General features: G+C 40.9%; 2 protein-coding genes and 1 non-coding gene across 4 annotated transcripts in view; all 3 read left to right on the top strand.

Annotated features, from left to right (window-relative positions):
* Nucleotides 1–18,224, top strand: part of LOC137646076 (lys-63-specific deubiquitinase BRCC36-like) — a 22,800-nt gene extending 4,576 nt beyond the window's left edge. The window contains exons 2-8 of one of the 2 annotated variants that reach the window (XM_068379244.1): nucleotides 1,785–1,918; nucleotides 9,569–9,667; nucleotides 10,794–10,899; nucleotides 13,042–13,130; nucleotides 14,442–14,573; nucleotides 16,976–17,084; nucleotides 17,615–18,224. In XM_068379244.1, the coding sequence (XP_068235345.1) occupies nucleotides 1,805–1,918; nucleotides 9,569–9,667; nucleotides 10,794–10,899; nucleotides 13,042–13,130; nucleotides 14,442–14,573; nucleotides 16,976–17,084; nucleotides 17,615–17,790 (825 nt within the window). In that variant the 5' untranslated portion in view covers nucleotides 1,785–1,804 and the 3' untranslated portion in view covers nucleotides 17,791–18,224. The remainder of the gene's footprint in view (nucleotides 1–1,784; nucleotides 1,919–9,568; nucleotides 9,668–10,793; nucleotides 10,900–13,041; nucleotides 13,131–14,441; nucleotides 14,574–16,975; nucleotides 17,085–17,614) is intronic. The other variant, XM_068379243.1, reaches the window with a different exon arrangement.
* A 5,368-nt stretch (nucleotides 18,225–23,592) lies between these two features.
* Nucleotides 23,593–57,332, top strand: LOC137646075 (26S proteasome regulatory subunit 6B-like). The gene is made up of 4 exons (XM_068379242.1): nucleotides 23,593–23,746; nucleotides 26,346–26,537; nucleotides 54,140–54,823; nucleotides 56,616–57,332. Exons 1-4 carry the CDS (start codon nucleotides 23,711–23,713, stop codon nucleotides 56,952–56,954), a joined length of 1,251 nt encoding a protein of 416 aa, XP_068235343.1. The 5' UTR covers nucleotides 23,593–23,710; the 3' UTR covers nucleotides 56,955–57,332.
* Nucleotides 57,333–66,015: 8,683 nt separating this feature from the next.
* On the top strand, nucleotides 66,016–66,127 carry LOC137646168 (U6 spliceosomal RNA). Its single transcript, XR_011045425.1, has one exon. It is a non-coding gene; the product is annotated as a U6 spliceosomal RNA (small nuclear RNA).
* Nucleotides 66,128–72,089: the final 5,962 nt, after the last annotated feature.

Below are 72,089 nucleotides of genomic sequence, written 5' to 3'. Positions count from 1 at the left end.
AGTGTTCATGAGCGTTACAGATCCTGGTGGGACAACCTGTGTGGTTCCTCCCTTCGGGGAGTATCGTCATCACTGGTCGCTGAGACCTTGACTCCTCTGCTTGCAGAGCCTGTGGTGAAAGTCAGATAGAGGAAAAAGAGTCCGTGTTCTTCTTCCTCATCCTCCATTTTGTCCTCCGTCTCCGAATCTGACTCTCTCTTCTAAGATGAAGAAGAAGAGGTCTAAGTAGTTCTAGAAGGCCAGTTGTAGTTGTAAGGAAATGGTTCATGACACCACCTCTCTTATGGGGTGGGTAGAGAGCACCTGTGTAATTTCTTGCAGGCCAATAGTGTATGGCCCCATACACTTTCTGTTCCCTAGTTGATGGAAAGCTTCAGCGTCCTTCATCACCTTTCCTGCCTGGACGATGGACTCCTGCTTTTACCTCATCCTGCTATAATTCTGTAGTACAGGTTCAGAGGATGGAACCACTCAAGGTTTGCAATGGAATCCCAAGAGTTGGGGGTAGATGGGCAATAGTTGCCTACAGATTTTTCTTAATCGATTTCTTCTGAGCATGCCCGATAAATGTATCATTGGTAGAATGGGGTAATTTAAACTAATGTTATCTGTATAAACAAGATGTTCACAAAGAGCTATTAAGCAATGATTGATTAAATGGACTGAGGGTTGTCTGCCTTTGTGACTACTAGAGGTCATGGCTATGGATGTCTACAACAAGTAGTATTGCAGTACATTTTACCCAAGACCTTAAAGTTACACAAGGCTTTGTACTTATTGTCAAGATAAAGCCTTCAGTAGTTAATATTAAAAGGGAGTTGTTCACAATGTGGGGATACCAGTTGAGGTAGTTCCTGTTAGGATACTGTACCTATAACAAAGTAGTGGAGCAGATGGAAATCATGAGTAGCCTAGTGACTTAATGGTGTTAAGAATTATTGGAATTTAAAGTGATTTTGAACCTGATATGTATTTATGTGTGGTTAAGCTATTACTATGCTCTATTGTCAAGTGTTAGAGGGGCCTAAGTCCTAAGTAAACTACAGTACAGTACAAGGTTCAAGCTAAAATAAAAACTGCTTGTCTTTTTTTTTTGTGATGAAAAATCATGTAATGTATTCCGTAGTTGTATTATGCATAGGCCTACAGTATTTTCTGGTTCAAGTAGATGCCAAATTATTTTGTACTTATTATTTTTGCCTTTCTTCTTTTTGGGGGATATGGGATAATTACATTGTGCTTTGAGCTACATGTAAGCTGCAGTAATTTTTTTTGCATTATGCCTTCATCTCGGCTTTATTAATTTTTGCATTTTATCCTGAAAAAGTAATAGACACTTTCAATACCAAAGAGAATTTATTGAAGAGGTGGATGATTAATTACTGTGCATTTCCTGGTATGTAGGTACTGTCTTGTACAACATACTGTATGTGCAGTATAGTGCTTACTGCAAAGTATTTTCTTTGGTATGCAAACAATACTAAATTAATTACTGTGTATAAGTATAGGTTGACTCATGATATTTAGCAGTGATTTCATGAAACTCATCATCATCATCATCTCCTACACCTATTGACGCAAAGGACCTCGGTTAGGTTTCGCCCGTCGTCTCTATCTTGAGCCTTTGATTCAATCATCCATTCATCATCTCCTACTTTGCATTTCATAGTCCTCAGCCATGTAGGTCTGGGTCTTCTAGCTCTTCTAGTGCCTTGTGGAGCCCAGCTGAGAGATTAGTTTATCAAACAATTTCATGAAACTAATTTTATGACATTTTTTTGCAGTTGCTGCTACCCAGTACATAATGTGGGTGTCTAGTGTAAGGCTGGCTGCTGATGCATACTTGGTATGTCTTCATCATGCCTTAACAACAGAAAAAGAGGAGGTTATGGGACTTCTAGTTGGTCAATTCAGTGAGGTGAGCCTGGAAAATAGTTCTTATAAAAGTTATCTGCACTCTGTCATTAGCTTTTACCAATATTGTTTGCATTTCTCTCTCCATCTCTTTTTGATGATTGCATACATTAGTGGTATTAGCTAGTAATATTGGTATACACTATTAATATTAAGAACTATTTTTCAATATTAATCTTACCCGATAATCATGTAGCTGTCAACTCTGTTGCCGACAGAAATCTACGGTCGGGATACGCCAGCGATCGCTATACAGGTGGGGGTGAACACAACAGCGCCATCTGTGGTCAGGTACTCCAGTACTTCTTGTCAACACCACCTCAATTTTTCCTCTGTCGTGCCTCCGGCTAGACCTACATGGATACGCTGTTGATTCTGGAGTTATTGCTCACGATTTGGTGATGTATTTGCTCTAGAGTTTAGCCTTCGCTATTCAGGAAGCTTTATCATTAGCTTAGCAAGTTTTTGGAATTAATTTGATTTAATTTTTTATTTAATTTTGGTGACGAAGAGAGTATGAACTCTCTTTCACTTTTAAATGGCCGACCCTTCCCTTAGACAGAAGTGTTGGTGTCGAAGAGAGTATAGACTCTCTTTCTTAATTTTGCTTAACAAAAGTTATAGATTATTTTATATCTCTCCGCCTTTTATAGGCCTCTTCGATTAACTTCCTTTTATTATAAACTTATTAAAATTAATTTTTATGTTTGTTTATATTCGACCTTTCCTAATAGTAGGCGGTCTTTTCTTGGAACCGAAGTTAATTAACATTGAGCCCGTCATTTCGTTTTTACCTGTTAACATATTATGCTATTTTAATGTTTTTGAAAGAATTTCTTTGATAGTCTCGTACTGTTTTCAAAGTTGAACTAACGTTTTGTTTTGTCTCTGCAGTTGTTGACGTTCAGAACGTTCAACTTGCGCTCTATCGTTACGATAGAGAGAGAATATTCACGGTTTCACGTTGCAGTAAGAGTAAACCGATTCTAGCGTTTTGTTCATTCTTTCTTAGCTTAAATGGTTTTAATTCTAATAAAGGAACTTTTTATTTGGGAAATCTTTCAGTTTTTTCCTTTAACAATAATATGTTTTAACGATATATATAATTGGGCTCATCTCTCAGGTTCTAAGTCAAGAGAGAGAGAGAGAGAGAGATAGAGACGGAGGGAGAGAGAGGAGGATAAACGTTTCGTTCAAGCGGGTAACGTTGTTATCGTTTTTGCTCTTCTCCCTAGTCTCTTTAGGGGAAGAAGGTAAACGTTTCTAGAGTTTTATTCTTGTTCCCAGGCTTTATGCGGTGAGAGATTTTAAACGTAGTTTATTTGATCTAGTGTTTAGTCTCTTTTCCAGCCACTGAATTATTTATATTTCATTATGTTTTTCTGTTACATTGTAATACTGTTTTCGCAATTACTAACTTTTAATGAAGGATAGAATTGCATGTTTCAGGTACAAACCACTTAAAGTTTCGAGTTCAGTGAAATAAGTGCAAACAGAAAATCAAAAGTGATAAAGTGATAAGCGCAAAGTGTTACAGTGTTGCGTTCGAGGGTTCGTCTGTTCGTGCCAGTTGTTCGCCTAGTCTGGGACCTCTTACAAGCTCCCAAGCCCAGGGGAGAAGTAACGTCGAAGGACTTATGGGTTCATCAGGCCTTGATCGACAAACAGACTTTTCCCTCCGTGGTTTCGGGTGTAACCAACTCACGTAGCCGACGTGATCACCCCACCCACACAAAGACGAGATAGCCCATTTATTCCTCGTCTGCGGAAGAGGTTTCTCGCCGAAACCATGGACCAAATCTTGCAGCTTTTAAGTGCAAGTCGGTCCCTTCCGCGCAAGTCCAACTCCTAGGTGGAGCCATTAGCACTGGGTCAGTTCGGACTTGCTGCAGTACGACAACTGCACACCTCCCAGAGAGGCAAGGTGGTACCGCAACAGGCAGTAACTCCGTCTGTTGTCGCACCAGCTGTTTTAGACCCTCAGTCTCAACGGACAGTAGCTCCGTTTGTTGTTGTCTTTCATAGACCCTAGTGGTCTATGCTGCAGACAATGCAGTCTCAGCTTGCGGTTTTGATGCAGGAGTTTCAGGCAGAGAAGGTTAGCACACCTCCTCCTGCGAGCGCTCCTCCACCTCTGCGCAGTCCACCCTGCCAGACGTATGATGTTGAGGCTCCTCCTGCCTCCATGCGTGAGCTGCCGCATTGGGAGTTGCCAGGTACCAGCGCTATGCAGCACCCTCCACTTTCCTTGAGGCAGGAGCCTCTTGCTATGCGGCAACCTCCTCAACCCTTGAGGCAGGAGCCTCATGCTTTGCAGCAACCTCCTCTAACCATGAGGCAGGAGCCTCATGCGTTGCGGCAACCTCCTCCATCCTTGAGGCAGCAGCCTCATGCGTTGCGGCAACCTCCACCATCCTTGAGGCAGCAGCCTCATGCTATGCGGCAACCGCCTCAACTCTTGAGGCAAGAGCCTCTCTCTGCGCAGCTACCTCCTCAACCCTTGAGGCAGACGCAACTCTTGAGGCAGGAACCTCATGCTATGCGGCAACCTCCTCTAACCATGAGGCAGGAGCCTCATGCTATGAGGAGCCTCATGCTATGCGGCATCCTCCTCAAACCATGAGGCAGGAGCCTCATGCTATGCGGCATCCTCCTCAACCCATGAGGCAGGAGCCTCATGCTATGAGGAGCCTCATGCTATGCGGCATCCTCCTCAACCCATGAGGCAGGGACCTCATGCTATGAGGAGCCTCATGCTATGCGGCATCCTCCTCAACCCATGAGGCAGGAGCCTCATGCTATGCGGCAACCTCCTCTACCCATGAGGCAGGAGCCTCATGCTATGCGGCATCCTCCTCAACCCATGAGGCAGGAGCCTCATGCTATGCGGCATCCTCCTCAACCCATGAGGTAGGAGCCTCATGCTATGAGGAGCCTCATGCTATGCGGCATCCTCCTCAAACCATGAGGCAGGAGCCTCATGCTATGCGGCAACCGCCTCAACCCATGAGGCAGGAGCCGCATACTATGCGGCATCCTCCTCAACGCATGCGGCATGAGCCTCATCCCTTGCAGCATGAGCCTCATCCTATGCAGCATGAGCCTCATACCATGCAGCATGAGCCTCATCCCATGCAGCATGAGCCTCATCCCATGCAGCATAAGCCGCACGCCATGCAACATGCTCTGCTTACCTTACAGCATGCTCTGCATACAGCATGCTCTGCATACCTTACCGCATGCTCCTCAATCACACATCTTTGGTTGTTGCCAACTCACTAGAATGTCAAGCAGTTTCATAACGTTGCCTTCTAGTCTGCTGCTTTTGCACCAGTGAAACCCTCACTGAGAGAACTTAGCTTTTCTCGGATATGGTTCCTGTAGATGAGAAAGTGCTATTCTCCCTCCTTCTGATATTCCCTTGAGGACTCTGTCATTTGGAGAGGAGCCTTTAGCTGCTTAGCCTCCTATGGACTTTTATTTAAGCATCACATGCTTCCAGGGAGGGTAATGGTTCCACTTCAGTCGCTAACCCCGTCTGTTACCACACCTGCTCCCATAGACCTTGAGCTTTGTTGCAAGACATGCAGTCCAAGCTTAGTCCTTGTTAGAGGATTTTTTGTTTACGGAGTCAGTGTGTCACTGGGAAGACATTCAACAACCAGCAGAAGTGACTTGTTGTGACGCAGTGCGGCAACCTCAGCAACCCGATAAGGAGTTGTCTGTACGACCCAGACAGTCTAGACAGCTTCGGGTTGTCGCTGTACTTCCTCGCTTCCCCATGGTTGACAGTTCACAGACTGTGCAGCAGTACCATGATCTTGTGTCCGGCTCCGTCAGACGACTGGCTTTTAAGAGCTCCCACAAGTCGTCGCTGTCTGGAGATTCTCAGATGGACTATGGATCTGACCAAGGAACTGGGCCTCCTGGTCAATTTTGAGGAGTCCCAGCTCGTCCCATCCCAGACCATTGTCTACCTGGGTATGGATCTTCAGAGTCGAGCTTTTCGGGCTTTTCCGTCGGCCCCAAGGATCTACTAAGCCCTAGAATGCATCCAGAGCATGCTGAGAAGGAACCGATGCTCAGTCAGGTAGTGGATGAGTCTAACAGGGACACTTTCATCGCTGGCCCTGTTCATCGAGTTAGGGAGACGCCACCTCCGCCCCCTTCAGTATCATCTAGCGGCTCACTGGATAAAGGACATGACGCTAGAGACGGTCTCAGTTCCTGTTTCCGAAGAGAGGAGGTCTACTCTCACGTGGTGAAAGAACAGCTTTCTTCTCAAGGAAGTCTACCTTTGGCTGTTCAGAAACCCGACCGCCGTCTCTTCTCTGACGCATCAGACACGGGCTGGGGTGCGACTTTGGACGGACAGGAATGCTCGGGAACATGGAATCAGGAGCAAAGGACACTTCACATCTATTGCAAGGAGCTGTTGGCGGTTCATCTGGCCTTGATAAACTTCAAGTCCCTCCAGTTTAACAAGGTGGTGGAGGTGGACTCTGACAACACCACAGCCTTGGCTTACATCTCCAAGCAGGGAGGGACTCATTCGTGGAAGTTGTTCTAGATCGCAAGGGACCTCCTCATCTGGTCAAAAGATCGAAAGCTCACGCTGGTAACAAGGTTCATTCAGGGCGATATGAATGTCATGGCAGATCGCCTTAGCCGGAAGGGTCAGGTCATCCCCACAGAGTGGACCCTTCACAAGAATGTTTGCAGCAGACTTTGGGCCCTGTGGGGTCAGCCAACCATAGATCTGTTCGCTACCTCGATAACCTAGAGGCTCCCGTTGTATTGTTCTCCGATTCCAGACCCAGCAGCAGTTCACGTGGATGCTTTTCTGCTGGATTGGTCCCATCTCGACCTGTATGCATTCCCGCCGTTCAAGATTGTCAACAGGGTACTTCAGAAGTTCGCCTCTCGCAAAGGGACACGGCTGACGTTGGTTGGCTCCGCTCTGGCCCGCGAGAGAATGGTTCATAGAGGTACTGCAATGGCTGGTCGACATTCCCAGGACTCTTCCTCTAGGAGTGGACCTTCTACGTCTACCTCACGTAAAGAAGGTACACCCAAACCTCCACGCTCTTCGTCTGACTGCCTTCAGACTTTCGAAAGACTCTCAAGAGCTAGGGGCTTTTCGAAGGAGGCAGCCAGAGCGATTGCCAGAGCAAGGAGGACATCCACTCTCAGAGTCTATCAGTCTAAAGGGGAAGTCTTCCGAAGCTGGTACAAGGCCAATGCAGTTTCCTCAACCAGTACCACTGTAACCCAGATTGCTGACTTCCTGTTACATCTAAGGAACGTAAGATCCCTTTCAGCTCCTACGATTAAGGGTTACAGAAGTATGTTGGCAGCGGTTTTCCGCCACAGAGGCTTGGATCTTTCCACCAACAAAGATCTACAGGACCTCCTTAGGTCTTTTGAGACCTCAAAGGAACGTCGGTTGTCACTCCAGGCTGGAATCTAGACGTGGTCCTAAGGTTCCTTATGTCATCAAGATTTGAACCTCTCCAATCAGCCTCTTTTAAGGACCTCACATTAAAAACTCTTTTCCTCGTGTGCTTGTCAACAGCTAAAAGAGTAAGTGAGATCCACGCCTTCAGCAGGAACATAGTTTTCACATCTGAAACGGCCACATGTTCCTTGCAGCTCGGTTTTTTGCTAAAACGAGCTTCCTTCACGTCCTTGGCCTAAGTCGTTCGAGATCCCAAGCCTGTCCAACTTGGTGGGGGACGAACTGGAGAGAGTACTTTGCCCAGTTAGAGCTCTTAGGTACTATCTAAAAAGGTCATAATCTTTACGAGGACAATCAGAAGCCTTATGGTGTGCTATCAAGAAGCCTTCTCTTCCAAGGTCTAAGAACTCAGTTTCTTACCTATTCAGGCTCCTGATTAGGGAAGCACATTCTCATCTGAAGGAAGAAGACCGTGCTTTGCTGAAGGTAAGGACACATGAAGTGAGAGCTGTGGCTACTTCAGTGGCCTTCAAACAGAACCGTTCTCTGCAGAGTGTTATGGATGCAACCTATTGGAGAAGCAAGTCAGTGTTCGCATCATTCTATCTCAAAGATGTCCAGTCTCTTTACGAGAACTGCTACACCCTGGGACCATTCGTAGCAACGAATGCAGTAGTAGGCGGGGGCTCAGCCACTACATTCCCATAATCCCATAACCTTTTTAACCTTTCTCTTGAATACTTTTTATGGGTTGTACGGTCGGCTAAGAAGCCTTCCACATCCTTGTTGATTTGGCGGGTGGTCAATTCTTTCTTGAGAAGCGCCGAGGTTAAAGGTTGTGATGAGGTCCTTTAGTATGGGTTGCAGCCCTTTATACTTCAGCACCTAAGAGTCGTTCAGCATCCTAAGAGGACCGCTACGCTCAGTAAGGAAGACGTACTTAATAAAGGCAGAGTAATGGTTCAAGTCGTCTTCCTTACCAGGTACTTATTTATTTTATGTTATTTTTGAATAACTAATAAAATAAAATACGGGATACTTAGCTTCGTTGTTAACATGTATGCTGGTCTCCACCCACCACCCTGGGTGTGAATCAGCTACATGATTATCAGGTAAGATTAATATTGAAAAATGTTATATTCATTAGTAAAATAAATTTTTGAATATACTTACCCGATAATCATGATTTAATTGACCCACCCTTCCTCCCCATAGAGAACCAGTGGACCGAGGAAAAAATTGAGGTGGTGTTGACAAGAAGTACTGGAGTACCTGACCACAGATGGCGCTGTTGTGTTCACCCCCACCTGTATAGCGATCGCTGGCGTATCCCGACCGTAGATTTCTGTCGGCAACAGAGTTGACAGCTACATGATTATCGGGTAAGTATATTCAAAAATTTATTTTACTAATGAAAATAACATTTTTATTTGATTTCCTTTGATGTTGGAGATATATCTTTATTATGACTGATGTTTTCTTAGATTATTATTAGATGTATGAAATTTTGTGATTATAGAGTGTTACAATAACTGTGAAGGATGTCTTATATTTGCCAATGTGCTTCTGTGACTATTAATTTTATCTTTTCTGTCAAGGCTAAAATACATAAAGGTTTTATATTTTTTCAAAGTTAATTAAAGAAATACTGAAGTGGTTCAGGTACTGTTATTAATGAGAACTGCACAAGTATTCTCACCATTTGCTGGTACCAGTATCTCTTATACATAACACATGCAAATATTAAAAGGGGGACTTTTATTATCTTTGAATATGATTGTGATAATATTATTGCTTATCAAACTTATCCTCCAGTACATAAAAGGTGGAATGGTCAGGATTCATTTGAAATTTCCTTATGTTTTTTGAGTGTTTTACTTTTTGTCAGTTTATGACTTACTGAAATGAAGTAAACTACATTCATATAGACATCATGTACCTGTTGAGGTCTGCTGATTATTTTGCATAACATATGGTCATTATTTACAGTCTTTAGGGTGTATCATCATGGAGGTGGTGTCCTCCAGATATTTATTTATTGGAGACTGATAAGTTTTGCAAAAATGCTCTATATTAGAACTCAAAGTTTCCTTCTTATGAGTAATTTGTTCAACATAATCATGATAGTAACATTGCAAATTTATGATAGGTCTGATGTTTTTATCATTTCAACTAACTTGATGTTATTTCCCGTAGGGTAGTGATGTTACGTGTGATATCCATTCAGCTGTGACCTTAAGACGATCGGACAAGAGGAAAGATAGAGTGGAAATATCTCCGGAAATGTTGATTGAGGTAAGCTTCCAGAACAAGTGTTGGATGATTTCTTTTTGCATAAATTTAAAAAAGAATACAGTACTTTGATTCATAGCTGTTTGTTATACAAGAGAGTCTTAATTATCATACATTGTTTCTTGTTGGTTGGCCAGACCCCCAAAGTATCAATAGGAATTAGTTTTGCAAAGGAAATGAAAGCATCTTATACATGACTGTTCCTTCAAGTAATGAAAATCAGATCCCAGAATGACACAACTCAAAGCTTGAAAAAATGTGTTCACCATCTGGCTCAAGACAACTAATTATAACACCTGAAATTAGCCACAAATGTTAATGCAGGTACCCCAGTCACTTTAGCAAACCATGTTACAGTATTTAAAGGAAAGGGCTTTTTGGCCCAAAGTGTAAGATATCCTCATCCTCCCCTTTGTATACATACTCATGGTCTAATCTCAGCAAGGATAAGTTGAAGGCTTCAGTACTGTAATAGTTTTCCATCGATCACATTTTGATAGTCATTATTTGTATATTAACAGAGCTCTGTAAAAATGATAGCCAGCTACCTAATAGTAACCTGTTTGGTTCTAATCGGGAAAAGACTGAAATGTTTTCACAGTGTATCCTACTTGATACAGTACATGATTTAGTATCCCATAGAGGGATACCCGTAAGTTTTGCCTTGTCATCCACACTTTGGCAACGCTGGGGGTTCTTTCCTACTTCCTTTTGACCTCTGAAGAGGTGTGTGTGTGTGTGTTTTTTTCCCACTTTAATGTACTCCAATCTTGCTTTCTAACCTTTTTCATTTTAATTTGATCTAATTTTTACTTTATTTTATATATGAAAATAAACTGAATGAGCAATATGAGCCCAGATGCATAATTCAGTTGTCTCAGTAAACAAATTTGCTTATCAAGTTTATAGAGTTGTTCAAAATGTAAAGTAATTTTTGTTGCAGAAATAATATTATTTTATTGCAACTGGATTTCTACTCTGTGTTTTTTCCATATTTCAAGGGGTATTCGGCTTGGAGAAAACCCAGGAATACTGCACTTTATCGATTGAAGAAACTAAGCATTGAACTAACTGTCCCTTTTTTGTTGTCAAATAGATAGTTAGAATTATTTGGAGTATCCTTTTGCAGGCACAACAGCGAGCAGAACAAATGTCAGCTACAAGTGGTTTGCAGCTTCACATTGTTGGATGGTACCACTCACATCCTCACATCACTGTATGGCCTTCCGATATAGGTTAGTTCACGTTATCCATGCTGTTTCTGTTTTTCTTATTGTTATTGAAGTATTAGCTCCATAATCCAGTAGTATATTACCAGGGCTGTAGCAGTCTTAAACCTCTTAAAAGGCCTGGCATTCCTTCATAACTTAATTTTCTTCCTCTTCATTCTTTGATACTTTATAGTTTGGGAATCAAAAGTCCCTAGCTCCATTTCTGTCAGTGAAATCCTGATTGTCTCCTGTGATACAATCTTTTATTTTACATTCTGCAGTTTGATGGTCAAGGCAAGGTAGAAAGAGAAACCATTCAATAATATTTTATAAGGGTGAAATAACATCTATTGTGTAGAAGGAGATGAAGATTGATGATGATGATTATGTATCTAATATGATCTTCATAGCAGCTTTGTCTTCACCATCTTTAGTAATCACATATCGGGAGAAACTTAGAAAAGTCAGAAGAGATATTTTATCTTCTCAATAAGATTGGAGTCCATTGCTATGCTTTTTTGGTGCCAGTCCATAATCCATATGAAAAAGGCATTCTCCATCGTAATCATAGCCATATACTTAACATTTTGTCGTGGTTTGTGGTGGCTGATGTGGTAACGTTCCTGACTGGTGAACGCTAGACTAGGGTTCAAGTCTCGCTCAAATTCGTTAGTTTCTTTGGTCGTTGACACCTCACCATCCTTGTGAGCTAAGGAGGAGCCTATAGGTCTATCTGCTGAGTCATCAGCAGCCATTGCCTGGCCCTCCTTGGTCTTAGCTTGGGTGGAGAGGGGGATTGGGGGGCTGATTATATGAGTATTTATTCAGTCTCTAGGGCATTGTCCTGCTTGATAGGTCAATGTCACTGTCCCTTGCCCCTGCCATTCATGAGCAGCCTTTAAATCTTTAGACTTGCACTCACTGCAGCACAACTATTTGCCGTATTTTCCTTGATGCACTGTATGGTACTCTTGTTTATGTGTAACTTTTGATCCACAGCAGCATAAGACATACTGTACCTACATATATTCAGCATCTTTACCTTTTGCTCCAAGGTCATCACATTCTTCTGTGTTGAGAGAATGATAAAGCTTTCTTAGGGACGGCAAGGCAAAAGTTATAAATGTGGAGCAAAGAGAGTATGTACATACACACAAGATATTTACTGTACGGCTAATGCAGCAAGACTGAGGTAGTATGCGAATGATGTGCTGCCATCTACAAGGTAGGCAAAGTGAAACAAGAGCAAGTGGAAGCTTACCAATCATGACATATAGTAAGTGCAACACTATTAATGCTGCAAAACCTTGAAAAAAATAAACTTATTATTTACATGATATTTTAGGCATTCCTAGAGCAAATACTCTGATTCGCGAAACTTAACGCACAAATGCTAATGCTAAGGTCTGATTGTATACCTACCTTGTATACCTTAGATAAGAGAGAGATAGAAAGTTCTATTTTAATATTACTCTTATAATATGATGTACTCTACTGTATTATTATTTCAAGACATTTCTGTGCTGTAGACAGTATTAGTATTTACATTGATTTAAAGTACAATTGCAATACTTAAGGCCTTTACAAGTGCTATAAGCATATATTTTTTTTTTACATCTTTGGAGTTCAAAGTCTCTTATTATCCTCATATTGCCTTGTCCATGGGAAGGGTTTAACACAAAACTCCTAGATAAGGAGGGCCAGTCATACCCAACACCAAGCTAAGTATAATAAGATTGCATGGCAATTCACAAATGTATGCTGAGAAAGAACAGTACCTACAGTACATCAGACAAAATGGATGAAAATGTTGAATTGTGGCTGTTGAAAGGAAAACAAGCGTTTCTCACACTCTCTAGTAACTTCCAATAAGCCATTTATAGCATTTACAGGTAATTAAGAAAGAATGGCACTCGTAATGAGTAAAGTACTGAAAAAAATTCAAGAAAATCAATTTAGATTGTATAACAGACAAACATGGAAAATCTTAACTAGAGTACTATCAAAAGCAATGAGTGTTCTTTGTATATTCCTGACTGTGCCATTTGATGTTTTCAAAAGCGTCTGAGGAGGTAACTGACATGTTACTTTACTTGATTAGGTAGTAATGAAAATTATTTAGAAATGGCAACCTGGATTATTAATTACCATACATCTATTTTACAGATTTACAAACACAAGCGGGATACCAGCAGATGGACAATAGATTTGTGGGTCTTATTTTCTCAGTTTACAATGAGGATAAAAAAACTAAGGTAACTATGTGGGTTTATAAGTAAGAAGTCTATTAACTTTGCAAATACCTTTATCACTGGTACAGATAGGAAGACCAAATATCAAATTGTTGGTTATAAATTTTTGGTGATCACCGAGTTAAACTTCACAGTTTGCTGGCCATTTTACGCCACTGATATTACAATAACTTCTTAATATACACAAGGTTTGTGTTCTGAATGGCATCATGCATTGTCAATATTGTGTAATTTAAACTAATTATTTCATTAAGATACAGTGGTATAGGAAGTACTATACTGTAGTTGAGTTTTGTGACTCAAGTAAATTTATTAAAGATACATTCTACTGCTTTCTGTTTTGCTCATTGGTATAATCAATACAGTAATAGTATACAGTACAATACAGTTATCATATATAGAAAAAATTAAAATTAATTCAAATTAATGTACTGTATATGATTGCTTGCAAATTTGCCTGATTGCCAGTATATCTTTGGTGTTTTAAAATGTAATGTGACAAAAATACTATCTCATTTCTTTTTTTTTTTAAATAAAGCAAGTCAATTAGAATAACTACATACCTGTAAACAGCTGAAGCAAACATCTTGGGTCTATTCATTAAAGAAAACACTGCAACTGGCTTATCCATTTGGAATCACAAATGAGATTAAAACCAATGTTTTAGAAATACAATTGTATTGTAACATTATGTCAATAGTTAGCTGTACTACTGTATAATAAATACAGTACTGTATATTTAGCACTTCATGGACTCATATTTTGAACTTATATTGCAAATAAAGAAAAAAAATTATATTTTGAACTTATATTGCAAATAAAGAAAAAAAATTCAAAATATTTATTACTATTCAAAATTGGATCAATTTAAACTTTTCTATATCAAGAAGTTACTTGTATCTAAACTCTTGAATTTATTACTGCAATTGGGACTCTGCTTATATAATGGTACAGAATGTTGTTATTATTATTATTATTATTATTATTATTATTATTATTATTATTATTACCACCCAAGTTACACCCATAATTTGAAAAGCAGAATGCTACAAGCCCAAGGGCTCCAACAGGGAAAGCAACCCAATGCACAACGCAAATGGGGATGTAACAAATAAACTCTAAATGAGAAATCAAAATCATTTAAGAATATATTAGACCAGCAACAGCGTTGAATAAAGAAGTCATACATAAACCATGATACAAGACTTATGAGAACCTATTCAATAGAAAATAATTTGCTACAGGTTTAAACTTCATAGAGATATAACTATAATTTTGGCATCCTTGTATTTATGCATTTTGAATTATATACAGATGGGAAATCATCAAGTCACCTGTTTCCAAGCAACAAATCAAAGCCCAGAAGGAGAAGCACCACAGTATGTCCGCTTGTCAGTACCTCTAGAAATAACACCTACTCCATCAATTGAAACTAATAATCAAGATGTAAGTAATGTGTGTTTTAGAATTATGTTGATTTTTTTATTATTATTATTTGAATTGTTGAATGTTTTCCTTGCAGTTCTCTAATTTACATTGTATGCAAGTTTTTGTAATTAACCTTGCAATATATTTTATGTTAAGGAACGTGTATGTAACAAGGTTATGCATAAGGAAAAACATTGTTTATTATTTAGTTGTTTTTTTTTTCATCAAAACAGAATTTTAAAAATAGAATTTATCATTTAAATTTTTACCCGACATTCATTGTGCTATGAGCTTTTAAATTGCAGCATTTGTTGACAAACTCAAATATTAGAGGATTACTTGTTGATTTGTATGACTAGGCCTAACATAATTTGCTAAATCAGTCTACTTTCATTATCTGCGATTTAATCATTTATGAAAACTGCCGCGTATCCCAAATTTGCAGATACGAAGCGAATTTTTCCCACTAGAATACATTGTAAGTTTGACTCGTGGACACCAAGTCCCTAAAATTTGTCATATTTCAACGTAATTAACTGTATTTTACTTGAAATAAATAACTATACAATAAGGTTAACATTACCATACCATTAATTGTGGTGAACAAATACTCGCATCATGTAAGTGAAAGAAATATAAAAAAAAACATAGCATTTCTTTTCATCAGCTGACTCTCTCTCTCTCTCTCTCTCTCTCTCTCTCTCTCTCTCTCTCTCTCTCTCTCTCTCTCTCTCTCCTTCCTTCCTTAAATATTACACAAAATTTATTTACACTCTATATAAATCCATTTTTGATCGTAGCTTAAAAAAGGATTCTATCTCATCAGCCTACCACTAGCTTTAGCAAACATCATCATCGCATTCTAAGAGATAATGATTTTTAAAGTTAATTATTAAATGCTTTATTAAAGCATTTTTGTACTTTGTGTTAAATTTCTAGTGCATTTTAACAATCAAGTATAATAGACTCATTTTATTTTGCTTGCGATCAGCTTATCTCAAGGTGATGCTGTTGAGAATATGTGCACATACGAATAACAGAGTATCTTTTATATAATTTCTTAACTTATTCAAAATATCTTCATAATGAATGTTATATCAACACCAATATGTTTTTGCCTATCATAGTTTTTATCAAGTTTGTTTGTAGCTACCACAGTATTATTAGTTATCTCTTAGATATATAAAAGTCTCTCTCTCTCTCTCTCTCTCTCTCTCTCTCTCTCTCTCTCTCTCTCTCTCTCTCTCTCTCTCTCTCTCTCTCTCTCTCTCTCTCTCTCATGTCATACAATACATGCAAATACCAGAAGAGACAAAAGTCTTTGTTTTCTTAAAAAGTCTCAATTAAATACTACACAAAAAAATTATACTTTGCTTGACTCTACGTTCGATATTCGACTGGCCTAAAACACAACATTCAATTTCATTAGCTTATCTCTTGTATTAACCAAAAACATAATTTACAGTATATGTACTGAGAGAAGTCTAAAATAATCCTGGTTTAATGTTAACTGAGCTTCATTTAATAGTTTTTGTACTGTATTTATCTGTTAACAATTACCAATTGTTTTTATTTTGGTTTTGTCATCAGCTGATATCAAGGGGACAACGGTATCGAGAATATGCTCACATATAATTAACAGAATATCATTGATATAATTTCCTAATTTATAGTATTATTTTCTAATTGCTAACTCCTATGTTTCCCGTTTTGACTTGCGTTCTTTAGTGATTTTTAATACGGTGATGTACTAAACAGTATTATTTGCTGATTTTTTATACTAGTTTTCACATCTTGACTTACTCTCTTTAACATACGCAGTACTGTATTTGGCGATTTGTAAATCTAAATTTCACGTTTTGACTTGTGTTCTTTGGCGATATTTAATACTGTACAATATCATACTGTAGGATGATTTTTAATGCAAAGTTTCACGCTTTGACCTGCACTTGTCAACATTGGGCTGTATTTGGCAATTTCAAACTCTAGATTTCTCATTTTGACTCCTGTTTGGTGATTCTTCGCAGTTAAGGAATTTGGTGTCAAATTTAGTGTTTTACGATTATCGTGAATTCTATATACAGTGCTGTACCGTACATTCTAATTTCCTTATTTTTCAACTCCTGGTAAGCACCAAGTAACCTCCCTCTTGATTACTACTTTGGTAGTTTTGAAGTGATGAAAGTTAGTGACAAAAATGTTTTCTCTGTTCCTTGACAAAAATAAATACCATCCTCATATTCTCTGTATCACTGGCAGGAATATCAAACACCTGGATGGCATAATTTCAATCTGGATGTAAATATGGTCTCTGGATTCTTCTTTGGAAGATTTTCTTAGCATATAAGCTGAGGCTAACTTTAAAGTTATGGGTTTGTACCAAAAACTGATTGTGTTAAAAGGAAATATATTTTTTTCAGGCTTTAGAGAATCTATGTGCAACCCTGTTTGAAGAGCAGCGAGAAGTTCTTGAAGCATCTCGGGAGCTAGCAGACAAACAACCGTTGGACCATTTGCATAATGCCGCAGGTTAGACTTCATTTATTCTTTATTTACTGTAGTATAGGGCTTCTTAATGTTATAATTTATGTCAGAGAAGCTGCATCATACAGTTTATAAATTTTGTTTAATGTTCTAGATTATTATTTATTACTACTAACTTATTTTTTAATTACAATAGTACCTCATCATATCAAATATTTTGGAAGTAGGGTTTTTCGATGATAAGGTGGGAAATCCAATGAATAAAGAAAATTTTACTATTGTATACTCTAGTTTACACTTGAGTATTCGATCAAAATATGCCACTTTCTAAATAAAACCACAACCAACACACACAGTCTGTGCAATAATTTTTTAACAGTTCACTACTGTATTAGAGATAATGAGAAATGTTTGTATTGTGGTAGACATCACTTCAAGTAAAAGAAATATGAGCATCAGGTGAGTATAAAGATGAATTTTATCAAAATTCTAATTATTAGTAAGAATATAAACCATTGAGAAATTTACCTTATCCTTTATACTCACTTAATTTGTGACACACTCCTCTCCGACAGTGATGGTTCGTAGTGTTTGTGGTTTGAGCAGCTCGATTTTAGGCCCTTTGGTGTCAACAGTGGAAGACAGGACACAGCGAATGAATGTCATGACACAGATTCTCAAGCAGGAAGCAGATTACTTGAGGAAGAAATTGAAAGACAAAAAGATATCTGCATCTGTTGTTATTGGATGAAAAGCATTTAAATTTTATATAGTCATATTGCATCAGTTATGATTGCTTTTAAAATTTTCTGGCTTCTTACTCTAGTTTAGTACCTGTATTTATTTATTTGATTGAATACCTGGCACGTAAAGATATGAATTGTATTCTCATTGACATAAAAAAACTTCAGAAAATAGTGAAACCCTCTAGAGTAAGACAATGTTTCATGCTAATTTTACAATAAACTTTATACATTACAGTACTGTATACTGTAATCATCCTTGAGGGAATTATGAAAATAGTAAGTTACATAGTTGATAGAGTAGCCAGGTATGGCAACATTGGAAAATACAATATGGTAATTTTTTGTTATTTGTTTTATTTTCTTTCATGTTACTTCTGCACCGAAAGTAGTGGTCTTGTCTTTTTTAAGTAGTTTGCTTGATAAAATGTGTAAAATATTGCCCTCCATGCTAAGTTTTTTCTTTTTTATATACTGTATTTTCTTTTTATAAATTTGAAAAATTACTGGTTATTAGGTTTTGATTTATCTTGATTTTCTTGTACAGCTCATATTTTATTTTAGGTTAGTGCTTTGAAATACATAGCCATATAAAGGCAAATGTACTTTGATATACTACAGTATATCACTTCTGATGCAGTGTCAGATGCATATTTTTTTTATTTTGCTTTGGTATCTTCCATCTGTGGTGGATAACGGGGGAGGGTGGGCTGTGGCACCCTAGCAGTACCAGCTGAACTCGGTTGAGTCCCTTATCAGGCTGGGAGGAACGTGGAGAGTAGAGGTACCCTTTTTTGTTTTTGTTTCATTTGTTGATATCGGCTACCCCCCAAAATTGGGGGAAGTGCCTTGGTATATGTATGTATGTATGTATCTTCCATATTGTCCACATCATGTCTTTTATCGCAGTATGGGAAAGATTAGTAATATTGCTTAACTGTGCTCTGTTGTCAACCTTCCTTTACAATAGAGTAAAGTAATTACGGGGTAAGTCCTATTCTTTCATTGATTGTTTATGAAATATGCAATAAAAAAATAATTAATAGTTTATTTAACAGTGATTAAAACTACCGTGGACACTGGGGTTTACTAGGAATGCCACAAAGGTTGTTAAAAAAGGAAAGTTATTTGAAAAGTCGAGTAGTTTTTCCAGGAAACCACTTTAATCTCTCATCAAAGCAAATCCTAGCAAGCTGAAATTGAGGTAAATTATTCAGGATCCATATGCCGACAACAAATTCTTTCATTAAGAGGAAAATCATAATTATATTCATTCCCCTTGTCAAAACAGCAACTACCATAGGAAGGTGATCAAACAAACAGAAGTAAAAGTTTCAGGATCAGGATGGGTAAAGATTAAAAAGAAAACAGGGTTCACAAACAGAAAAAGTGAAGGATTGAAATGCTAGCCACTGTCGACACGTGAATTCTAACTGAGCGTTAGTAGTGAACGGAGAATCCAATGACAAATGTGCAATAGTGGGAACCATTTTTACATCGTTTTCTCAAAGGGATTGTAGTACTGTATATGAATAATTCATTAGCTTCAAACTGGATAATTATAAGTACAGTAAAACTTCAAGAATACAGATTTTGTAGAGATTTCATCATATTTTGCTGTTACTATTAATGATTATTATTCCTTTAATGTCCATACACATACTCTCTCTCTCTCTCTCTCTCTCTCTCTCTCTCTCTCTCTCTCTCTCTCTCTCTCTCTCTCTCTCTCTCTCTCTCTCTCTCTCTCAAAAAAAAAAAAAAAAAAAAAAAAATCATATTTTAAATACAAAATTTACTGCATTGTTGCTTTAATGTTCATTTAATCATTGTTTTTAACTTTGGCTAACCAAGGTAAATTAATAGTGTCCTGTTATATATATGATTACTATATTTGTTTCTACGCATCATATAAACTCTCATCCTCTAATTATGAAGATTACTTTGCCACGAGTTGGACTCGGTCATTGGAATGGATAATGGACAGCTATTCGACTCGTGAGGGTGTGGCGCAAGAAGCCCCGCCCCCATCCAGTCAGCTTATCACTCACTTTTGCTATGACCACTGTGGCATGCAAACGTACTGACAGCATTTATCAAAACTAGATTATTTCTCTTACAGTGTATGGTTGTCAATAATGGAATGAAAACAAGAACTTCATATTTGCTGGGGGAAGGGTGGAGGCTGCAACCACTTCATGGCAAAGCCTGCTGTAGAACCACACTCCCTCTGTGCTTCGTGTCAGGGACGTGTCTGTTTGCAGGGAAAGTAGCGGACGGGGCGTTTGTCGGAGTCTGCCAAGAAGACACCAGCAAAGGCTTCTGCTTCCAGTGTTTCCTTAAGGGGTATATTTGCTGCTGCCGCCCCTGCACTTATGCCCTAGGATCAGGCCCTAGGGAATACACTGCAAGGGTCAGGAGAACACAGATGCATCTTTTTCAGGCTTTGTTAGTATGCTGGGAACCCCAAGGGTTCGTGGCTCCCCTTTGGAGGCTGAAATATCTCTAGTGCTGACCGTGCAGGCTGTTGATCGAGTTTGACCTAAAGAAAGTTTGGTGTTCCGTAGGTCTTTCAGGGAGGCCCCTCATGACTTTTGAGGAATATGAAGGCCAAAGCTACCTCTCCCCCTGTGTAGATATGTAATCCTGTGGTGTCAGTGGTGAAGAGCATGGTGGATCTTCTGATGTCAGGGGCTTCAATGGTTGGTAAGTCAGGATTAGATTGCCCCCACCCCAGCTGGCAAAGACCTGTGGCGCCCAGACCCAGTAAGAAAGGTAAAGTTGAAATTAAAGGTAAGGGTAAGTGTGTTCCCCTTGACCCTGACCCAGTACCAGTGGTCAGGGGCAGGGCAAGATCATATAATGTCCCAGGTATTCCGGACCGTGGTCCAAAGCCTGCGGAGGCTGACTTCCCTAGCTGGAGAGTTTGTTTGTGAAGGTCCTTGCTCTCTCTCTCTCTCTCTCTCTCTCTCTCTCTCTCTCTCTCTCTCTCTCTCTCTCTCTCTCTCTCTCTCTCTCTCTCTCTCTGTATGTATATATATATGTATATATATATATATATATATATATATATATATATATATATATATATATATATATATATATATATATATATATATATATATGTGCATTAATAGCTTGAGAGATGTTCTGGCAAAGGCCAAATAAATTATATCAAGATTTGTGAGAGAGATGTGTACTGAGAGGACACTCCAAAATCAAACCATTGTTCTCCATTCTTGAGTAGTGTTATAGCCTCTGTACCATGGCCTTCCACTGTCTTGGATTAGAGTTCTCCTGCTTAAGGGTACACTTAAGCAGGCTGTTATCTCTTCCTCTTCCTCTTTCTCTTCCTCTTTTTTTGGAAGTGTTTATAGTTTATATGTGAAAGATCCAAGTTAATGTTATTATTCTTGAAATTATTTATTTTTTATTATTAATTGCTATTCTAGTTTATTTATTTCCCTGTTCCCTTTCCTCACTGGCCTATTCTTCCCTGTTGGAGTACTTGGGCTTATAGCATCTTGCTTTTCCAAATGGGATTATAGCTTAGCTTCTAATGATAATGATAATAATAGTAATAAAAATACATTATGTCAATACTGTACTGCAAATATTATAATTCAATGTGCAGTCTGTATAGGAAGAAAGATTGTGTCAAAATTTGTGTTTCATTCAGGTAAGATTTCCTGAAGTCAGTTACTGTATCTATATCTTTAAAGTTAAACACTTTCCCCAGAAACCATTTTTTTTTGGGGGGGGGAGGGGGAAGGTTTGTTTCAAAGGGTTTACACCCTAGAATTTTCATCCAATTTGATTCAAAATGTACAGGCTACCATTCAGTAAGTCTTTCGTTGTAGAATTAACATATTTTGTACCCCCATTCTGGATATTATTTTTTTTTTGTTAGTTCAAGAAAATAAAGTTTATTTTTTTTTTTTTAGATAAAATATTACAATTCAAAACAGAGTAGCAAAATATTCATCCCATAAGAGTCCCTTTGTAATTCCAAAGGCTTCACAAACCACTATAGATACCCGATTCTCTTTATTCATAAACATTGTCGGCCCAAATAATTTTTCATAAGTAGAACGTAGTTTTGAATATTTTCTTTTTTTTTTGTGAAAAAATTAACTTTTTTCACGCACTTCTAGAAAGACAGCTTGACTTTAATCATCCAAGAGAGCAGGCAAGCGTTAAAAGCCGGTATTCAACAACTTACCATATCCATGTAATTAACCAGCTAGTGAAAAAATCAACATAGTGTGCAAACCACTATATATGCCATTTATTGACTGAGAAAGCTTTTGATTCTGTCAAAACTTCAGCAGTAACGAAAGCCCTTCAAAGACAAGGAATAGTTGAATTTTATGTTAAAACACTTGAAGATAGGTTATCTATACGGTAAGTACAGCAACCCTAAAACCACATTTAGTGGGAAAATCTCAATTGAGAAAGGAGTTAGATAGGGAGACCCCATCTCTCCTAAATTATTCAAAGCATGCCTAGAGGTTGTTTTTAAACATGTTGAAATTAACATTAATGGGAAATGCCTTAACAACTTAAGATCTACAGATGACAGCTCTTTTTAGCAAACCATGGGAGGAATTGCAAAATATAATAAAAGATTTTAATAAAGAATGTAGAAATGTAGGACTAAAAATGAATTAATAAAACCAAGATGGTGAAAATGCAGAGAGACAACTCACAAGGGTTATGGACAAACCTATATTGTTAATGAATTTACGTACTTAATACAAACGGTAAGTGTTCCCTCAGGATATGAGACCAAAAGTAAAAGAAGGATAAGCATGAGAAAGAGAAAACTTTTGGTAAACAATATGAGATTATGAAATGTAAAATGCCACTTTCTCTAAAGAGAAAATTTTTTTAATCAGATGTTCCTCCCAGTATTAACTTATGCATCAGAAATGTAAAGCCTTAGAACATAAGCTAGTTTAACTCAAAGAGCAATGGAATTAACACTTAGAGAAAGAAAAAGAGCAACTTGGATACGTGTGCAAACAAAAAGTAGAGAATGTTCTAACGTAAGAAAAAGAAATGGACGTGGGCATAATTTAAGAATAACAGATAATAGATGGACATTAAGAATAACAGAATGGGTGCCTAGAGATTGCAAAGAAGCAGGGGAAAGATGAGAAGGCGATTGATTGACGAACTAAGATAAAATTGCAGGTTTAGACTGACATAGAAAGACCATAAACAAAGGCAAGTGGAAGGACGTCTGAAACCTTTGTCTTGCAATGGATTAGCAACAGATGATGGTGATTTTATATATATATATATATATATATATATATATATATATATATATATATATATATATATATATATATATATATATATATATATATATATATATATATATATATGTGTGTGTGTGTGTGTGTGTGTGTGTGTGTAAAACAACAAATGTATACGTTTCTAACCCACTGCAAGACAAAAGCCTCATGTCCTATATCATCATAAAACTCTTATCAGAATTATTCTGTCTTTTCAACAACCTATCTTTATACATTCTTTTCGATTAACAAAAAAAAATTGAAAACTTGAAGATATTTAAGGATGTATGGTTTAGGAACTATTGCAAAAAGTTTGAGAAAACAGTGAGCTATGTCATAACCTACAAATAGAAAGGTGATAAAAGGCAAATTTTATGCTTCATATAGTAAATTAAGGAAGTTTTTTTTTTATATTCAAGTTTTGCATTTGTTATAGTTATTTATATCAAAGGACATCTTTAAAATTATATTTATATATGATAATGAATTCCAAGATATAATTTTATCAGATATATCTTTTTCAAAAGATGTAGAGCCAATTTGACATTGTTTTACAAAGATGTGTTGCCATTGTTTATATGAGTGAGAAGTCGAAAGTTTGTGACTCGTCAAAAGTTGTTCATCAGTCATGGAAGAAATAGGAATAAGCGTAGCGACCGAAAAGGTAATATTTTTACATATATGTCTTAAAAAGGACTCTTAGTTGATTATGGATGTTATTCAGACCAGACTGAGTGCTGGAATTTCGTGAAATTAACCTAACCCGAATGATTTTGATGGTAGGAAAAGCTTTGTCTAGCCGCCGACCTCAAGAAATCTCATGTGCTATATATCCAAAATTACTGGAATATAATCAAAATAAAATTAGCGAAAGGCCATTTTATTTGGAAAGAAGTGTATTTTCAGTGTATGGTAGTAGTTTTCTCATAAAACCTAAACTACAGGTTAGACCCCACCTTAAACTGCATATTATAGCGTGCCATGTTATTGGGCCAAGATTCTTCTATTGGATTATAGAAATATACAATAATCGTTAAGGAGAAAATATGTCTGGTTGAAAGTGAATTTTGTGGTGATTTGAACATTTTTGGTGACTGGAAACTCATATGTATTGAGTTAAGGACGGATGATTACCATTACTAATTGAAGCCCGCCAGTTATCGTCATCAAACATGTTCGAAACACCATGAAATAACAATTATATTTGTTTTGGAGCCTTTGTATATCAGAAGTCGGTTCCTAAACCCCCCCCCCCCTACGTACCCTGCAACCCATATCCTTAACCCCCTTACCTAAGGGGGCCCTAATGCCCCCCTGCAACTTCCCTTACACTGCCGTATTCTTAGTATTCTGGCATCATACATACAGGTGGCTGCTATCATACATGCACCCCCTTTGTTTTATTTAGTGTTAAGTGCAAATTGGTGAAACTTTGTAGTTGGTACTTTTGTATAACGAGCGATAGGACCTCCTGCAGATATTTAACACCACCTAACCTAACCTACAATCCTTGTCCTTGCCTACGTACCTAACAGTGGCTAATACCCCCATTAGACTGCAGCATTCTTAGTGATAGTAATGAAAACAAGGGAGTTATGGAGCACGGCCGTCATCATACATATACCCTTAGGGGTAGATGTAGCCGTTACCATAAAAAAATAAACCTGATTTTCTGCCAGACATCATCAAAAACGTTCAAAACACGAAAGCCTTAGTAGATCAATAGACCTCTAGAGTTTTCCATCCCTTTTTTTTTAGGGAATTCTTCATGGCTATACCTGGATTACTACAAACACCCCCATACTTAACCCTGGATAGGTTTCGCTATTTTACTAACCTATTTAGGTGTGGCGGGGTCGAGCTCTACTCTGGCTTGTATTGGAAAAAAAATGATGAAAACTTTATTTGTGCATCAGTTTTTATTCTTTTAGTGGTTGAAGTGCTAGGGAACAATTTGTGACAGCCAGTAAGTGGGTCAGACCCATATAGGTCATAATCTGAAACGAGAAAAGTACAGGTATTTTTTTTTTTGGTGGGGGGGGTAAAACATTAGTCAGAATTTCACAAAATTTTTGGGTACTTAAATTAAATAATTACTAGGCACAATTTATACAAAATGAATTCATATTATCGTAGAATAGAAATATGTAAGAAAATCTGAGATAAGATTGGTAAATATATGATACTTTGATTTTCAACCAAGTACATGAACCATATAGTTTTCCTATTTGCTATCTTTGGTTTTATGCATTTCTGACCATGATTGTTTGGGCAAACCACCCGTTTGAGTTTTTGGACCCCTTTATATAAAGACAATTATGGGTAACCTCAGTGTGAATCCGGGTTTTTTTTAGGTGAGAAAATGCCCCAAAATTAGTAATTTACAGTACAGTAATAATAATGGTCAGAAATGCATATTAAACAAGATAATTAGTTGGAAAAATATAAAGTATAATAATTATCTATGATTCACTTCATGTCCTTCTAATGGTTTTTGCTCCTTTGTGGCTTACTGCACTCACGAAGTTAACATTATATCACTGCTCCTCTGTTCTGGCAAGCGGTACATGTTGAGCTGCGTTCGCAAGCCCCATGGGTCATTATTTCGGGAATATTTTCTACTTTCACATGAGCAACAATAACTATACACTGAACGGAGGGCATTTTAATCATAATTGGCGACACAATGAAATTACATTAAATTTAGAAATGAATTGTACAGTGCTTCCCTCTTGGAGATGTCTATGCCATGGTGGTGAAGCTGAAACTTGAAGGGAGAGTGGGAAAAAAGGGCTGGTGTAGAACAACATCCAGGAACTTGTGAAGGAATAAATAGAAGCTCGCAATTGGTTAAAACGGTAGGTAATGTTTGTCATACCAAAAAACAGCTGGCAAAAGCAAATTCAAGCAACTCATACGCCATAACTCGCCATCAGCCTCCCAAATGTAAGCAATGGAGTTAGAGTGAGAAATAAACCACATTTCAATCGAACAATACGTGTTATTACGCCCCAGCCCCTATTAAACTTATGGAGAATAAATGAATCCACAAACCCGAATATTGAGGTGTGACTTTATCGTTGAAAATGGTGGAAATTTATTTTTATTGTATTGTTTTACTCAATAATAAATTTTGTCAAAGTTACATACAGTTGGTTAGATTATACTATGTCTTGTTCTTGATATTTGTTCGCTCTTAACTTCAATATGTAAGTACGATACATTACCGTATTATTTGGAAAACTTTTTCTTGTGTTTTTCAGGTGGAGGAGACAGCAGATGTGAAAGGTCCAGCTGTAGGAGGTCTTACTATGGTTAGCGATGAGTCAGCAAGAGACGACTATAATATATACAAGAGATTACTTCAAAACCTTGAGTATTTGCGTGTGCAAGAGGATTATATTAAAGATGAACTACAAAATCTGAAAAAAGAATATAGACATGCTCAGGAGGAGGTACAAACCGAGTTCATTTGACAATTTTTTTGTATTTTAAGGAGACTGTCTTTGCTCTCTGCTGGTTTGGATGACTTTTATTGTGCTGCAGTATTTTGAGATATTACATGTCCTTTTATTGATTTTTCTTTTTATTTTAGATTAATGATTTGTTCCTACATGAATACGAAATACTGTCTGTTAATTGGAGTATGTCTTCAGTGAAGCTGGAACAACCATTATGAATTTAACGAGGTAGTTGTAACTGCCGGCAGGTGGTCGTGGAGGGTAAGCGCCACCCACTTATCTCTTGGCTAGACACTCACTTTTGAATTTGGCTGCATGAAGTACACATTCTTGTTGTAGCTGAGATTTTGGCTGTTTTGAACTTTTACTTTCTCTTTAAAATAGATGGATAAGTATGGTTACATGCTGATGAGTTTGGCTTAAACCTGGATAAATTAAATGAAAATACAAGAATATGCAGTTGCTTATGGATGAAGTTGCAAATATGTGATAGGTTTTTGTGCAAACCTACCATTAATCACCTCTTCCATGGTTCTTTTGTGGGTTGCATTACTGTTCGCAATCATCGTCTCACTGTATGTGGATGTATAACAACAATGTAAACCAGAGGAAGTAGGTTTTCCTTGGGCATTGCTGATGCTCCATCAGTAAGAGAACTTTTTTTTTTTTTTTTTTTTTTTTTTTTTTTTTTTTTTTTTTTTTTTTTTTTTTCCCTAGGACTCCTAAGGCTTCCCCTGTTGTATCTTCCCAACCCCTGCTTTACCCTCGGAGGCACTGAAAGGTGTGGCACCGAAGTGTTTCTGTTGCTTTTGAAAAAGCCCTTATGGCCTCATTCTCCCTATGAACATTGTTATTGATTTCCACAACATCAGCTCCAAAGAAGGCTAGTTAGAAGATTGTACACTGCTGCTACTTTGCCTCGTCTTTGGTGGTGTCAAGACGCTGCCAGTTCCAAGACCAAGGAGGGATTTCCCGGGCGGAATTAGGGCCACAGATTGGCAAATTCAAACTGTAAGAATGTTGATTTTTATTTCTTTTGAGCTTCAGAGGGAGCACTATAAAAAGAATCCATGAAAATTGTAAATGGATATGTACTAATATGAAAAAATTTAAAAGGAATTTAGATTACACTATATGTATGTTATTTGCATGAATTTCTTGAGGGAGACAGTCTTGGAAAGGAGGGGGAATAACATTCTGACATAAGGTGAAGTGCATGCATGGAGGAAGAAAATATTAAAGAAGCCTATGAAGACCTATTGACAGGAGTCTTGTAAGATGCCTTATGATTTCCTCCCAAACTGGGAATGTGTATCTGTTCACAGTACAGTATTTTACACTGTTGCTTTACAGTACTCGGTCTTGTTCTGAACCGACCATCACACTGTCGTTTGGAATGCAGCATTATGTGAACCGGTTCCTCTTCACTTAGACAAGAGAGTGGAAATGTGTCTCGGCATTATTATTATTATTATTTCAAGCTAGGCAATAATCCTTGTTGGAAAAGCAAGATGCTATAAGCCCAAGGGGTCCAACAGGGAAAAATAGCCCAGTTAGGAAAGGAAACAAGGAAAAAATTTAAAGTGCAAGAGAAGAATAAACAGTCAAAATAAAATATTTCAAGAACAGAAACAGCATTAAAATAGATGCTTCATATATAAACTATAAAAACTTGAAATATATAAACCATAAAAACTTAAAAATGAAGAGGAAGAGAAATAAGGTACTGTAGAACAGCATGCCTGAGTGTACTCCCAAGCAAGAGAACTCTAATCCAAGACAGTTGAAGGTCGTGGTAGAGAGGTTATGGTACTACCAAAGACGAGAGAACAATGGTTGATTTTGGAGTGTCCTTCTAGAAGAGCTCCTTACCATAGCTAAAGGATCTCTTCTACCCATACCAAGAGGAAAGTAGTCACTGAACAATTACATTACAGTAGCTAACCCATTGAGCGAAGAAGAATTGTTTGGTAATCTCATTGTTGTCAGGTGTATGAGGACAAAGCAGAATGTGGTAAGAATAGGCCAGACTACTCAGTGTATCTGTAGGTAAAGACAAAATGACCGTAACCAGAGAGAGGGATCCAATGTAGTACTGTCTGGCCAGTTAAAGGACCCAATTATTACTCTCTAGCAGTAGTATCTCAACGGGTGGCTGGTGTACTACCTACTGCGACACTGACTTATGCTCATTCCAAATCAAGCAAGCGCAATGTTGGTCAGGATGAAGGGCCCTGCCCTTCTGAACAACCTTGAAGGGAGAGAAATTGGCTCATGGTGGGGTGAGAAGAACCAGTTATCAATCTCCTTGCTTTTACGTGGTGAGGCATTTCTTCACGTTAGCATGATCTAGAATAAGATCCTCAGTCTGGGTGAGATCGGTCACTGGGTGAGCATTCTCCCTGTGACCCTGAGGCCACGAGAGATGCTCCCATGAGCTCTCAGGAACAAGATCACCTGTTGCCTGTTCTCTCCTCTGGTGGCTAGTCCACATACCAGAAAGTTCCTATGTTCTCGTGTTACTGGGAACCAGAACAGGTGATCACCCAGGACCTCTTGAATGCCGTGCCGTGTGCGAGCAATCGTTGGCTAGGTTCTTAACCACAAAGTGACTGGTATACATATGATGCCCCTGAGCCCCTCCTGATACTGCGCTCACCTTTACACAATGCATAACATTTTTGCTAACATTAGCTTAAGCAGACCTGGTTGATAAGCTTTTGGCATCTTGTATATTAATACTCATTCTAATTGATGAATGGAGATCTCCTTAGCTTGTCCCTGAGTTTGTGGCCAAGACCCAGAGGCTCACTATATAGTACTGTACTAGGTTTTAGTCCTCCATCTCTTCTCAGGAGGTGTCCAGAGGACATGAGAATGATGATCTTATCAGGACTGTTTTAAGACTTTTCTTAACACCAGCGGGATAAAAAGTAAAGTATCAAAGAACACTGTTTTTCTCTAGCTTCCTAAGACCATTAATTGTACCTATACGGTACCTGAAAAAGCTAAGTGGTTGGAGGTCCAACTCAGACAAGCTCACAAAGTTGAGGATATCTGGTCCTCCTAAGCACTCGGTAAAAACATGTTAGTGGTTCAGGTCTTAAGACATGAGTCTGCTAACATTACACATCTTTTTCAATATTAAACTTAGCCGGTGATCATATAAGCTGCAGCTCTGCTGCCCGACAGAAAAACCTACGGTCAAAATACGCCAGCGATCGCTATGCAGGAGGGGGTGTACATCAACAGCGCCATCTGTCGAGCAGGTACTTAGTACTCCAAGTAAACAAAGAATCAATTTTCTCTCTGTCGTGCCACCGGCAAGACCTACTAAATTCGCTGTTGCTTACTGGATTGGTTTTCACAGATTTTGGTGAAGTACACATTTCTAGTTATTAGCTTTCGCTTTGCAGAGGTTATCTTCAATACTTCCTTGCATTCTTTTATTGAATTTTGGATTATTTGTTGACGACTTGGATAGATTTTGAATTCCCCTTTGACTAATTCAAGATGGCTGACCCTTCTCAAGTCCCTAAATACAGAAAGTGTAGTGCTAGGGACTGTTCAAGGCGTCTTCCGAAGGCCTCTATCGATCCGCACACCGTTTGTTCCAATTGTCGGGGTAAAACCTGTCAATTGGAAGATCGATGTGAGGAATGCGTTGGGCTTTCGGAATTCGATTTTCTCGAATTCCTGAAATATTCACGTAGGCTAGAGAGAGATAGAGTCAGGAGAAGTTCATCTCGCTCCGTTGATTTTTCCTCTCCCCATGCCCCACAACCTATTCCTTCCCCTGTAGTGGTTGCTCCTGATCTCCCTTCTAGCACTCGACAACCTTCGATGGCAGATATGATGCGTGCCATCCAGGCTCTGGGTGAGAGAGTCGAGTCATTGGCGAGTGACCGTAACCAACTCATGGCAGACGTCAAGGAGTTGAAGGGTAAGAGTGCAGTGGGTAGTGACAAAGTGAGTGTTAGTGTTGCGCTTGAGGGTGCGTCTGTTCGTGCCTGTCGTCCTCCCAGTCCGGGACCTCTTGCAAGCTCCCAAGCCCAGGGGAGAAGCAATGTCGTACGACCAAAGGGTTCGACAGGCTTTAATCAGCGGACAGACGTTCCCTCCGTGGTTTCGGACGTATCTTGCCAAGATCGCCCCACCCACAAGAAGACGAGAGAGCCCATTTATTCCTCGTCTGCGGAAGATGTTTCTCGGAAGAAACAATGGACCAAGGTCTCACGACCTCTTAAACGCAAGTCGGTCCCTTCCGCGCAAGTCCAACGGCCCAGTTGTAGCCACTGGGTCAGTTCGGACTCGCTGCAGTCTTCCGATGACTGCACACCTCCTAAGAGAGGCAAAGCGGTACCGCAACAGGCAGTAACACCGTCTGTTGCCGCACCTGCTACTGTAGACCCTAAGTGGTCTTTGCTGCAGACCATGCAGATGCAGTTAACATCTTTAATGCAGGACTTTCGTGCGGAGAAGGTTGACGCTGCACCCGTTAGCCTACAACCAACCACGGTTGTGCGTCCAGTAGACGCTGAGGCTACCTTCTCCCGCACTCCAGCTGTGAGAGTCCCGCCACCCATGCGCAGTGTACCCTGCCAGCCGCATGTTGACGTTCAGCGACGCACGGAACCCTCCGTTGACGTTCGCGAGTTACAACAACAACCTAAGTTGTTTTGTTTTGACGCGGTGCGTCAACCTCCGCAACCCTCTGTGGTTACCACTACTCGCCCACAGCAGACTAGACAGTCAGGAGTAGACGCTTTGCGCCCCCACGCTACTATGGTTGTTGCCAGCTCACAGACTGGCCTACAGTTCCATGACGTTGCGTCCAGTGCAGTCACGCATGCACCCGTGCTGCCGGACTCAGCTGACCAGCCAATGCCTACTCCTTTGCCGCTTCCTCCTCAGTATTCAGACGATGGACTCTCTGATGATGACGACGCTGCACACCTTGACGACCCGCACACGGACATCGACGAACCCAAGACCACGCCTCCCTCCTTGGACTTTAGGAAAGTTCTTGCACTGTTCAAGGAGATGTATCCTGATCAGTTTGTTTCTGCAGCCCCACGCTCTCCTCCATCTGAGTTCGCTTTAGGCACGCAGTCATCCGCGCCTGCCTTTACGAAGCTCGTCCTCGCCCGCTCGTCCAAGAGAGCTTTAAGAGTGTTGGGAGATTGGATGCAGTCCAAAAAGCACCTTGGGAAGACAGCATTCTTGTTTCCCCCTGCGAAACTCGCTTCCAGATCGAGCGTCTGGTATGCCACGGGAGAAGTTCTCGGCTTGGGAGTTCCTGCCTCTGCCCAGGGCGACTTCTCAAGTTTAGTAGACTCTCCCCGCAGGCTAGCCATGAGACGCTCCAAGATTTGTTGGACTCCTTCAGACTTAGACCATCTGATGAAAGGAGTGTTCAGAGCCTTCGAGGTTTTTAATTTTTTGGATTGGTGTTTGGGAGCGTTGAGCAGGAAGACCTCCCCTTCTGACAAGGAAACTTCCATGCTCATTATGTCCTGCATGGACAAGGCCATACGGGACGGTTCCAGTGAGCTTGCGGCTTCGTTCGTTTCCGGGGTCCTCAAGAAACGGGAAAACCTTTGCTCCTTCTTGTCAGCTGGAGTAACTCAATGTCAGAGATCGGAACTTATGTTTGCCCCTCTCTCAAAGTGCTTTTTCCCAGAGGATTTGATCAAGGAAATTGCTGCCTCCTTGATTCAAAAAGACACGCATGACCTTGTTGCGTCATCTGCCCGCAAAGCCACCCCTTTGCCTACCGTGTCTAGACCCAGGATGGATACTCCAGCGTCAAGATTTATTCCGCCCTTTCGTGGCAGAGCCTCCAGCAGAGGAGGTGCTCGTGCCGAAGGTAAACGCGGGAGTAAGAAGAAAGGTACCAAGTCCTTTAAAGGCAGAGTCTGACTGCCACCTTCTTCAGACAGCAGTGGAAGCCAGACTCAAGAACTACTGGCAGTCCTGGGAGAACAGGGGCGCAGATGCACAGTCTGTGAAGTTGCTCAGAGAAGGGTACAAGATCCCGTTCTTGCGCAAGCCCCCTCTAGCAACGACTCCCATCGACCTCTCTCCCAGGTACAGAGAGGAGGACAAGAGACTAGCTTTGAAGCAAGAGGTGTCTCTCTTACTAGAAAAGGGAGCGGTAGTCAAAGTCCGGGACCATCAATCCCCGGGCTTCTACAACCGTCTTTTCTTAGTGGTAAAGAAGACAGGAGGGTGGAGACCGGTGCTAGACGTCAGTGCTCTGAATGTCTTTGTCACAAAGCAGACGTTCGCCATGGAGACGACAAAGTCTGTCCTAGCAGCGGTCAGGAAGGAAGACTGGATGGTCTCTTTAGACCTCAAGGACGCTTACTTTCACGTCCCCATCCACCCAGATTCCCAACCTTTTCTAAGGTTCGTTTACGGGAAGGTTGTCTACCAATTTCAAGCCCTGTGCTTTGGCCTAAGCACGGCGCCTCTTGTCTTTACGAAACTGATGAGGAATATTGCCAAATTCCTGCATTTAGCAGACATCAGAGCCTCCCTCTATTTGGACGACTGGCTTCTAAGAGCTTCGTCCAGTCGTCGCTGTCTGGAGAATCTAAAGTGGACTCTAGATCTGACCAAGGAACTGGGTCTCCTGGTCAATATGGAAAAGTCCCAACTGGTCCCATCCCAAACTATAGTGTACTTAGGGATGGAGATTCACAGTCAAGCTTTTCGGGCTTTTCCGTCGGCCCCCAGAATAAGTTCAGCCCAAGGATGCATCCAGAACATGCTAAAGAAGGACCGATGTTCAGTCAGACAGTGGATGAGTCTGATAGGGACGCTTTCATCACTGGACCAGTTCATTGCGTTAGGGAGACTGCACCTCCGTCCCCTTCAATTTCACCTAGCTGTTCACTGGAGAAAGGACAAGACGCTAGAAGCGGTTTCGATCCCCATTTCCGAGAAGATGAAGTCATCACTGACTTGGTGGAAGGACAACATCTACCTCAGAGAGGGTCTGCCCCTGGCTGTTCAGACCCCCAACCACGTTCTCTTCTCGGACGCATCGGACACGGGCTGGGGTGCGACATTAGACGGTCGGGAATGCTCGGGAACTTGGAACTCGGATCAAAGAACGTTACATATCAACTGCAAGGAGCTACTGGCAGTTCATCTGGCCTTGAAAAGCTTCAAGTCCCTCCTTCTAGGCAAGGTGGTGGAGGTGAACTCAGACAACACCACGGCCTTGGCGTACATCTCCAAGCAAGGAGGGACCCATTCTATGACGTTGTACGAGATCGCAAGGGACCTCCTCACCTGGTCAAGAGATCTAAACCTGTCTCTAGTAACGAGGTTCATTCAAGGCAACATGAATGTCATGGCGGACCGCCTCAGTCGGAAGGGTCAAATCATCCCAACAGAATGGACCCTACACAAGAATGTATGCAAGAGACTATGGGCCACATGGGGCCAACCTACCATAGATCTCTTTGCAACCTCGATGACCAAGAGGCTCCCAAATTATTGCTCGCCAATCCCGGACCCAGCAGCAGTTCATATAGATGCTTTTCTACTGGATTGGTCCCATCTAGATCTTTATGCATTCCCCCCGTTCAAGATTGTCAACAAGGTACTGCAGAAGTTCGCCTCTCACGAAGGGACAAGGTTGACGTTGGTTGCTCCCCTCTGGCCCGCGAGAGAATGGTTCACCGAGGTACTTCAATGGCTGGTGGACGTTCCCAGAACTCTTCCTCTAAGAGTGGACCTTCTACGTCAGCCACACGTAAAGAAGGTACACCCAAGCCTCCACGCTCTTCGTCTGACTGCCTTCAGACTATCGAAAGACTCTCGAGAGCTAGAGGCTTTTCGAAGGAGGCAGCCAGGGCGATTGCTAGAGCAAGGAGGACATCCACTCTTAGAGTCTACCAGTCGAAGTGGGAAGTCTTCCGAAGCTGGTGCAAGTCGGTATCAGTATCCTCAACCAGTACCTCTGTAACCCAAATAGCTGACTTCCTATTATACCTGAGGAAGGAAAGATCGCTTTCAGCTCCCACGATCAAAGGTTACAGAAGCATGTTGGCAGCAGTCTTCCGTCACAGAGGCTTAGATCTTTCCAACAACAAAGATCTACAGGACCTCCTTAAGTCTTTTGAGACCTCGAAGGAGCGTCGTTTGGCCACACCAGGTTGGAATTTAGACGTGGTACTAAGATTCCTTATGTCAGAAAGGTTCGAGCCACTACAATCAGCCTCCTTTAAAGATCTCACTTTAAAGACTCTTTTCCTCGTCTGCTTAGCAACAGCTAAAAGAGTCAGTGAGATACACGCCTTCAGCAGGAACATAGGATTTTCATCTGAAACGGCTACATGTTCTTTACAGCTTGGTTTTCTAGCCAAAAATGAACTACCTTCTCGTCCTTGGCCGAAATCGTTCGATATTCCAAGCCTTTCTAATTTGGTTGGAAATGAAATAGAAAGAGTCTTATGCCCTGTTAGAGCTCTTAAGTTCTATTTAAGACGAACTAAACCTTTACGAGGACAGTCAGAAGCTTTATGGTGTGCTATTAAGAAACCTTCTTTACCTATGTCAAAGAATGCAGTTTCCTATTATATCAGACTGTTGATACGAGAAGCTCATTCCCATCTGAATGAGGAAGACCATGCTTTGCTGAAGGTAAGGACACATGAAGTTAGAGCTGTTGCAACTTCAGTGGCCTTTAAACAAAACAGATCTCTGCAGAGTATAATGGACGCAACCTATTGGAGAAGCAAGTCAGTGTTCGCGTCTTTTTATCTTAAAGATGTCCAGTCTCTTTACGAGAACTGCTACACCCTGGGACCATTCGTAGCAGCGAGTGCAGTAGTGGGTGAGGGCTCAACTACTACATTCCCCTAATTCCATAACCTTTTTAATCTTTCTCTTGAAATGTTTTTATTGTTGTTTTTTGGGTTGTCCGGAAGGCTAAGAAGCCTTTCGCATCCTGGTTGATTTGGCGGGTGGTCAAATTCTTTTCTTGAGAAGCGCCTAGATTAGAGGTTTTGATGAGGTCCTTTAGTATGGGTTGCAACCCTTGATACTTCAGCTCCTAGGAGTCGCTCAGCATCCTAAGAGGATCGCGAGGCTCAGTAAGGAAGACGTACTTAAAAAGGCAGAGTAATTGTTCAAGTCGACTTCCTTACCAGGTACTTATTGATTTTATGTTTGTTATTTTGAATAACTGCTAAAATGAAATACAAAATACTTAGCTCATAATAATGTAAACATGTAATGCTGGTCTCTACCCACCCCCCTGGGTGTGAATCAGCTTATATGATCACCGGCTAAGTTTAATATTGAAAAATGTTATTTTTATTAATAAAATAAATTTTTGAATATACTTACCCGGTGATCATATATTAAAGGACCCTCCCTTCCTCCCCAATAGAGACCCAGTGGACCGAGGAGAAAATTGGTTCTTTGTTTACTTGGAGTACTAAGTACCTGCTCGACAGATGGCGCTGTTGATGTACACCCCCTCCTGCATAGCGATCGCTGGCGTATTTTGACCGTAGGTTTTTCTGTCGGGCAGCAGAGCTGCAGCTTATATGATCACCGGGTAAGTATATTCAAAAATTTATTTTATTAATAAAAATAACATTTTTCCTCCTACTTATAATCTCTTACTTGAGGCTATACTGAAACATGCCATTCTATCTTGTTTCTCTTTCTCTTTTTTTTAAGTTTTTATAGTATATATATGAACAAGAGATGGTAATAAGTGCTAGCTTTTTCAAAAAGAAAGATAAAAACAAGTATACATGGGTAAGAGTGGCAAATGGAAGAGTGGTAGAAAGGGCATTAATGGATTATGTGTTGATAAGTAAAAGAACGTTTGGAAGATTGAAAGACGTGCACATGTTTAGCGGTATGGCTAACGGTATGTCTTGATAATTTTTTGGTGGAAGGAAAATTAGTTTTAGCAAAAGAGTGGGGGAATAGAGTAGGTGAATGTTAAAGGGAGCTAGTGAGGGTTGAAGAGCTAATAAAACGGGGGGTAAAAAGTGAATATCAGGAAAGGTTGAAAATGGCATATGACGAAGTGGGAGTAAGAGAAACTGGTAATTTAGAGGAGAAGTGGAAGTTAGTAAAAGAAAATTTTATTGGGAGTGCAAGTGATGTGTGTGGCAAGAAAGTTGTTGGAGGCAGCATGAGGAAGGGCAGTGAATGGTGGAATGAAGGAGTGAAGGTAAAAGTGGAAGAGAAAAAGAGGGCTTTTGAAGAATGGCTGCAGAGTAATAGTATAGAGAAGTATGAAAAATATAGAGAAAAATGTAGAAGTAAAGCGCAAGGTACGTGAGGCAAAGAGGGCAGCCGACCTGAGGTGGGGTCAGGGATTGGGTCAGTCATATGAAGAGAATAAGAAGTAGTTTTGGAAAGAAGTGAAGAGAGTAAGGAAGGCTGGCTCAAGAATTGAAGAGACAGTGAAAGATGGAAATGGAAGGTTGTTAAAAGGAGAGGAGGCAAGGAAAAGGTGGGCGGAATATTTTGAAAGTTTACTGAATGTTGAGGATAATAGGGAGACAGTTATAATTGCTGTTGCAGGTGTTGAGGTGCCGGTGATGGGAGATGAGAATGACAGAGAGATTACAATAGAGGAAGTGAGGAGAGCACTAGATGAAATGAGAGTAGGAAAAGCATCTGGTATGGATGGTGTGAGAGCTGAGATGTTGAAGAAAGGGGGTGTGACTGTACTTGAATGGTTGGTGAGATTGTTTAATATGTGTTTTGTGTTGTCTGGGGTACCAGTACATTGGCGTTGTGCATGTATTGTACCACTATATAAGGGTAAGGGAGATGTGGATGAGTGTTGTAATTCAAGAGGTATTAGTTTGTTGAGTGTAGTTGGAAAAGTGTATGGTAGAGTAATGATTAATAGGATTAAGGATAAAACAGAGAATGCAATCTTAGAAGTACAGGGTGGTTTTAGAAGAGGTAGGGGTTGTATGAATCAGATTTTTACAGTTAGGCAGATATGCGAGAAATATTTAGCAAAAGGTAAGGAGGTGTATGTTGCGTTTATGGATCTGGAGAAAGCATATGATAGAGTTGATAGGGAAGCAATGTGGAATGTGATGAGGTTATTTGGAGTTGGTGGAAGGTTGTTGCAAGCAGTGAAAAGTTTCTACAAAGGTAGTAAAGCATGTGTTAGAATAGGAAATGAAGTGAGTGATTGGTTTCCGGTGAGAGTGGGGCTGAGACAGGGATGTGTGATGTCGCCGTGGTTGTTTAACTTGTATGTTGATGGAGTGGTGAGAGAGGTGAATGCTCGAGTGCTTGGACGAGGATTAAAACTGGTAGACGAGAATGACCATGAATGGGAGGTGAATCGGTTGTTGTTTGCGGATGATACTGTACTGGTTGCAGAAGAGAAGCTTGACCGACTAGTGACAGAATTTGGAAGGGTGTGTGAGAGAAAAAAGTTGAGAGTTAATGTGGGTAAGAGTAAGGTTATGAGATGTACGAGAAGGGAAGGTGGTGCAAGGTTGAATGTCATGTTGAATGGAGAGTTACTTGAGGAGGTGGATCAGTTTAAGTACTTGCGGTCTGTTGTTGCAGCAAATGGTGGAGTGGAAGCACATGTACGTCAGAGAGTGAATGAAGGATGTAAAGTGTTGGGGGCAGTTAAGGGAGTAGTAAAAAATAGAGGGTTGGTCATGAATGTAAAGAGAGTTCTATATGAGAAAGTGATTGTACCAACTGTGATGTATGGATCGGAATTGTGGGGAATGAAAGTGATGGAGAGACAGAAATTGAATGTGTTTGAGATGAAGTGTCTAAGGAGTATGGCTGGTGTATCTCGAGTAGATAGAGTTAGGAACGAAGTGGTGAGGGTGAGAACAGGTGTAAGAAATGAGTTAGCAGCTAGAGTGGATATGAATGTGTTGAGGTGGTTTGGCCATGTTGAGAGAATGGAAAATGGCTGTCTTCTAAAGAAGGTGATGAATGCAAGAGTTGATGGGAGAAGTACAAGAGGAAGGCCAAGGTTTGGGTGGATGGATGGAGTGAAGAAAGCTCTGTGTGATAGGAGGATAGATGTGAGAGAGGCAAGAGAGCGTGCTAGAAATAGGAATGAATGGCGAGCGATTGTGACGCAGTTCCGGTAGGCCCTGCTGCTTCCTCCGGTGCCATAGATGACTGCGGAGGTAGCAGCAGTAGGGGATTCAGCGTTATGAAGCTTCATCTGTGATGGATAACGGGGGAGGGTGGGCTGTGGCACCCTAGCAGTACCAGCTGAACTCTGTTAAGTCCCTTGTCAGGCTGGGAGGAACGTAGAGAGTAGTGGTCCCCTTTTTGTTTTGTTTCATTTGTTGATGTCGGCTACCCCCCAAAATTGGGGGAAGAGCCTTGGTATATGTATGTATGTATATGAAAGATCTATTTTAATGTTGTAACTTCTAAAAATATTATAGTTTGATTGTTCATTCCTATGTACCTAGTTGCATCTCGTCTAAAAAGCGGTTTTAGCATATGCCTAGAATGAGAGGTAGAATAACCGGCCTTCTACCCTTTTTTTTCTCATCCCTTGTACAATGCAGTAGTCGTGGTTGCCATGCGCGGAACCAGACATCAGATGCAGGTATGCTCCATAACTTAGCAACCTTTCTTTTTCAATATTAAACTTACCCGATAATCATGTAGCTGTCAACTCCGTTGCCCGACAGAATTCTATGGAGGGATACGCCAGCTATCACAATACTAGAAGGGGGTGTATTTACCAGCGCCACCTGTGGCCAGGTACTCAAGTACTTCTTGTTGACACCTCCTCAATTATTCCTCTGTCGTGCTTCCGGCAAGACGTTCTGGGATACGCTTATGTTCTTGGAGTATTTTCACGACTTTGGTGAAGTATTTCTCTTTGATTTCGGCTGTCGCTTTACTGGAAACTTCTATATTAGCTTAGTTAGCTTTTGGAATTAATTTGATTAATTATGGTGACGAGAGAGTATGAACTCTCGTTCACCTTTCAATGGCCGGCCCTTCCCTTAGACGGAAGTGTTGGTGTCTAAGAGAGTATAGACTCTCTTTCTTAATTTTGCTTAACAAAAGTTATAGATTTATTTTATATCTCTCCGCCTCTTATAGGCCTCTTCGATTAACTTCCTTTTATTATAAACTCATTAAAATTAATTTTTATATTTGTTTATATTCGACCTTCCTAATAGTAGGCGGTCTTTTACCGAAGTTAATAAACTTTGAGCCCGTCATTTCGGTTTTACCTGTTAACATATTATGCTATTTCCGCCACAGAGTTTGAAAGAATTTCTTTGACAGTCTCGTACTGTTTTCAAAGTTGAACTAACGTTTTGTTTTGTCTCTGCAGTTGTTGACGTTCAGAACGTTCAACTTGCACTCTATCGTTACGATAGAGAAAGAATGTTCACGGTTTCACGTTGCAGTAAGAGTAACCGTGTCTAGCGTTTTGTTCATTCTTTCCTAACTTAATGGTTTTGATCCTAATAAAGGAACTTTTCAGTTTTTTCCTTTAACAATAATATGTTTTAACGATATATATGATTGGGCTCTTCTCTCAGGTTCTAAGTCAAGAGAGAGAGAGAGAGAGAGAGATAGAGACGGAAGGAGAAAGAGGATAAACGTTTCATTCAAGCCTGCCAGGCGTACGAGTAACGTCGTTATCGTTTTTGCTCTTCTCCCTAGTCTCTTTAGGGGAAGAAACTAAACGTTTCTAGAGTGATCTAGTGTTTAGTCTCTTTCCAGCCACTGAATTATCTTTCATTAGATTTTTCTGTTACATTGTAATTCTGTTTTCGCAATTACTAACTTTGAGAAAGGATAGAATTGCGTATTTCAGGTACAAACCACTTAAAGTTTCGAGTTCAGTGAAATAAGTGCAAACAGAAATCAAAGTGATAAGTGATTAGTGCGTGAGGGTACTTTTGTGCGCGCCAGTCGTCCTCCCAGTCCGGGACCTCTTGCAAGCTCCCAAGCCCAGGGGAGAAGCAATGTCGAAGGGCATAAGGGTTCAGCAGGCCTTGATCGGCGCACAGAAGTATCCTCGGTGGTTGTGGGCGTGTCTTACCGAGACCGTCACTCCCACCCGCAGACGATTGAGCCCTTATTTTGCTCGTCTGCAGAAGAGATTAGGGGAGAAAATAAAGGCAGAGTAACGCTGGTCTCAGGTCTCAAGACCTCTTAAACGTTAAGTCCAGATCTATGCCAGACGTACGAAGTTAAAGTTCACAACCCGAATGCAGTCATTGGGTTAGCTCTGACTCTCCTCAGTCATCAGTTGATTACACTCCGCCTAAGAGGAGTAAGGTTCTGCCACAACAGATCTCTGCTGTTAAGGCTTTACCTCAGCAGAACTTAGTGTCTGCCGACCCCAAGTTGACTCTACTGCAGTCCATACAGTCACAACTTTCGGTCTTGATGCGTGAGTGTCGGGCTGAGAGTGTTGCGCCTCCGCCTACACTCCCCCCCGCCTATGATCGCTCCGCCTGATCGCAGTACCACCTGCCAGGCGTACGATGTTGTGAACTCTACTACAGTCCATGCAAGCACAGCTTTCGGACTTGATGCGTGAGTGTCGGGCTGAGAGTGTTGCTCCTCCGCCTCCGCCTACACTCCCTCCACCTACACTCGCTCCGCCTGATCGCAGTACCATCTGCCAGGCGTACGATGTTGTGGACTCTACTACAGTCCATGCAAGCACAGCTTTCGGACTTGATGCGTGAGTGTCGGGCTGAGAGTGTTGCTCCTCCGCCTCCGCCTACACTCCCTCCACCTACACTCGCTCCGCCTGATCGCAGTACCACCTGCCAGGCGTACGATGTTGTGGACTCTACTACAGTCCATGCAAGCACAGCTTTCGGACTTAATGCGTGAGTGTCGGGCTGAGAGTGTTACTCCTCCGCCTCCGCCTACACTCCCTCCGTCTACGCTCGCTCCGCCTGATCGCAGTTCCACCTGCCAGGCGTACGATGTTGAGCCACGTGCTGAGTTTGCTGTTCCCTGTGGTGTTCAGCCTCCGCCTTCCTTAAGGCAACCTTTACATTGGGATCAGGAGGATTATACCTCTCTTCCTCCGCCTCCACTTGCTGCTCCACCAGTGATGCAACACTCGGTTGAGGTACAACAACCTCTCCCGTCCATGAGTCAGTCTCCTCAGCTCTCGCTGCAGCGAGCTCAACCCTCCACAAGGCAAGCACCACAACACCTTAGCCTTGCGCCTCAGGAGCCTCAGCTTGCGAGACATTTACCTTGTTCTGCGCAGCCTCTTCCTCATCGCGCTCCGCTCACACCACAGGAACTGGAACTTGCTACTCCGCTTCCGCCAACCGCTCAGCAAGCGCAACCCTTGGGTTCAACCACTCATGCTAGGAGTCAGCCTCCTCCACCCATGCGCCTTCCTTCTGCTTGTCTTTTATTCAGCCTTTGCAGACTGAGCCTCAGGTGTTCCCTCAACGGAGTCTTGAAGAGGAAACCACAACTATTGTTGTTCCAGCTCGTTCTGACTCTGCTGTTCAGCATACCTTACCTCCATTTTCATACCATGGTTTAAACCCCATGCAAGCATGCATAAAGCACTCTAGCACTGGTCATGGAATTTCTGAGAAATGTTAAACGCCATGCACACGCTCTGCTTTCCTTACAGCAGGCTCTGCTTACTACATGCTCAGCATACAGCATGCTCTGCATTCAGCATGCTCTGCATACAACATGCTCTGCATACAGCATGCTCTGCATTCAGCATGCTCTGCATACAACATGCTCTACATACAGCATACTCTGCATACATCATGCTCTGCATACCTTACCGCATGCTTCTCAACACATCTTGGGTTGTTGCCAACTCACTAGACTGTCAAGCAGTTTCATAACGTTGCCTTCTAGTCTGCTGCTTTTGCACCAGTGAACCCTCACTCAGAGAACTTAGCTTTTCTAGGATAAGGTCCCTGTAGATGAGAAAGTTCTTTTCTCCCTCCTTCTGATATTCCCTTGAGGACTCTGTCATTTGGAGGGAGCCTTTAGCTGCATAACCTCTTATGGACTTTTATTTAAGCATAACATGCTTACAGGGAAGGTAATGGTTCCACTTCAGCCGCTAATCCCGTCTGTTACCACACCTGCTCCCATAGACCTTGAGCTGTGTTGCATGACATGCAGTCCAAGCTTAGTCCTTGTTAGAGGATTTTTTTGTTTACGGAGTCAATGTGTCACGGGGAAGACGTTCAACAACCAACAGAAGTGACTTGTTGTGACGCAGTGCGGCAACCTCAGCAACCCGTTAAGGAGTTGTCTGTACGACCCAGACAGTCTAGACAGATTCGGGTTGTCACTGTACTTCCTCGCTTGCCCATGATTGACAGTTTACAGACTGTGCAGCAGTATCATGATCTTGTGTCCGGCTCCGTCAGACGACTGGCTTTTAAGAGCTCCACAAGTCGTCGCTGTCTGGAGATTTTCAAATGGACTATGGATCTGACCAAGGAACTGGGCCTCCTGGTCAATTTTGAGGAGTCTCAGCTCGTTCCATCCCAGACCATTGTCTCCTTGGGTATGGATCTTCAGAGTCGAGCTTTTCGGACTTGTCCGTCGGCCCCAAGGATCTTCCAAGCCCTAGAATGCATCCAGAGCATGCTGAGAAGGAACCGATGCTTAGTCAGGCAGTGGATGAGTCTAACAGGGACACTTTCATCGCTGGCCCTGTTCATCGAGTTAGGGAGACTCCACCTCCGCCCCCTTCAGTATCATCTAGCTGCTCACTGGATAAAGGACATGACGCTAGAGACGGGCTCAGTTCCTGTTTCCGAAGAGATGAGGTCTACTCTAACGTGGTGGAAGAACAGCATTCTTCTCAAGGAAGGTCTACCATTGGCTGTTCAGACCCCCGACCACCGTCTCTTCTCGGACGCATCGGACACGGGCTGGGGTGCGACACTGGACGGACAGGAATGCTCGGGAACATGGAATCAGGAGCAAAGGACACTTCACATCTATTGCAAGGAGTTGTTGGCAGTTCATCTGGCCTTGATAAACTTCAAGTCCCTCCAGCTTAACAAGGTGGTGGAGGTGAACTCCGACTACACCACAGCCTTGGCTTACATCTCCAAGCAGGGAGGGACTCATTCGAGGAAGTTGTTCGAGATCGCAAGGGACCTCCTCATTTGGTCAAAAGATCGAAAGCTCACGCTGGTAACGAGGCTCATTCAGGGCGATATGAATGTCATGGCAGATCGCCTCAGCCGGAAGGGTCAGGTCTTCCCCACAGAGTGGACCCTTCACAAGAATGTTTGCAGCAGACTTTGGGCCCTGTGGGGTCAGCCAACCATAGATCTATTCGCTACCTCGATGACCAAGAGGCTCCTCTTGTATTGTTCTCCGATTCCAGACCCAGCAGCAGTTCGCGTGGATGCCTTTCTGCTGTCTTGGTCCCATCTCGACCTGTATGCATTCCCGCCGTTCAAGATTGTCAACAGGGTACTTCAGAAGTTCGCCTCTCACAAAGGGACACGGCTGACGTTGGTTGCTCCCCTCTGGCCCGCGAGAGAATGGTTCACCGAGGTACTGCAATGGCTGGTCGACGTTCCCAGGACTCTTCCTCTAAGAGTGGACCTTCTGCGTCAACCTCACGTAAAGAAGGTACACCCAAACCTCCACGCTCTTCGTCTGACTGCCTTCAGACTATCGAAAGACTCTCAAGAGCTAGAGGCTTTTCGAAGGAGGCAGCCAGAGCGATTGCCAGAGCAAGGACGACATCCACTCTCAGAGTCTTTCAGTCTTAATGGGAAGTCTTCCGAAGCTGGTGCAAGGCCAATGCAGTTTCCTCAACCAGTACCACTGTAACCCAGATTGCTGACTTCCTGTTACATCTAAGGAACGTAAGATCCCTATCAGCTCCTACGATCAAGGGTTACAGAAGTATGTTGGCAGCGGTTTTCCGCCACAGAGGCTTGGATCTTTCCTCCGACAAAGATCTACAGGACCTCCTTAGGTCTTTTGAGACCTCAAAGGAACGTCGGTTGTCCACTCCAGGCTGGAATCTAGACGTGGTCCTAAGGTTCCTAATGTCATCAGGATTTGAACCGCTCCAATCAGCCTCTTTTAAGGACCTCACATTAAAAACTCTTTTCCTCGTGTGCTTAGCAACAGGTAAAAGAGTAAGTGAGATCCACGCCTTCAGCAGGAACATAGGTTTCACATCTGAAACGGCTACATGTTCCTTGCAGCTCGGTTTTTTGGCTAAAAACGAGCTTCCTTCCCGTCCTTGGCCTAAGTCGTTCGAGATCCCAAGCCTGTCCAACATGGTGGGGAACGAACTGGAGAGAGTACTTTGCCCAGTTAGAGCTCTTAAGTACTATCTAAGAAGGTCAAAACCATTACGAGGACAATCAGAAGCCTTTTGGTGTGCTATCAAGAAGCCTTCTCTACCAATGTCTAAGAACGCAGTTTCTTACTACATCAGGCTTCTGATTAGAGAAGCAAATTCTCATCTGAAGGAAGAAGACCTTGCTTTGCTGAAGGTAAGGACACATGAAGTGAGAGCTGTGGCTACTTCAGTGGCCTTCAAACAGAACCGTTCTCTGCAGAGTGTTATGGATGCAACCTATTGGAGAAGCAAGTCAGTGTTCGCATCATTCTATCTCAAAGATGTCCAGTCTCTTTACGAGTACTGCTACACCCTGGGTCCATTCGTAGCAACGAATGCAGTAGTAGGCGAGGGCTCAGCCACTACATTCCCATAATCCCATAACTTTTTAACCTTTCTCTTGAATACTTTTTATGGGTTGTACGGTCGGCTAAGAAGCCTTCCACATCCTTGTTGATTTGGCGGGTGGTCAATTCTTTCTTGAGAAGCGCCAAGGTTAAAGGTTGTGATGAGGTCCTTTAGTATGGGTTGCAGCCCTGTATACTTTAGCACCTTTGAGTTGATTCAGCCTCCCAAGAGGAACGCTGCGCTCAGTAAGGAAGACGATCTTATTAAAGGCAGAGTAACGGTTCAAGTCGACTTCCTTACCAGGTACTTATTATTTCATTGTTATTGTGGATAACTGATTATATGAAATACGGGATACTTAGCTATCCTTTAGTCTTGTACACTGGTTTTTCACCCACCCCCCTGGGTGTGAATCAGCTACATGATTATCGGGTAAGTTTAATATTGAAAAATGTTATTTTTATTAATAAAATAAATTTTTGAATATACTTACCCGATAATCATGATTTAATCGACCCTCCCTTCCTCCCCATAGAGAACCAGTGGACCGAGGAATAATTGAGGAGGTGTCAACAAGAAGTACTTGAGTACCTGGCCACAGGTGGCGCTGGTAAATACACTCCCTTCTAGTATTGTGATAGCTGGCGTATCCCTCCATAGAATTCTGTCGGGCAACGGAGTTGACAGCTACATGATTATCGGGTAAGTATATTCAAAAATTTATTTTATTAATAAAAATAACATTTTCAGACAAGATTTGGTAGGCAGTATCTTTATCTTTCTCCCAGATGACAGGAGCATGCATAGAGTGCATTCAAACCAAGTAACTATAGATGCATATGCATTTGGTCAACATGTCCTAAACAAGGACATACAGTAGGTTCTCCTTTGACCAATTACCAGTCTTATTAGAGGCCTAACCTAATGTCTGTGACATCTCCATTCTCAGACTCATAGGAAGATGGCATGACAGCTAGATTCTGGTTCATGGAACTTCCTCCCCACAAGGATATTTATCCTATTAAAGGACTATTTGTTCCAACACAAATACTTACCTCAAACTACTTTCTTAGGAATTACCTGTAATCTCCTCTCAACCGACCAGAGTTTTGTGTAGTATACCCTACGTCCGTTTTCTATGGAGGACTAACCCGTGAGTAATGAGAACGTGCCCCGAGGGTAGACCTGAGCTAGGTCGGCGTCAGCTTGGGTCCCGTTAGTCAGTAAGTTCTCTGGTCGCGTCGTGATACCATCACGCCGCTCTCATTCTCTTACGACCCTTTGTGTCCCGACTCGTGTGTCCCGCGTGGTATCTCTGTGCTTATCCCTTGTGTTCTTGCGTGTTCACTGCCTTTCCTTGTGCTTCCCAAGTGTATTCCTTGTTTATTCCCTTCGTTCCTGTGTCTTGTGGTTGTTTGCGATGGAGCAGATCCGCCGTTGTCCTGGGCCTAGAGCCGGAAAGTCGTGTGGAGCGTTCCTTTCCAAGCCCGAAGTGGACTCTCATTCCCTTTGCTCTTCCTGTAGAGGCAGAGTGTGCTCGCCGTCGGATACGTGCAATGAGTGTGTTAGCTTGAGTGAGATCCAGTGGGTGCGTTATGGCTCTAAGAAGAAGAAGTCATCGAAACGTTCGCCCAGGAAATCTAGCATTTCTTCGCCGTTACCGTCACCCAGTGGACGGTCCGACGGGGCTTCTGTCTCGCCTTCCCCTACCCAGAGTAGGGGACGAGGTAAGTCCGTTGCGGGGAAAGAGCCGAGGGCCCTTCCCCAGGAGTCTAATGTGTATGAAGTGGGGGTTGCTGGGACTTCTCAGGCTAGTGGGGAGCCTGATAGTGCTGTGTCTGGGGGTTCTGGAGACACTGCCCTTGTGCTTGGGGGGCACGTCTCCTCCTCCGACCCCTTGTGGTGTAGTAATGTTATGCCTGTTTCTTCGCCCGCTTCGTGGGCCTGTGTTTCAGGTTCTTCAGCGGCTGGTGACGCCCAGGGAAAGTTGGATTCCACGGTAAGTGAGCCCTTTGGGTGGAGGCTCCCTAAAACGCCAGGTAGGTCCCCAATGCGGATGGAAGAGAGCCTGGATACCTGGTTCCCTAGTGTAGTACGTCCAACCTCTTTTCCAGCTCCTCTGACGACGGTTCCGGAGTCTTTCCTACAACCCTCGACCTCTGGAACGCAGCAGGTCGCGAAGCCCTCCGTAGCCGCTCCTGCCCGTCGGTCGGGTGGTACAGTATCGTCGGGCTCTTCAGATGATGGTCCTTCGTTCTCTTCAGAAGGGGAAGCGAGGAGGAGGCACTGCCGACGGAGAGAGCGGTCCAGGAGCAGGCGTTCCCGCTCAAGGTCCCGCTCGAGGTTCAGTAGAAAACGGTCCCGGTCTCCACGGAGGAAGTACAGGAAGAGTAGGTCCCCCGATGGTGATTGGGTCTTCGTTCCCCGTAGGAGTGAATTGCAGCGTTCCCCTGACCGGCGGTCCAGGGATTACTTGCCGCGAAGGCCATTTTCCAGCCGCAGATATGACCCTCGCAGGGAGAAATGCGAGAAGGCCTCTTCAGGCAGGCGTAAGTCCGCGAAGCTTCCGGCTCACCCCGCCCAGCGGGGGGAGTCGTGCTTCCGTACGGGCAGCCTGGGCGAGTCAGCACAGCTGGCTCGGCCCTTGGACTTAAAGGAACGTTTCCCTCCGTCGGGTCAGCCCACGGGATCCGCGTCCTCGTCCCCCAGAGAGATTACACGGACGATAGTCCTCGCCGGCACGGCGATGCCCGTTCTGACCCCCAACCCTGGTGCGGAGGTTCCCGCCGGGGCAGACCGGTACCACCGCAGGGGAGTGCCTGTTGATCCAGAACCGAAGCGCCCGGTAGGAGTGCCCGGTGACCCGACTCCTCGGGATCAGACGGAAGGTACTGCTGACAGTAGAGAAGGTTCCCCGACCGAGGACTCGGCGTATCGGAAGGTAATAGGCCTGATACGAAGGCATCATCGAATTGAGGAACCGGTCCCAACCGATGAGGACTTCTGGAGGTCCAGCCTGAGCCGCTTGATGGAGGCACCCGTCCAGCAGAAAACCTCCCTGGCCCTGCTTGTGGCCCGAGATCTAGTCCTGGGACGGGCTCATGTTGATAAAGTTGTGGCAGGCAATGCCGAAGCTCCCAAAACACAGAGCTCCTCGAAGTTGCTCCAAGGACTCAGGTCCCAGAGTAGGTTCTATGTGCCAGAAGGTCAACGGCCGGGAGCCTGCAAAGTGGAGCCTTCCCTCGAAGTTCTGGGACAGGGTGCCCCGGAGGACAGAGCCTCCTCAGCCCCGATTTGCTTTTCGCAGTCGGAGGCTGCGATGATGGAGGAGATGTCGAAAGACTTGGTGCACGTCTCCTCTTGGTTGGACTGGTGGGCCTCCACGCTGGTAGGTGTTCAAGCCACATATGACTTAACAGACCCAGAGCAACAGAACCTACTGAAGGAGCTTATCATCTCCGGGGGCAAGACCCTGAAGTTCCTTACTTATCAGTCCCTTGCCCTTTCAGCGAACTGGGTTCTGCGCAAGAGGGATACTATTCTGGCAAAGCTTTCCCGGAAGATCCCAGACAGGGAGGCGAGGGCCATGAGGAGCCTTCCTGTGTGGGGTGACTCCTTGTTTCCCTTGAAACAGCTAGAGGAGATAATGGAGAAGGTAGCTAAATGAAAGGAAGTGAGCGCTCCCAGGCCTCAACCGGTAAGGAGGCCCCCCTACAAGTGGTCAGCATCAGACGGGCCCTCTACTTCTCAGGCCCCTCCTAGCCTGACGAGGAGAGAAGCCCCTTCTTCCTCGTGGGCTTCTGCGCCACAGCCCCCCCGTAGAGGAGCTCCAGCAGCGTCTGCCTCTTTTAGAACAGGGTATTCTGCCTCCAGGAGAGGCCGTCCAGGCCGCTCCTCCAGGAGGAGGTAGAGTGGGAGGCCCCCTACTCCTGCCCAAGCCTCAGGTTGGGGGATGCCTCAGACTACATTGGCAAGCATGGAAGGCTCACGGAGCGGAACCCTGGACAGTATCCGTACTGAAGGAGGGGTACAGGCTCCCGTTCTTAACGGAACCTCCACCTTTGATTCCAGCCAGCCTGTCGGAGTGGCTGGCACCCAAGGACCCGTTGAAGAGGGCGGCCCTTCAAGAAGAGGTGTCCACTATGCTGGAGAAGGGCGCCATGGAGGAGGTCCTGCACCCGGGACCAGGTTTCTACAGCCGACTATTCCTGGTAGAAAAGGCGACGGGGGGATGGAGACCGGTGATAGACCTGTCAGCTCTCAACAAGTTTGTTTGCAAGACAGATTTCAAAATGGACACTCCGAAGTCGGTCTTGCAGTCCTTGAGGGAGAAAGATTACATGATGACCATAGACCTCAAGGACGCATACAGTACTTCCAAATCCCGGTCCACCCCTCAAGCCGAAAGTTTCTCCGGGTGAAATGGGGTACCCAGATCCTGCAATTCAAGACCCTCTGCTTCGGGTTGTCGACTGCTCCCCAGGTATTCACGAGTGTCTTCACGACAGTCTCGGTGTGGGCCTCATCCGGTACCTGGACGACTGGTTGCTTCTTTCCTCCTCAGAGGACGTTTTGAAAGAGCAGGGTGTAAAGCTTCTTCAATTTTGCAAGGGTCTGGGTATCATGATCAACCCAGAAAAATCGAACCTATCTCCCTCCACCAGGATGACCTATTTGGGGATGACACTGGATTCCCGACTAGTGAAAGCCTTTCCGGTCAGAGGAACGGGTAAGCAATCTAATAAAGATCCTTCTGCCTTTCCTTTCGGGGCAACCCAGGAGAGCGAAGGACTGGCAAAGGCTAATAGGTCATCTGGTGTCATTGGAGAAACTGGTTCCTCAGGGGAGACTCAGGCTCAGGGCCATCCAATGGAACTTGAAGGGCTTCTGGAACCAACTGGACTCGCCCCAAAAATTAATCCCAGTTCTGCCAAACACAATACCCTCCCTGGAATGGTGGCAGTGCCGGTCGAATACGTTCAAGGGGATGCCCTTCGCGACCGAGCCTCCCGAGATGCTCCTATTCACAGACGCCTCCAACCAGGGATGGGGAGCCCATCTCCTCAACGAGACGGCGAGAGGAACCTGGACGGACGTGGAGAAAGGCCTACACATCAATGTCCTAGAGTTGAAGGCAGTCCAAAAAGCTTGCCTGCAGTTCATCGATCTACTAAGGGGAAACACTGTGGCGTTGATGTGCGACAACGCCACAGTAGTAGCGTACATAAAGAAGCAAGGAGGCCTCAAGTCAAGGGAGCTGTGCGATCTCGCCCTAGAGATCCTGGATTGGGCGGAGGCGAACCAGATAGTGTTATTGGCAAGGTTCATCCCCGGGAAGAAGAACGTCCTAGCCGACGGTCTCAGCAGGATGGGTCAGATAGTAGGAACAGAGTGGTCCCTCCTCCCAGAAGTAGCCAGGCTCATCATTCAACGGTGGGGTTCCCCAGTGTTGGACCTCTTTGCAACCAGGCTGAACGCACAACTCCCCGTGTATTGTTCTCCTGTCCCAGACCCAAAGGCAGCCTTGGAGGATGCCTTTCAGCACAAATGGGACAATCTAGACGTGTACGCTTTTCCCCCCTTCACGTTGATCAGGCAAGTGCTCAACAGAGTAAGGGCTGCCCGAAACTTAAGGATGACTTTGGTAGCGCCCTGGTGGCCGGAGAGAGAGTGGTTCGCGGACCTAAAAGACCTGGCAAGCCATCCTCCATGGCCACTCCCCGACAGGCCAGATCTTCCACAACAGCCACACTTTCTCAGATTCCACGACAACCCACAGTCTCTACGCCTTCACGCCTGGAGACTATCGAGCGCCTCCTGAGGAAGGAAGGATATTCGTCAGGAACTGCTAAGAAGATGTCGCTATACCTGAGAAGGTCGTCGGCAGCGGTCTACCAAGCGAAATGGGCCTCTTTTACGAAGTGGTGCGCTTCAAAGAACATCAAGCCCCTCAAAGCCTCAGTCCCAGATATCGCAGACTTTCTAGTTTATCTCAGGGACGAGGTAGGGATGTCAATCCCAGCTATAAAAGGAGTACGGGCAGCCTTGGGTCAGGTCTTCCTTCTGAAGGGCATCGACCTGGGCTCCTCTAGACACATCTCTATGCTTATCAGGAGTTTTGAACAGTCCTGCCCTCCTCAAACTGTTTGGGTGCCTCAGTGGGACTTGGCTAGGGTTCTGAAGATGTTAAGTAGCCCCCCGTTCGAACCGATGAAAGATATTGTAGACAGGGATCTCACTCTCAAGACGGTCTTTTTGTTGGCCTTGGCCTCTGCGAAAAGAGTAGGGGAGATCCATGGGCTGTCTTACGACGTCTCTCATTCGAAGGGGTGGAGTGAAACTCCCTCAAGTTCGTCCCTTCGTTCGTGGCAAAAACCCAGAACCCAGCAGTCTGGGATCCAAAGTTCGAGGGGCTCTCACTGCCAGCTATTCCTAAGACTGGGAATCCAGAGGATTTGAGGTTATGCCCTGTCCGTGCCGTTAGGAAATACCTTGAGAGGACTGCACATCTCCGGCCGGGCATCAAGAGTCTTTTCGTCTCCACAAGTGTTACAAAGAAGCAGGTATCGAAGAATACCATATCCTTTTGGTTGAGACAAGTTATTGCCAGGGCCTACAAGGAGGAGGGACTGGCCGTGCCAGGTACTCCTAAGCCCCATGACATTAGAGGACTAAGCACTTCCTTAGCCTTTGAGAAGAACATGGCAGTGGGCCAGATCCTTCGGGCAGGCACCTGGTCGAACCAGTCGACCTTTACTGCCCATTACCTCAAGGATTACTCAAGAAGGTCTTTAGACGGGTTCTCCATTGGGACAGTCATCTCTGCGCTCCAGGTGATTTAACGGTGAAGCCCCAGGCACAATCGTGGATAGCAAAACCAGGAGACACAGGTTCGTTCCTTTTCACCCTAATCCCCGTTTCCTATCCCTACCGGAGATAACCACACATATGTAACCAATGAAGAACACGTCTCTGCAACTTTGTCACTGGACTCAGCATCAGAAGATTTTTCAAAGGGTGAGTACCTAGACACTAACGTGAGCTCTTTGTGTAGTTACCCTACCGTTCGTTTCCCAGTTTTTTTTAGAACCTAGTTCATATCTAGGTTACTTGTCGTCCGCTTAGCTGGGTCTGAAGGTCAGGAAGCCACTCCCATCTCCTAAAGTGTAAGTCTCCTAAGAAAGTAGTTCGAGGTAAGTATTTGTGTTGGAACAAATCAAAAATTTTAAGTAATTTTTATTTTTCCTAACATACTTACCGAGAACTACTTTCGGGTAATGGCCTTCCCCGAGTGCCTTTCTGCCCTTGCAGGGACTTTTTGCAACATCCAAGGAACTTACTGACTAACGGGACCCAAGCTGACGCCGACCTAGCTTAGGTCTACCCTCGGGGCATGTTCTCATTACTCCCGGGTTAGTCCTCCATAGAAAATGGACGTAGGGTATACTACACAAAACTCTGGTCGGTTGAGAGGAGATTACAGGTAACTCCTAAGAATGTAGTTCTCGGTAAGTATGTTAGGAAAAATAAAAATTACTTAAAATTTTTGATGTTTTGTATTTGTGGGAACAAATAACAAATTTACAAACCAGAATCTCTTCCAGTTACACTCCCTACCTCAGCCTCCACACAAGTCCCAGGTCTAAGGTAAAAAAAAAGTATCTAGCTGACTGACAGGTAGCTAAAACTACCTTGTTAAGATTTTAACAACCATTCCAGCTTTGTTGAAGTCATACTCATTAAAGGACTCAGGCTTGTATAGTTAGGACAAATTCATATTCTTAAATTTTTTTTATTTTATGTTATCAGTCTCATCAGGTAGCGTGATGAATTTTTAATATTTTGATTACTCTGCTCCTAGTTATGATTTTACAATATATCACATGTGTAGAAATGACTCTGTCCCATCAAAACAGTGTTATTTTAAAGTTACTTCAAACTATATAATTGATTGTTTCTCACCAAATTCTTCAATTTGAAAAGTGTTTGAAAGGTAATTTTAAATATAAAACATTTAAAAGAGGAAACTTTGATATTTTAATATTTTATTTGTATTTTATCAATATATTGAAGACACTGTAAATTGGGACTATTTGTCATGTGAAAGTTATTTGATTTTAAAAGGAGTGATTTTCCACATTTTAGGCAATAGAATTCCCAATCTTTTCATGTTTGAATGACAAAAATCAGTCAATATTAAAAAAGTTGATGCAGTTTTTCTTCGAAAATTTAAGTTTGAAAAATTGGGCTCAAAGTTTTTTGTAGAGATTGATTGAACAGACTTTAGTTTGTATAAGTATTGGCTTTTAGTAGTAATTTTCCACACCACTGGGGATTGTAATGACATAATCATAATATTTCAGGGTTGCTTATTAACCAATGAAGAACTCTTTCCCTCAAATTCGATACAGTATATGCTATTTATACCAAATGCTCAACATGAGGGAAGACGTGGCTAGCATAATATGCTGTCTTCTCATTGTATATTTATGGGAAAATTTTACACCCGTAGATTATTTATTTATTGTCTCTAACTTTTTATGTATCTTTCAACATAATCTAAATGTAAATATTTTGAATATATGTATGAGCAAACAAAGAAATAAGAACATGCCTACAGCAAACAGCAAACTTTTATTTATGATTTTCATGCCAGATATAAGAAAACTGATTATCTAGTCCTTGGTAAATCATAGAAAATGGTGGAATTACTATATATGAGATCCTAAAATAAATAGCTTTCTCAAGTTTTTTAAGAAAAGGTAAATTAATACATAAGACTATTTAAACATGTAACATAGACAATCTAGCCCAAAATGGAATACTGTAATCTTTGTCACATGTTTATGGTAATATAATATGTAGTTGCCTTATGTAATTATGATTTTGTTTCCAGGTTAAACGTATTCAGAGTGTGCCACTGGTCATTGGTCAGTTCTTAGAAGCCGTGGATCAAAATACAGGAATTGTTGGATCTACTACAGGCTCTAATTATTATGTTAGAATATTGAGTACTATTGACCGAGAATTACTCAAGCCTTCTGCATCTGTTGCTCTTCATAAACACAGTAATGCATTAGTAGATGTTTTACCACCAGAAGCTGATTCTTCCATTTCAATGTTACAAGCTGATGAGAAACCAGATGTAGCATATTCAGACATTGGAGGTCTAGACATGCAGAAACAGGAGATTCGTGAAGCCGTAGAGTTACCTCTTACTCACTTTGATCTTTACAAACAAATTGGAATTGACCCACCTAGAGGTGTTTTAATGTTTGGTCCCCCTGGATGTGGTAAGACTATGTTAGCAAAAGCTGTTGCTCACCACACAACTGCGTCTTTCATCAGAGTTGTGGGATCCGAGTTTGTACAGAAGTACTTGGGAGAAGGACCACGTATGGTGCGTGATGTATTCCGGCTAGCAAGAGAGAATTCTCCTGCGATTATATTTATTGATGAAATTGATGCTATCGCCACCAAGAGATTTGATGCCCAAACTGGTGCGGATCGAGAAGTTCAAAGGATTCTTTTGGAACTCCTTAACCAGATGGATGGTTTTGATCAAACTACAAATGTCAAGGTAATCATGATCTTTATTTTAAATACAGTAATAGTCGGTATTATAGATTTTGTTATTTCAGTGAAGGATTGTTCATTTATCATGAGGCTTTCAGGTAAGGAGAAGTAATGTAATGAGGACAGTGATTGATGATGTTAGGTTGTAAGAGGTAAATAATACCAACATTTTTACATTTTCATTTCATGTATTTTCCTTCCTGAAATGATACGAGTTGTAGCTAGTTTTGAAAATGATAGAAGATCACCGAGTTAAACTGGTTTTATAATTGCTATTTATCAATTTGGAATGTAGTTTAAGTATCAGTGACCTATGTTATGATGACTAATATGCTGCATGACAATAAGATTTTACAATACTGGTACAGTATTTCGATGAGTCTTTCTCAATATTCATATGCCCCATGCTTAAAGCATTAGCTTAGCATTAAAAATAAAGGGAAGCTGATGTTTCCTGGATTTTAGCCCGATCATAGGATGTTTACACTTGCCCATCACCAGGTGGTTGTACCAGTATTTTTATTTACAGACTAAGTCGGTTACTTGCTGCAAGCTGATGGACAACTTTTTTTTTTTTATGTTATTAGGGCCGTTAGTGGTTTGTGTGTATGTGTATTAGAATATTATTTTACTGACGTCATCTGAATTTGTACTTATGCAAGCCATTGTTCTTTAGATAGGATTATGTTCTCAGCGAGCTAGGATATTTCTTCATTTCACTTGTGGTTTTTTATCCTGCTGTTTTATATCTGATCCTTAAAACAAATATCCCTGATATTTTGTATTAGCGTTTCCACCCCCTCCAAACTTTGTCTTAAGATTACAGTATTCATACATCTATAGTGCTCACTTTTAGGGAACCTGTCACTTTTCCTCTTAACCTTAAAGATCTCTCCCCCTATATTTAAAGCATGGTGAGTACTGAGAGCCGTTTTGTTTTAAGATATATACTTTTTCAGTTTTTGGGCTGTTTTGTTTACACTTTCCTTATGCCCTTACCTACATGCTAAACCCACTTTTATCTGGGCTTAGAACAGACTGTTTAGATGGTAATGCATTTTGAGTTCTAGTTTATAACTGACAAACTAAATATTTTGAAGATATTTAAAAAACAGATATATTACTCTGTTCAGTGTTCAGTATAGAGAAAATCTTGGTGTGTAGAAAGTATGCTAGACTATTCAGCTTACTGTGCATATAGGTAAAACATAGTGACATAATTAGAGTAAGAAATCATGCCATGTACTGTCCAGTTAGTTATAAAAGTGCCCCATTTCCTGTAGCGGTATTATCTCGATGGGCTATTGATGCCTAGGCTAACTCTTACTAAGATCGAATATATTTGTTAAGAGCAAACCCTTTCTTCCAGCCCTATTGTATTGTAATTTACAGCATGCAATTGTGATTTTATTATTATTGCTAAGCTACAACCCTTGTTGGAAAAGCAGAATGCTATAAGCCCAGGGGCCCCAACAGGGAAAATAGCCCAGTGAGGAAAGGAAAGAAGGAAAAATAAAATATTTTAAGAGTAACAACATTAAAATAAATATTTCTTATATAAAATATAAAAACTTTAACAAAACAAGAGGAAGAGAAATCAGATAGAATAGTGTGCCTGAGTGTACCCTCAAGCAAGAGAATTCTAACCCAATAATAATTATTGTGATTTACCCAAGATTTTTCTATTGTTATCTTGATTTTTGCATTTCTGTGAAATTTTGCAGACCACATTATTGATTATGGTGTTGAGTGTTCTGATGGTTTATAGTTGTCTTTAATTCCATTTACTATTACAGGTTATAATGGCTACAAACCGAGCTGACACCCTAGATCCTGCATTACTTCGCCCAGGTCGTCTGGATCGTAAGATCGAATTCCCCATGCCGGACAGAAGACAGAAGCGTTTAATTTTCTCTACAATCACTGGTCAGATGAATTTGAATGAAGATGTTGATCTCGAAGATTATGTCGCGCGTCCTGACCGTATATCCGGTGCTGATATTAATGCTATTTGTCAGGAGGCTGGCATGCATGCCGTAAGAGAGAACCGTTATATCGTCTTGGCCAAAGACTTTGAAAAGGCTTACAAGAATAATGTTAAAAAGGATGAATCAGATCATGAGTTCTATAAGTAAAGTATTAAATTTGTCAACTTATAGTTTTCTTTATCTTTAGGTTATATAAAGATTTTTCCAGAGATCCGTACATAAAGTTCTCAACCATTGCTTTAGATGGGTGTAAAGTTTAAGAGGGAGTGTAATTTAATATTATTTTGATTCTTACGCAAGCGCTGTTTGTGGTGTCTCTACATTCAAGTGTACTTCAGCTTGTCTTATATTAATTTTTGTCAAGTGTACAAATCAAAGGGTTATAATTTATAAGTAACATAAGCTATTTTTGCAGCAATGGCTGGAAAAGTTATGACATCACATTACTATGTTACTAATCGTCCCTTTTCAACATGCTAACCTAATCCTGACCAATAAATTATGGTATTTTTGGGTGAAAACTTAGTGCTGTATTATTTTCCTTTTGTTAGAGATATATATTCTTTTAGCATCTGCGGTATTTGCTAAATATGAAGAGTATTTATACTTATTTTTGGACAGATCTCTATGAAATAACTTTGTTCTGCCATTTTACACTATACTGAATACAGTACAATACTGTATTACAGTGTATAACAAGACTGAATGACAAGCGCATCTTAAGAATTGATAATAAACTGTAATAGTAACGGATTTCTTTTGAAATAAAAAAAGCCTTGTGAACGATGCTGTATATTTTATTATCACTTCTGTATTATTTTTATCAAACTCCACTGATGTTCATATTGCTTCTCTTCGAAGCTGTGTTTATGACTGCCCCAAAATAAACATTTCATGTTCTCTCTCTAACTACAAAAGGCCTCTCCTCTCTGGGAACCACCACACCATCTGGCAGTTGATGGCCAGTAATTAGTTGAATTTTACCTTGTGTGGTAAAGCACAATATACAGGAAATGTTTTTTTTTCTGGTAGGATATTGAAGTAAGTTAACCGAGTTAAGATTTTTAGTTTTTTTTTTTATTTAATTATCTCAAAATCTTCTACGACAAGTTTTCAGTTTGTGATTTTATAAACTAGATTTGTTCTTGGCTGAAACGAGTCTCATTTAGTGTTGAGATTTTTACCTTTTAAAGTCATCTGCAATATAGAACAGTCAGTGGTATAACCTTGTTCATGTGTATTTTTTAAACAATTACGTTAGCATGTAGGAGTATATTTGCTTCTACATACAGTACTATCCCTATCTGGTTTGTACCTTACATGTCATGAAACCTATCATGCCACTATTTAAGTTAGTATTTGAATCGTATGCTTTAGTTATAGTATGGCAGTAAAGAAGACAGAAACCTCTTTTGCATTTTAAGGTAATTTATGACTTGGGTAATAAATTTATGTCTTCTGCCTGGTAGTTTTACTCCTGTACAAGGTATAGTAGAATACTGAATAAGGATGGGTGGTGTTTTGGGTAAGACAGTTTTTAGTCTGATATACCCAACAAATTTTTCTTATATTGATTGGCAAAAAGGTTTCCTAGGGAAGAACTACTTGGACATCGGAATTTTGGCTATAGGTTATTTGGCTAATCAGTTAAATTTTGATTCATTTAAAGTACAATATTTCTACAAGGAATGTTATGTATTTAAGTTTCAAATGGAGTAAATTAGGTTTTATTTTTATGGTATTAATTCAATACTGATGAACATTCATATGGATCATTGTAAAGGCTAAGTAATTCGCAAACTATAACACTGTAAAAAGAGAAAACATTAAAAAAAAGTTTTATTTGGAAAATGTAAACCAGTAAACATATGTGCAGAGCAATGCCATTTGGTAAAACCTAAGTCATTGGCTGTTACTTCAAAGTACTACAGCTCCTTTAAAACTTAGGAACATGGCAATAATAATGCTGCTGTAAAGAACATTCTGTAGTTTTATAGTAAGGAAAATGAAAGAAATTAGGTATTGTATTGGTTGATTTGAAAACTTTAACTTGGCAGAATGAGGATGATCATGTTTTTCAAGCAAGGATATGGTTTCCATTAATTCCTTTACTGAGACTACAGTAAAAAATCCAAGTTGAAAAATGTTGTACAAGACAAAACATCTATGCTGCAGGATCAAGTAATGGTTTAGCTTTCTCACATAAAAAAAAAAAATAAGCAACCTCCCTAAGTTATTGTTTATGAATATTTTGGGAGCTGCAGACATCCAAACAATATTCCATTAAAGTTTTAAAGGCCACTCATGAATGGTAGAGGTAAGGGAGAGTGACTTTGCCCCTTCAAGTGGGACAATACCTTAGAGGCTGACCATATACAGTACAGTATACATATGATCAGCGCCCACGCCCCTTCTCCATCCAAGCTAGGACCAGCAAATGAACCTATAGGCTCCCCAAAACCCCGCATCTTCAGCTCACATGGATGGTGAGGTGGCAGCGACCAAAGAAACTAACGAATTTGAGCGGGATTCGAACCCCAGTCTGGTGTTCACTAGTCAGGGACGTGGCATTTGTACCATCATCTCTGTAAATACAGGAAACCATTAGTACAACTTAAGTTTTTTTGTAACCTCAGATTTTTCAAGAGCTGTGGAGAGAAAGCACATCAATGACAACAAAGTAAAGTGCAGTACAATATTGCCAGATGTTCAGAACAATATATGTATGGTCGCATGCACAGTAATTGAGTTCAGGAAAAGAGTGAGATATACTAGAAAATTAGTTTACTTTTTTTTTTTTTTTTTGTAGTTTTCATCATACATTCTTAACTAATATGCTGAAGGTGGATTTTGTAAAGATCCTAAAGTATGTGATGTCCTTACAATTTGCAATATTGCACAAAATTCCCTTGATTGTGGTCAGGAAGTTTGTATTACTTTAATTTTTGTTTTCAGTACTGTCTTTTAGTGTTTTCTTTGACAGTGTTAATTATGGGGCCTTTGTTTTCAAACTTTAACAGATGGGAATAGATGGTCTTTTTTAGTATCATTATTGAACTTTCGAGTATTAGATAGCGAAGAGTAGTTGTTGATGGGCACCATAGTCACTAATAGAATGTTATACCTGGTGTTCTTGGCCCATTATTTTTCGTATTGTATATGCATAATATGGGATTTTGCCTTGTAAACAAACTTGTTGCATATGCAGAGGATGCTACTATCTTTACATCAATTCCATCTCCAGAATGTAGATCTTGGTTTGTTAAATCTGCCTATAGAAATCTAACTAAATTTGTATACGGTGGAAATTATAGGGCATGACGTTAAACACTTACAAAACTCGAAGAAGGATTGTAAGTTGGTCAAGGAAAGTGGCTCTTAAGCATCCAGATCTTTTCATTGATAATGTCTTTAACTATACAACTTTAAAACTATAGTGTGATTTTTTATTCCAAATTTACTTTTGAGGAACATACAGTCTATTTTTTTTTTTCAAATACAAAAGAATATTGACATATTTAGAAAGTCTTATAAGATGTTTGGTGATCAATTTATCCTGAGGAAAAGATATAATTCTTTCATTCACCTCTTGCCTCTTTTCTTAACATTGTTGAACAAAAGGTTCCTGATTTGAATATTAATCTCCAGCACAACTGTTTAGTGAGCTCTTTTTACTCTATCCCTCTAAAGTAATGTTTAGTCTGATTTAATGACAAAATCAAATGATAAAGATTTTTTTAGGGTTGAGGAAGTTCAACTCATTACTCATGTCCTGGTAAAATTTATTACATTCCATGTTCATCTTTATTTATATGTAGCTTTTTATCATGTAGTTTATCCTTTACTTTGCTTATCGGGTGACTTTCCCTAATGTGGCCATTTGGCTTGTAACAATTTGAGCTCAAAATTCCCTTTTCTTTAGTATGGAAGAGGGGGAGGCAGATTGCTGCCAGGTGAATAGCTTATTGGTAGGCAGCAGATTAAAGAATTTTATTAACTCTAGCGACCCCACTCGGGTTATGAGAGTGCATTACAAAATTACAATTTGACTTACAATACTAGTGCAAGATGACAGTAAAAAGAAGCAAAACTACTTCCATTCACATATCTTACATAAAACGAAGCAACAACTCCTAACATAAAACCTAATTACAAAATTGCGATAATGTTAGGCAGTCATGCATATAATTACGTTTATTCATTGAGATACTACCGCTAGAGAGTTATAGGGTCCTTTGACTGGCCAGGCAGTACTACATTGGATCCTTCTCTCTAGTCACGGTTCTTTCCCTTTGCCTACCCATACACAGAGTAGTTTGGCCTATTCTTTACAGATTCTCCTCTGTCCTCATACACCTGACAACACTAAGATAACCAACAAATTTTTCTTCTCTCAATGGGTTAACTAATGCACTGTAATTGTTCAGCGGCTACTTTCCTCTTGGTAAGGGTAGAAGAGACTCTTTAGCTTTGGTAAGCAGCTCTTCTAGGAGAAGGAAACTCCAAAATCAAACCATTGTTCTCTAGTCTTGGGTAGTGCCATAGCCTCTGTAGCCTACCATGGTGTTCCACTGTCTTGGTTTAGAGTTCTCTTGCTTGAGGGTACACTTGGGCACACTGTTCTATCTAATTTCTCTTCCTCTTGTTTTGTTAAAGTTTTTTATAGTTTATATAGGAAATATTTATCTTAATGTTGTTACTCTTCTTAAAATGTCTTATTTTTCTTATTTCCTTTCCTCACTGTGCTATTTTCCCTATTAGATACCCTGGGCTTATAGCATCCTGCTTTTCCAACCAGGGTTGTAGCTTAGCATTTAATAATAATAATAATAATAAAGTTTTTATAGTTTATATAGGAAATATTTATCTTAATGTTGTTACTCTTCTTAAAATATCTTAATTTTCCTTATTTCATTTCCTCACTGGGTTATTTTCCCTATTGGATCCCCTGGGCTTATAGCATCCTACTTTTCCAACCAGGGTTGTAGCTTAGCATTTAATAATAATGATAATAAAAATGGGTGCTATTATAGTATGCTATCTACCGCCGATTTTGCTATCTACCACCCCTTTCTGAAATTTTGGAATTGGTTTATTATTTTGTTCAGGAGACTCCAATTAACACTACTTTACAATTAACTGGGAAATCACCTAATACTGTCACTGATTGGTTTAATGTGTCTGGAAGTGTGTAGTGTGGTGGTTTCAATTGGAAAGTTCTGAGAAAAGGCGACGATGTATTTCCTGCTTTCTTGAATGAGTAAGATATGTTTACAAGCAGTAGTAGAATAAATTTTTGATTTAATATTTTTCATAGATTATTTTCTTTCAGTTTTGTAATATTTGATTTTTCATTTGATTAACTTGTAACATTGTTGTATGATGAGCTTTGAATAATTAGTAAAAAAAAGTTTCCCTACAAACTGCTTATGATTATGCACCCATGTTGTCCTGCCAATAAATGTTATTAAACTATCATTAAAGTCCACTGAGGATAACATACTGGTGGTAAGTAATCGGTTTGATAGTCCTCATCAAACAGGAGGAATAACATTGACGGTAGATAACATACTTTGTGGTAGATACCATACTATAGTAGAAATTCGACGGTAGATAGCATACTATAATAGCACCCTTATTTTTTCTTATTTCCTTTCCTCACTGGGCTATTTTCCCTGTTGGAGCCCCTGGGGTTATAGCATCTTGCTTTTCCAACCAGGGTTGTAGCTTAACCAGGGTTGTAGCTTAGCATTTAATAATAATGATAATAAAAATGTTCTTCAAAACATGCGCTGTTTTGGAAGATGATCCAGGAAGAGATACCAACCGTCATAGTGAAAAGACAGAAGAAGAAGAAGGTGCCAATCAGGGGTGCCATTCGTACGATAATTATTGTACATGTACGACTATTTTAGGTCCAGGATGGTGTACGATACATACCTTACATATATACATATGTGTGTGTGTGTTTAATTCAACAGGTATACTGTAATATTTTGAAATAAGTCAATCGTGTAACTCTTTGATAATTATATTGAAACCATGTACGGTAGTTATGATTGGAAAAACGACAATTTAAGGCTCATGTACGATAAACTCTGGTGCCAATCCTAGCTTCGGAAAACAATTCCCTTTTTTGTTACCTGTGGTACGTGATCTGAATTTCAATTATTCGTTAATCAATCGGTGACACATTGGATTTTATGAATGGTGCAGTGACTAAGGAAACGTTAGAAATGTTGGATTTTCCCTGGGAGAAGTTATATTTGTTGTATTTAAGCTATTTATCGGTGAGTATCACGGCGAACCCTATTTACTATTTTGTAAGGTTATTTTCTATATCATTTGGATTTCCTCACTTATGTGTTTAAGGTCGTTAATATATTTGTTTATGGAGGGTATATATTGAGTATATTTGATTATATAAAAGGAGAGAGAGGGATAAATGAGAACTAGGAAGTGAGAAAAGATAACGGTACACAGGTTTCCGAAATGCGGTTACCAGTGAGCGTTTTTCGACCATGTTTACCTCTGTCAATATTGTTTTTTTATTGTTTGTTATCAGTGTTTGTTATATGGGGTGTAAATTGGCTTTTATCCATTTAGCAATTAATTGTCAAATGCAGTAGGTACATTACGTGACCTGTGAGTGAAAGGTAGGTCAAGGTTGTTTGTTAGGCCTAAGATATGATGGGTGTTTTACCTCGAGCTTTTGTTAGTAGTAGACCTAAGTTTAATTTTATTATGCCATATATGGGTATTTATGATCGCTTTGGGGTCTATTTTGGTGGCTGTTGCCAAAAAATAAGGAAAAGTAGCCTTTTCAGAGCATTTGTGGTTCATTGGAACAGACTGAATAAAAAAAAAAAAACATTTTACGAGGGAAACGGACACAAGAACACCACTTAACCTAAGGTTCCCCACCCAACCTAACCTAAGTGCTATATCCTTACCTACATACACAGCGGGAGCTTTACGCCCCACTGCACCCTATGCTACCGTATTCGTAGCTTACCCTGTTCCAACGAACTACATTCACCCTAGCTTAGGGATATGCTAAGACTGTTTACTACAAAATCCTTTAAGTTTTGTTAGGATTTACTTTAGGATCAAACTGTGTACCAGTAAGCTTAGCTTAGGGATATATTAAGACTGTTTAATTTTTGCTCATGCTGTATGATTGAAACTAGACTAATTCTTTTAGATTTCAAAGAAACATTTTATTCTTTATTTCTCTATGGGTTAGGTTTCTTGGTGGCATCCAGTGAAAAAAACCTCCTGCTTGGGTTATGATCCACAGGGGTATTATTATAGTTCTGGTCAGAGCAACATTTCCTAATAGAAAACCCTTTTTGCTATAGGGGAATCATAATTTTACTCTCATAGGTTAGGTTTTGACCCCATAGGTTAGGTTATGCTTTGGGATTAGATATGTACAGTATTCTACCTATAGTACAAAAAGGCTTGTGGGTTTCCTGTCGTATGATGTATGCAATTCTCCTGTTTTACCAAGAATAGTGTAGATAAAAGGCATATCCTGATGCTACCGATTCCCCAGAAAAGAGTTTTGACATAATGTGTGGGGAAAATATTAAGATAAATTATCTAAGATGTCTACATAATCATTGCGGTAACTACATAATTTCATGAAATTAATAAACTGTTGATGCACAATCATATGTTCCGCATAAAAGTAGCAGCTATGATGTTAGACCAATGTATATTATTCAGAATAAGATAACTCAAGGACAGAATAATTCTATAATTTTATGTAATTTAAAGTCTCATGTTCTTAGTTCATTTACATGTAGATTTAAAAAAAAAAAAAAAAATCATATAAAATTCTATAATATAATGTTTAATGGTAACATGGCAGTTACCAGAGTTTTATTTATTGTGGTATGGTAATTGTGTAAGAATGTGATGCATAGCTTTTAGATATTATTACTTTGCCAACAGCAGGCCAATTCATAAACCAAATTGAAGTTGATTTTGAAAAGCATAGGTTTAGGCTATACATGTTTGCTTTATCTTACATAGTGTTTTTGTAGTAATATAGGTTTGTAAAATATGGATTTTTTTTAATTAGGATTTATTTTTGAGGACTTGTAGCTTTGCCCACATTGTGTCAGACTTCTCTGAAGTTGGAAGGAATTGGTATCGGGCGGAACAGGCTTCACCTGAGCATGCTAGCACTTGGAAGCATGTGCACATCTTTCTTCAAATGTGCAACATGCTCAACGTGCGTTCAAAGTGAACGCATGACTCTCACCTGAGTGCTCGCTCTCACCTGAGTGTGCTAGCTCTTCTGAGCTTGTGCATGTCTGTCCTCAAACGTCCTGATATGGCAGCTCGCTCATCTGAATGCGGCTCTTTTGAATAGGCATGTAGGGTAACTAACCTTACTTGACCCCTGACATGCTCTTATCCTGTTAGGAGTTTAGAATAGGTTAGTTACAACTCTTCACTTGCTTGCATCACTCTTAGCCCCTTGTGAGATCCAAGACGGGCCCCTACAGCTTTTACTTCCAGGGTTGAGTGCAATTTTGAACTCTCTTTAAGAAGACTTTGCGCCTGCAAGAGCTAAAACTTGTGTGCTCTTCGTCCCAAATGTATAATTATATCTGGCAGTCTATCCAGTAAACCTTCCCGACTACCGGAGTCATGACCGTGTCATCCAGTTACTCCTCAGGCTGATCCTCGCCCTCAATCCCTTTTTGGATTGAGATCACCCAGAGTAGTTTCTTTTGTCGACAATTATAAATTGTCCCCGATAGAATTTGGGTCAACCCCTCGCTCCCCCTCTCTCTTTCTATCTTCGGTATCAAAGAGTTCCCAGTAGGGAACATCTTCAATCATCCTAGGAATAAACAAGTTCCATTCAGATCCGGAGTCTTTACACCTTGGAGGATAGGAGGTTTCCAATTAACCCCTTCCCCTCTCCCTCAGAAAATGTACGCCCAAAATAAAGTCTTGACAGACATATAGCTGGTACTGAATAAGAGATCTTCTTCTAGGCCTATACCTGAAAAAAATTCTCAAGCTTTTTAGGAGATCATGACTTGGGATATGCTTGGGACAGATAGTAAAGATACACGCAAACACACCAATTTTGAAATCCTTCAGCACTGTCCAAGGACTGTTGCTGAGCCCTGGCCAACATCCATTTCAAAGCAGACAGGGCCAAAGGTACAATGGACACGGGACAGGTATCTGCTTTGACAGTACATACTGTATGAGGAAATTGTAATGGTACAGACGAGTTAGTATTGCCCCTGAGCAAGGATGGTACGCACAATACCAAAGCATAACACAATTTTCTCCTCAGTTTTCCAAACCAAGTGGGCCATCTTCTATGGTTGGGGAAGTGGGCTTTCCCCTCTTGGAGCCTCTATACCATGTTTAGCCAAATATTTACTCTTCTCTGGGTCAGCGGAGCTCTCCATACTCATATGGAGTTTTGAGCAGATTTTTCCTCCAAGAGAGTTGAAACCGCCATCCTCGGATGTTAATTAAGATCTTGTGGTCCCTGAAGAGGACACCTCTGAACTGTTGGGGCTTACATCACACAGAAACCTCTTATGAGTTTCTTACTTGCCTTAGCATTTGACAAGTGAGTTAGCGAGCTTCATCGGGTCTCTTTTAGCGTCGCTCATATTGAACGTTGGTGACGGGCCTCGTTCCTCTTCGTCCCTGAGCTTGTAGCTAAAACCCAGGATCTGCCAGGATTCCATTGTTTCAGCTTGTGACCCATAGAGATGTAACCAACAATCTTGATCAGGTACTTTTGTGTTTTGTAAAACAACTTGATCTCACCTGCAGTACCACTTCCTCAACATGAGGAGAATGAAGAAAGAGGTAACAGTAAATACTATCTTCTCCTGGCTGAGGGATGTCATTGATTGTACCCATTCGCCATCGTCACCTTCTACTCCGGGTGGAGCATGGGATAAAAACTTATGATGTCAGGGGTAGTAGCTATAACCCTGTCATTCTGTAAGAATCTGTGGCACAGGTTCTCCAGGCTGGCATGTTTACTGTCCATTACCTGTTGGAATTGACCTACAGGAACCTAGATACCTTTTCACTAGGACCTGTAGTAGCTACACAGCCAGTGGTATAGCTGCCTCATGTCCTTTCAGAGGATAATTAGCGTCGTATCGAGGGTGGAGGTTGCTTGTTAGACTGGGATGAAAGTGAAGATTGACTGCTCCTTTCCTTTTACTTCCATCTTTCCATTTATTGGAGCACAGCATCGGAAACTCTGTTGACTGGAATCAATTCATTTGCAGGCAAGCCCTCTTTTATGGTAGCTTCTCTATTACGGGGTATAGAAGTGTTGTTTCACACACACTTCTGTGTTGTAACCAGGCATAGCCATCGTATACAGATGCCTTACGGGTGGAAACCAGGAAGAACATTTGGTACGCCTATGCCTTGTTACGACAGATTTTCTGATCTGCTTCTGTTGTTGCACAGGCCGTGGCCCGACTGGTATTGTCAAACCACCTGTCCTCAGGATAAGTTTCCAGTCAGTTGGGAGGCACCTTCCTCCCACCTAAGGATGAGTCTCCCATGTAAAGGACGAAGGTTTGTATAATTCGTTTTTCTAATTATACAAACCTGGGTCCTATACTCATACTTTCCCACCATCACCAACCCCCTAAAAAGTCCCAGCTGCAATCAAAGTAACTACTCAATGAGCAAGCTGAGGGGTGGGGCTTCCCCACACCCTGCCAGGTAATTTCCGGCCACCCGTTAACACCTCGTTATAAAAGTTTTGATTACTGTAATCTGCAGTTTTGCAGTTATCTCTCCTATGTAAAGGACTCAGGTTTGTTTAGTTAAGAAAATTATGAATTATCTTAAAATTCTTCATATCTGATATATGTCCCATCTGTTTGCTGATCCATTTTACTTGCGGGTACATGTGCATCTCACTAACTGGGGAGGTCATGAAAAATAAACTAGACCTAATTCGGGGGTTTGAGATGGAAGACCTGGCTTATTAGCTGGTAGTATGTATGGTGAATAGAAAAAGGAAACATGAAGTAATAACAACTTTTTTCACATGTTTTTTTATTTCTACTATTTTACTTATAATCTGTTAATGACTTGGCCATTTACTCTACCTTTTGTCAGAAAATTTAGTTTAGAGAGAGTGTGTGTGTATGTGTGTCATATGCAGCACTATCAATTTATTTCTTAGTGATACATGCATGTCTACAAATATTTTTTGTAAGACTTTAGCTGTTTTTTTTACTTATTACCCTTGGTGATATACCTTTGATTTTTCTTTTTCCAGGTGGATGTTTGTAAGATCATCATATGAAGATTGAGGTGCAAATTATAACAAAAAGTAGCTGCTCAGACTTCCTCCCAGAAGGGGAGGGTTTTGAAATCTGATAAATAGTTTAAGTTTATTTAAGACACTATAAACACACATTGGTGCTACCGAGTTGAGTAATTGTGTTTTGACGGTGATATTGTAAAGAACAGGCTAAGAAGGAAATAAAAAAAACAAACACTGAAAATAGTTTAGCATTTTAAAATTGTGTTACTTTAAAACTGCCGATTTTGTTCTATAGTATAATACGGTATAGCTCGTCTGAATGATACTCAGTAGCTAAGAGATATCCTGTGACTAAAATAAATTCGAGCGACATGGCCTGAATGGATATCAGCCTCTGCATGGCTGGTGCATCACTAAGGGTGTCACGGAACGGCAAAGATGAGTAGATCACCGAACCTCTCAAGACGAGCCTGGAAATTACGTGAGTAGAACCCTATTTATTTTCCAGTTTGACTTTGCCTTGCTATGATATAAGCCTCGCCTAAAAGTTACTAGTAGTGTTGAGATTTATATGGAAATGTGGAAATACGTGTTTGTGTGAATAATTTCATGCATAGTGTACATGCATTCACCTTATTCGCGGCCTTCCCTTTTATAGTCTTGTACTAGTTTATTAGTACGGTTTAAGGAAGGGAAATATTACTGACTATATATAGTGACAAAGATTAAAAGGTATGTAAATATGTTTCTAAGAATTTTGAGGCATCCTGCCTTCAGGTTGTGTTGTTAGTCAAGCATTTTCATTGAGGTTCTGCCTTTTTATGTTAGGTTGTTAACAGTCTTATCCAACAGTTTTATTTCTGATGCTATAGATTGCACATATTCCACAGTGACATTGGCAAGTACTGTACCAAAAATTCACAAATTGTATTTAGTCGTCATCATCATTTCCTCCTACGCCTATTGACGCAAAGGGCCTCGGTTAGATTTTGCCAGTCGTCTCTATCTTGAGCTTTTAATTCAATACTTCTCCATTCATCCTCTCCTACTTCATGCTTCATAGTCCTCAGCCATGTAGACCTGGGTCTTCCAAATCCTCTAGTGCCTTGTGGAGCTCAGTTGAAAGTTTGGTGAACTAATCTCCCTTGGGGAGTGCTATATCATAGTTAATTTATTATCCTGAAGTTATCGAGTTTATTATTGGTGAGGACATGTAGAGGGGGTTAAAATCACCGAGTTAAGTAGGTCATTTGTTGTTTATCGTAGTTCCTTTATGAAAAACATTACAATCCATTAGTCCTCAGGTTATGAAGTCCCTTGTTAGTTAAACATCGTTCTGTTTGATATGGAGCAAAAAATATGATGTGTAACAAGAACTATACACTATAGTATTGCTCACACTTGAATATTTTAGATATCCCACAACTAGCAGTATTTCAACGTGATTTTGGAATAAGCTAACCTGTACTGTATATGATTTTGATTAAATTTATAATGTTTATTTAGAAAATCAACTGCATGTACTGTAGTTCTAAAAAGACAACTTAACATGTTCAGATTAAGAGGTAGACATGGTTTGGATATTTTTAGTTAGTTGTACAGAAGTATAGAAAATTCGTTTGCTTAGGTAATGTGATAAGACAGAGTGAAAAGTCATTAGTCAGAAAAATGGTGCATGCAGGTCAGTAAGGAGGTTCCTAGACACAGATAGAATACAGTAAAGAGTATCTCATTACACTTTTAGAAAATTACAGCTTAAAAGAATGTTTTCAAATACGGTATTTAAAGTGTAGTGTAGCTGATACTATCCATGTTTGTAAGAAAATATTTTAGATTGACATATATTTTCCCTGTTGGGGCCCCTGGGCTTATAGCATTATGCTTTTCCAACTAGGGTTGTAGCCTAGTAAATGATAATAATAATTGTCCTATATGCTTTAGATTAGTGAACCAAAATTCCTAACCCTCTCTTCAAAGGGGTACTTTGTGTGGTTATGTCTTAATTTATTCAGTCAGTATAATCTTAGGCTAGTATTTTTTAGAGAACAAGTTAATTACCTCCACCAATGAAGTTGGAAGGAGGTTATGCTTTCGCCCGTGTGTGTTTGTTTGTGAACAGCTTCCTGGACACAATTCTACTCGTAGAGTAATTAAACTTAGAGGTATTAACTGTTATGTAAAAGCTAGAAATAATTACATTTTGAAAGGTCAGGGTCAAAGGTCACAGTCAAGTAAAATGTTCAATTCACATAATCAGCCATAAGTTTGGACATCGTTGTCACAGAAACTTCAAACTTGGTTCATATATAAGTGTATGAAAATCCATGCCTATTAATACATGTTAAGGTCGAAGGTCAAGATCAAGCAAAAGGTCAAGTTCCGGTCATCAACCGTATGGCCACAATTTTAATTGTTTAGTAATGAAACTTTAAGGGATTTTAAACTATTATATAAAGAACTGGATATGAATAAATTTTCGAAGGTCTAGGTCACCGACGGGCAAACGTCCAAAATCAGTCCAAAAGATCGAGAAATAAGCTGCCGTGGCGGAGGTCTACACTCTCGGAGTGCTTTTCTTAGTTTTATATTTTTCTGTGTTAGTATGTTACAAGGATTTTATTCTGGAGTTGGTCTACCTCGGAATATAATTTTGAACCAAGAGTTAGAAAATTGAGGGATGTCATTAAACTAATTGATAAGGAATATAATAAAACAAGGGTTATATGTTATTTGTAGGAGGGCTTGATCCAGAATTAAGTTATTTTTGAAAAGGTTACCTGACCTATCAATTGAGGACATGGAATCATATATGTGAAGTATGAACTCTTTAGTTCTTAGTCTTCTACCAGAACTTTCTATAATGTTTTAAGGGTCTTAGATTATATAGCAATAAGGATACAGGTATGATTAAGACAGCTACTTCTTTTTATTTAAATTTTTTTCCATGGATCCAAGAATAGTTAATGTAATTAGGTTGATGGATACGTGTTGACGTGGTTGAAAAGTATGTTGGTGTAAACATGGCTGTCCTTTGGAAACAGATCAACAGAATAAATGTGTGGTGCCTACTTGTTTGTTTATTATTGACTTAGCAATCTCTCTCTCTCTCTCTCTCTCTCTCTCTCTCTCTCATGTGTTCGTGTGGTTGAAAAGTTGTGTAAACAATTTTTCCCTATGGAAATATGAATAAAGAATAAATGTGTGGTGCCTATTTCTTTATTATTGACTTGGCAGACACACTCTCTCTCTCTCTCTCTCTCTCTCTCTCTCTCTCATGTGTTCGTGTGGTTGAAAAGTTGTGTAAACAATTTTTCCCTATGGAAATATGAATAAAGAATAAATGTGTGGTGCCTATTTCTTTATTATTGACTTGGCAGACACTCTCTCTCTCTCTCTCTCTCTCTCTCTCTCATGTGTGTTTGCGTGGTTGAAAAATGGTTTAAACAAGGTTTTCCTATGGAAACATAAACAAAGAATAAATGTGTGGTGCCGAATTGTTTATATATTATTGACTCAGCAGACTCTCTCTCTCTCTCTCTCTCTCTCTCTCTCTCTCTCATGTGTGTTTGCATGGTTGAAAAATGGTTTAAACAAGGTTTTCCTATAGAAACATAAAGAATAAATGTGTGGTGCCGAATTGTTTATTTATTATTGACTCAGCAGACACTCTCTCTCTCTCTCTCTCTCTCTCTCTCTCTCTCTCTCTCTCTGTTAGAACTACTTGTGTCAGGAAACTCAAATCTCTTTATAGATGAATTCTTTCTTACGGATATGTGTAATCCTCTCAATTTGCGCATCAGACATGTCCAAAGCTTCTTTTCAGATTTGCTTCATCTTTGGTTTGACGTTTTATTCGAGGCTTTTTTCGATTTATTTTCTTTCTTTCCGTTTAGTGATGGATTTTATAGCGTGATCATTCCAAAAGCAATTTTGATTTAAATGCATAGATACATGAAGCCTGGCTTTAAGTCTTATCTTTGGAAACTGAA

Source organism: Palaemon carinicauda, chromosome 8 (genome assembly GCF_036898095.1).
Source record: "Palaemon carinicauda isolate YSFRI2023 chromosome 8, ASM3689809v2, whole genome shotgun sequence".
Taxonomy (NCBI): domain Eukaryota; kingdom Metazoa; phylum Arthropoda; class Malacostraca; order Decapoda; family Palaemonidae; genus Palaemon; species Palaemon carinicauda.
Note: the sequence above shows the minus strand (reverse complement) of the source record. Positions and strands in the feature narration are given on the sequence as shown.

What these genes read in the sequence shown, in the direction of transcription:
- LOC137646075 (XM_068379242.1), top strand. Translation starts at nt 23,711, where the DNA reads ATGGAAGAAATAGGAATAAGCGTAGCGACCGAAAAG. An exon ending in TAAGCGTAGCGACCGAAAAG is followed by an intron (nt 23,747 to 26,345) that starts GTAATATTTTTA and finishes TGTGTTTTTCAG; the next exon opens with GTGGAGGAGACAGCAGATGT. An exon ending in ATAGACATGCTCAGGAGGAG is followed by an intron (nt 26,538 to 54,139) that starts GTACAAACCGAG and finishes TTTTGTTTCCAG; the next exon opens with GTTAAACGTATTCAGAGTGT.